Source organism: Scomber japonicus, chromosome 9 (assembly GCF_027409825.1).
Source record: "Scomber japonicus isolate fScoJap1 chromosome 9, fScoJap1.pri, whole genome shotgun sequence".
Lineage (NCBI taxonomy): Eukaryota > Metazoa > Chordata > Actinopteri > Scombriformes > Scombridae > Scomber > Scomber japonicus.
The window spans coordinates 3,745,946-3,818,034 of NC_070586.1; the positions used below are offsets into that span (position 1 = coordinate 3,745,946).

Here is a 72,089-nt window from a genome sequence, read left to right on the forward strand (position 1 = left end):
ATTTAAGCCAAACTAATGACTATAACTAAAGTTTATTCAGTGTAAGAGAAGCTGATTAATGTTATTATCTTATTATTATTATTACTATCACTGTTACTGTTATTATGTACTACAGGAGTGTCTGTGTGTGTATAAATGTGTATGTGAAATGATGTGTGTTTTAGTCTCAGTACATTAAGGTTTTAAACTACAGTGTTTATTGAAGCTTATCACTTGTAAGCCTCATAAGTTTCTCTGACTTCTCCTGCACATTATTTTGTTAAATCATATTCTTGAATGTAATGTTTTATTTCTAAATGCAAATAAACTAAACATATTATATTATTGTTGTTGCTTCTCTGTGTCTCTCTCCTTCTTCTTTCTCTCTCTACCAGATGCTCTGTTCTGTTAAAGTTTTTCTAAGTTCTGCTCACAGAGGAATGTTGAGTCTGATCTAGATGTGCTTTATGTGAAAAGTGATGAAAAGATTAATTAGAAAGGTCTCATCTGTACAGCTTCTGTCTGATGGATCCACCGGAACATTGTTACTTTATTCATGAAGTATAAAATGATGTTGAAGGATTCTTATTCAGTCTCTACTTACAGGAAGGACGATCACGTGAAGGGCTCCTCCTCCTCTGAGACTTTAAATCATCAACTGTAAAAAACAAAACAGAAGAACTCAGATCAATCATTAAACATTTATATATCTAATATTCCTTTACACTGATAAGTAATATACTGTACATACTCATAGCTGAACAGGTTCAGACTGTGTTGTTGTGTAAACCTTTAGACTTAAGATCAGGTTCCAGTTTATTTTCAAAGGTTATTAACAAATGTCTCTTCTTCTCTCTAAATTTGGAAAGTTGGATTCAATCAGGTTTTAAAATGATCATTTACACTCAGACCTGATTTACTAACATCCCTAACAATATTAAAGGTACTAAGTTGCATGTGCAGTGTAATAGATTACATGTTTAGTTATTGTGTGTTTTGCAGGTGATCTACTAAGAATAACTGTAAATAACAACAGGTGCAGACAGCAGGATTTAAATGAAGGTTTTGTGTCTTAATGGAGAGTTTGGACGAGCAGAAATGTGATCTCATGGAATTAAAGGTTCTAGTGGAAGAAGTTAACAAATATATTTACAGCAGAAAAATATTACCAGAAAAACGGCATATGGGAGATTATTAGTGACAAAGTCAATGCTGTTAGTAAAACCAAAAATATTAACACAGGTGGAAAAACTCTGTCCTGTGTGTATTCTGTCATTGTGTCTCCATCTCCTCGTCTCCATAGTAACAGCAGGTTAATACCTGCGCTTCAAACGTATTATTTATAGACACAGTATATTTTAGATCGGAGTTGTGAAAAAAGAGCCAAATCTCGCAGCCGTCTCCCTCACGTATTTTACCCGGGTGGCGACGCACCATTCTCTGGGAGCGCTCTGGGAGTGCCCGCTATCTGTTTATCTGGAGCTGGAGCTTCTGGGACCGGTTCTCGTTTTACAGGGGGTTTTTTGACAGCAAATTGTGATAAAATGTTAAATCTGGTGAAAATCAGAGACAAAATCACTTCCAGTATCATCAGCCCGATGAAATCCCTCAGCTCGACCCCCCCAGCGCGCCCCAGCGCGCCCCAGCCGCGGCTCCGGGGGCGTTGAGGCCCCTGGGGGCAGCGCGAGTAGCTTTAGCTACCCCGGGAGCCGCAATAAACAGAGAATTATAAGGTGCAGACAGGAGATCTTTTAGGAGCATGATGTACCTTGTAAAAGCCACCTCTCTGCAACCTATGAACATTATAGCATTATCACTGCCAAATGAAAAATCTGATGGTCCATAAAATGTGGCAACAGGATCTGAGGGTTAAACGTTACTACTCTGTGAAATGACTATGTAGAATAATGTAAAGAACGTTTGTTAAGCATTTCATACACTAAATATTTTTTAAAAGAAGTGAGATACAGGGTTCTCACATGACAGGGATAGATAGATAGATAAATCGACTCAATAGTATATTTAATTGTTAAATTGTGCTAAACTTAAACAGCCTCAGCAATATAATGCATCATATGCATTGATTCATCAGTGATATCAATCCACAAACATTCTGTAACAGTGAAACAGAGAGGGACTGTTTTTACTTTTATACTTAATTGCATTTTGCAGATAAAACTTAATGTTAACACTTTCACAAAAGTGAGGTTTTGAATGCCGGTCTTTGTAGTGTATAGTAGTAGTGTAGTGTCTTTGTAGTGGAGTATTTTCACAGTGTGGTATTAGTAGGCTACTTTTACTGAAGTAAGGCAGTTCAATACTTTGTACACCACTGGTTACAAGATGTTTGTCTTTCTTTATATTTAGAAAATGGAAAAGAAAGCTGCCCAGGCCCTGGCCGACCTCCACACCCGGGCCGCCCGCAGCAAGGACTACAGCCTCACATGGGGCGGGCGGGTCTCATCTGTACAGCTTCAGTCTGATTAACTAGTTGAATATTTCTTACTTTATTCATGAAATATAAAATGTTGTTGAAGAACTTTCATTCAGTTCAACTTACAGTCAGGACGATCGCGGTCAGGGCTGCTGCTCCTCCTTCTGCTTCTGCCCCTTTGAGACTTTAAATCATCATCTGAAAGAAAAAACCCAGAAGAATCAGATCAATCATTAAATATTTATGTATCTAAAATTAATTTACACTGATAAGTAATGTACTGTATAAGCTTGTGGCTAAACAGGATTTCCAGGTTCAGACTGTGTTGTTGTGTAAACCTTTAGACTTATATCAGGTTACAGTTTCTTTTCAAAGGTTATTAACAAATGTCTCTTCTTCTCTCTAAATTTGGAAAGTTGGATTCAATCAGGTTTTAAAATGTTCATTTACACTCAGACCTGATTTACTAACATCCCAAACAAAGGTACTAAGTTGCATATGCAGTGTAATAGATTACATGTTTAGTTATTGTGTGTTTTGCAGGTGATCTACTAAGAATAACTGTAAATAACAACAGGAGCAGACAGCAGGATTTAAATAAAGGTTTTGTGTCTTAATGGAGAGTTTGGACGAGCAGAAATGTGATCTCATGGAATTAAAGGTTCTGAGTAACATATCGAGTTACAGCAGAAAAATATTACCAGAAAAACACCATATGGGAGATTATTAGTGACAAAGTCAATGCTGTTAGTAAAACCAAAAATATTAACATAGGTGGAAAAACTCCGTCCTGTGTGTATTCTGTCATTGTGTCTCCATCTCCTCGTCTCCATAGCAACAGCCGGTTAATACCTGCGCTTCTAACTTATTATTTATAGACACAGTTACCGTAGCAACATTACCTTCAGGTTTGGTAAATCACAATGTGTGTGCTAAATAACATGTTTACATTTTCTCCTCCCTGTATTTTACACACTGGAGTTAAAACGTCTCATATTACGTTAATTACAGTAAACTACTAATATTACATTCATTATGGTAAACTACTAATATTACAGTCATTATGGTAAACTACTAATATTACAGTAAACTACTAATATTACATTCATTACGATAAACTACTAATATTGCATTCATTACGGTAAACTACTAATATTACATTCATTACGGTAAACTACTAAAATTACATTCATTACAGTAAACTACTAATATTGCATACATTACGGTAAACTACTAAAATTACATTCATTACGGTAAACTACTAAACTACTAATATTACATTCATTACAGTAAACTACTAATATTGCATTCATTACGGTAAACTACTAATATTACATTCATTACGGTAAACTACTAAACTACTAATATTACATTCATTACAGTAAACTACTAATATTGCATTCATTATGGTAAACTACTAATATTACATTCATTACGGTAAACTACTAAACTACTAATATTACATTCATTACAGTAAACTACTAAACTACTAATATTGCATTCATTATGGTAAACTACTAATATTACATTCATTACGGTAAACTACTAAACTACTAATATTACATTCATTACAGTAAACTACTAATATTGCATTCATTATGGTAAACTACTAATATTACATTCATTACGGTAAACTACTAAACTACTAAAATTACATTCATTACGGTAAACTACTAATATTACATTCATTATGATAAACTACTAATATTACATTCATTATGGTAAACTACTAATATTACATTCATTATGGTAAACTACTAATATTACATTCATTACGGTAAGCTACTGATATTACATTCATTATGGTAAACTACTAATATTACATTCATTACAGTAAACTACTAATATTACATTCATTATGGTAAACTACTAATATTACATTCATTACGGTAAGCTACTGATATTACATTCATTACGGTAAACTACTAATATTACATTCATTACAGTAAACTACTAATATTACATTCATTATGGTAAACTAATAATATTACATTCATTATGGTAAACTACTAATAAATGAACAGCACGTATTATCTTACACAGTTGCAAGACGCTGTAGATCAGCTTGCACATTTTTTGCGGTTGATGTCAAGTTTGCACGTTTTGACACCTTTAGTAAACCAGGCCCTAAGTGTTTTATTAAGACTACAGTAAAAGTACTGCAGTATTATGAGTGATGTAGTATGCAGTATTACAGTAAAAGTATTGCAGTATTATAGTGATGTAGTATGCAATATTACAGTAAAAGTACTGCAGTATTATAGTGATGTAGTATGCAGTATTACAGTAAAAGTACTGCAGTATTATAGTGATGTAGTATGCAGTATTACAGTAAAAGTACTGCAGTATTATAGTGATGTAGTATGCAGTATTACAATAAAGTACTACAGTATTATAGTGATGTAGTATGCAGTGTTACAGTAAAAGTACTGCAGTATTATGAGTGATGTAGTATGCAGTATTACAGTAAAAGTACTGCAGTATTATAGTGATGTAGTATGCAGTATTACAGTAAAAGTACTGCAGTATTATAGTGATGTAGTATGCAGTATTACAATAAAGTACTGCAGTATTATAGTGATGTAGTATGCAGTATTACAGTAAAAGTACTGCAGTATTATGAGTGATGTAGTATGCAGTATTACAGTAAAAGTACTGCAGTATTATAGTGATGTAGTATGCAGTATTACAGTAAAAGTACTGCAGTATTACAGTGATGTAGTATGCAGTATTACAGTAAAAGTACTGCAGTATTATGAGTGATGTAGTATGTAGTATTACAGTAAAAGTACTGCAGTATTACAGTGATGTAGTATGTAGTATTACAGTAAAAGTACTGCAGTATTATAGTGATGTAGTATGCAGTATTACAGTAAAAGTACTGCAGTATTATGAGGTTATAATCAGATCTGACTGAACTCACCAGGTGTTGCCGGCTCCATAATGTGGTGTAAAACATGAGACTGGTTGATCTGGAGGAGAGAAGAAGAAATAAACAGAGTGCAGCTGCAGTAATGAGCTCATTAAAAAGTGTTAAGGTGACACAAACAGTGGATACTTACTGGTGTCAGTGTTTCTGCTCTGTGTCCTCTTTGAGGAGTCCTGCTGAAGACAAAGAGTCTCTGTCACCAACTTTCCTGAAACAACATCAGATAAAAACATCAAGAGACAGTTTGGGAAAGCTTTGCTCACACTGATTAAACCACTGATTCAAAACTGTCATGTTTCATAGTTTGAACATTTCATTTGTTCACTCTTTAAAATCTAAAAACTGCAGCTGAGAGACAGAAATGTTATTATCTTATTTCTTTTTATATTTTTTACAGGTAAATGTTGAGAAATGAAAAACACTGACAGTTAGAGAAGACAAACATATTATTAAGTATTTAATATTAACATAAAAAGCTCGTCTGTCCATCAGTTTAAAGTGAATGAAGAGAAAAGTTTGCAGCTCAGTTATAAAGTTACTGTGATTATTTCTGACTACAGTAAATGTAATTTTTTTATGTCCCAACTTTCAGTTAGGAAATGATACGAGGTTAGAAGAGAGAAATGATTTTGTAGATAATAACATGAATCTGTAACATCCTGCAGTTCTATTATCATCTCTATTAACACATAAATACTGATTAGTTAATTAGATGACTAGTTTCAATTCAAATATGTAGTTTTGGTTCAGTTTACTTATGAGTTATTTGATGCTGAGACACAAAGAAATTAAAAAATTTAAAAATCTGAAAAGGGTTTGAACAGGAACCAGCAGTTTTCATCAATATATGTTTTATTTAACTATAACCATTTGTCAATTAAAACATTTTACTTGGAATGATCATTGTATGAGAGCATTCATCATTTTATATGTTCATAATGGAGGTTTATATTTCACATTTGTTGCTGGTTCGAACCGGATACAAAGTAGGGGCGATCGTAGGATCAGAACTTTAGAAATTAAATATCAAAAGCAACTTCGGCCCAGGAGCCATTTAGTTAATTTTATTTTTATGACCTGAGCCTAAAATCAAAAGTCTGAAAAATAAAGTGTAACAAAAACAAATCTTGAAGTAACAAACCATTTTAAGTTTTGATTTTGGATTCTCAAATGAATATCAAATGAACGAAAGATATACGGACCTACTACTACTACTAAAAATAATAATTAAAGCTGCAAGCAGCGATGATCGGGCCCAAGCTCCCCCACCAGGCCACGACTGAGCGAGACTTGCCACCATGCATCTTCTGAGTCAAATGGAAACAAACAGCGCCAAAATCGAAAATTCAATTCAAAATGGCCGACTTCCTGTTGGAGTGAGGGTATGGGTCCAAGAGACTTTTTTGAGAGTCTTTATATGATACATATATATACCAAGTTTTGTTCGTCTATATCAATCTGGAGGGAGGGGCTCAATTTCCTTAATCTTCTACGGGGTGCAGTACCCCCATTTGGCCAGCTGTTCCTGTTTAATGACAAAACATCAAAATTCCTCACATCGCCACGAAGCAACCAAATCACTAATCAGAAAGTTTTAGGAACTTTTCATCTCCAATGTCTCAAGATGTTTCTGACTGAATTTGAAGTCGGTCGGATTAAATCCCTAGGAGGAGTTCGTTAAAGTAGGAGGAGTGGACAGAACGAGAATAATAATAATCTCTACAGATACAATAGGGCCTTCGCACTGTATAGTGCTTGGGCCTTAATAATAACCTCCTTTACAATGAGCTTCACAGTTCATCCTGGCTGCTTCTCTTTCTGCTTATTACTCTGATAACGTCTTTAAAATATCGGTTTCATGGTTGATACAATTTGATAACCTGACATAAAACGAGTCATTTTAACCCTCACATATTGTTCATATTCTGACTCATAATTAGTCTCTACAATTCACATTGATAAATTATCCATCAGTCATTAATAAATGTTTGATTAATCTTATAGAAAAAAAAGTATAGATTCACAATAATTATTTTATGGTTCATTTTATAGATCACAAGATTTTTTAATTTTTTAATAAACACGGGTCAAACTTCTATGTTTGCATTTAAAAAAGGGCATCAGCTGCACAAAAATGAAAAATTTCATTTCCATTTTTGTAAACTGTCTCACTGAAATAAATATGTATGGTTGTTTTTTTCAGCTCTCAAATGTAAAAATGGGTGAAATTTGAGCCTGAACAGTATGTAAAGGTTAAAACATCCAAAAATATTTCAAGTCAGTATTTCTACGTGAGCTGAAGTCTGTCAGAGACCAGTTCCTTGTGCAGAACTGTGAGAATAATAAGTAGGATCCTAAATGTGACCTGAACACACCTCGACCCTGATCACTGATCGATTTTCAGTGTTTTTATTGAAGCTTCATGAAGTTCAATAATCGGGTCTGATCCACTTGTTTCACTGATGAAATAGTTTTCAGTGTTAGTCCTTTAATCTATTTCTTCTTATTTTAGAGCAATTAGTTAAATTTACTCACCGAATGAACTTTTTCTCACTGCGCCACAGATCCTCCACATAAATGAAAGAGAAAATGTTCACATGCAGTTGAATAGAGGTTAGTCTACGTGACTTTAACAGAGTAACATCTTCCCCTCACTGAACCACACGATGATTCTGTAAATTGTTCTTTTATCTTCACCTTTCCCGCCGTGAAGCAGTTATACTGAATTAAAAAATACATTTGACACCTCTGCACTTACACATCAAAATCTCACACTCTTTTCATGAGCACAATCCTTTTATTTATTAGTTGCACAAAATATCTATAAACACTATATTAACATTGTGACATAATCACTTTCCATAATGACTTTCCTAGTTACAGTAATGCAGACACTTTTATTCCTTTTATGTTGCTGCTTAAAACAGTTATAATATAAATGTGTCACAGAGCTTACTGTGTATAAAAGTAATAAAGGGTTATTACCCTTTTTAACACTAATTATGTCCATATATGGAGATAATATTTTTACATTCAGGCACTGAGGAAGCTTTTGGCAAAGCAGGTGTGTCATTTAGTCTAGTTGTTGTTCATCATAGTAATTAGTTGAATTTACTCACCGAATGAACTTTTTCTCACTGCGCCACAGATCCTCCACACAACTGAAAGAGAAAAGGTTCACATGCAGTTGACTAGAGGTTAGTCTACGTGACTTTAACAGAGTAACAACTTCCCCTCACTGAACCACACGATGCTTCTAGTAAATTGTTCTTTTATCTTCATCTTTTCCGACGTGAAGCAGTTTTACTGAATTTAAAAATATTTGACACCTCTGCACATACACATCAAAATCTCACACTCTTTTTTCATGGGCACAATCCCTTTATTTATTAGTTGCACAAAATATCCATAAACACTAAATTAACATTGTGACATAATCACTTTCCTAGTTACAGTAATGCAGACACGTTTATTTCTTTTATGTTGCTGCTTAAAACCAGTTATAATATAAATGTGTCACAGAGCTTACTGTGTATAAAAGTAATAAGGGGTTACTACACTTTTTAACACTGAGGAAGCTTTTGGCAAAACAGGTGCGTCCTTTAGCCTAGTTGTTGTTCATCATAATTTGTTGAATTTACTCAACGGATGAACTTTTTCTTTTCGCGCAACAGATCCTCCACACAACTGAAAGAGAAAATGTTCACATGCAGCTGAGTAGAGGTTAGTCTACGTGACATTAGCAGAGTAACAACTTCCTCTCACTGAACCACACGATGCTTCTCGTAAATTGTTCTTGTCTCAATCTTTCCTGCCGTGCAGCAGCACACAGATCCAAACATATATTTAAACTCCTGCACACTCACATCAAAATCTCACATACATTTTTATCTCATTAGCAAAATCAATTTATTATCGGTACAAAAATATCCATACATACTATATTATCATTATGACATAATCACTTTCCTAGTTGTAGCATACTATGTAATATAGATACTTTTAGTATTTTTATAACTTAAAGCCAGTTATAATATAAATATGTCACAGAGCTTATCACTCACTCAGTCTCAATCTTTATTTGTATAGCGCCAAATCACAACAAAAGTCAACTCAAGGCTCTTTACACATTGAGCAGGTTCTAAACCGAACTGCTCAGGTTTAATTTAAGCTTACTGGTCTTTGATAACGAATATATCTATTTGAAGATAAGCAATATCACATTAATAGGACACACTTATGTTAATTTATCATGTAAAACCAATATCTACTCTAAACAAAAAACAGTATCATATTATTGGATCACATCCCATCGAATCACACCAAATCAAATCGTATCAAATCCTACTGAATCAAATCAAATCATTACATTTTAAAATGCATTGTTCCTGAATCGGGTTGTACATGTATCTAGATACATGTACACTACAGCTCACTCTCACACACCCGCACGCGCACATGCACGTGCACTGCCCCAACACCGTTAGACTCGCACCCTGCCCCCCTACCAACTCATTCAATCCCAAACATGTCATTAAAGCGACTCTTACCTTTCTTGCATTTCACACAGCACTTTGTAAAAACTTGAATGGCAACAACCCCTCCTCCCTCCTATGTCCCACCCCCGCACTCCCAATCACATCATGATATGATTAGTCAGAGTTTTCACAGAACCACATGAGAATAGAATAATGATGAGTTTCTATGCCTGGTGGACCTCTCTAACATTTTAGAGTGGCATTACCTTATTAATAGCATTTTAACCTAAACAAAAAAATGTGTAAAAATGTAACAAAGTTAAAGGTAGCTTTAACTCACAGAGCATTTGACATTATAACAGAACGTTACTGCAGGGTCGCTACAATATTATACTGGAGACATGTATACCCCTAATACAGACAATAGTGACTGATTCCTATTGAGGACACACTGATCTACCTGTCAGATGCTCAGTAGGCCTACATAGTACAAGTCTGGCTGAGTTAATTATTGTACTTTACACACTGACAACTTTCTTGAACCTTGTTCTCTGAGGTTTGTTTCTTGCAGAATCTGCTCAGTGTCACATGACAGATGGAGTCTTTGCTGATTGACCTCACACAGTAGACCTACATGTGCAGACACACACCTGATCGTTTTCCTCTCCAACTGTCTGGGCGTACTGAAAAAGTATTTATAGAGAAAAATCTAAGACTTGTGATCACAGGGATGGTTGTAACAATTTCTTAAAAGCTGTTACAGCCATCTCCTCTTCTGTCAGCTACTGTTTAGCTGCTATAGCAACATGGTGGTTTGAAATGAGAATATAGTACTTACATTTTACCTAATAACTTACTCTCTGATCTAATACAAGTTACATAATACAAACTTAAACAGTGTCAGTAATAATCAAAATATAGACCTGGTCCAAAAAAATACTTTCTTACCTGAAAAAGTGGGTTCTTATTGTCTTCCCTTATTGGTGAAAGTGAGAACTGTTACAACCGTCCTCAGTCTTCCTACATCCCTGTAAATCCTCCCAAACAGTGTTCTTATCTTCTCCACAGACAGACAAGTGAAAATCTAGTTATTTTCTGGCTTTGGTTGAATCTCTGTTTCAGTTACTTATTTGAAAATGGAAACAGGTTTGGGAAAACAGGTGGAACAGAAATAATGCATTTGTTTATCCTCTTATCAAACAAGTTGAACACAGCTTGGATGCAGAGTAAAGGCCAACTTACACCTGGAGGCAGCAAAGTACTTATTCTGCCAGAAAATAGAGTTCATGAGTTGAGTTGGTGGTCCTTCAATGTGGACCAGGACTCATTTAGTTTACACTGTTAAATCAATGTGCTCACAAGCGACCCAGATCATGTGGTTCAGACCACATTGGTGGAGGTGACATTGAGTATTCATTCATATTTAATATCTTTTTACATTGTATTTGATGTACTATCTTTTGTATTGCTGTATGTGTTTTATAGCCTTGGTGGTTCATGGTTTCAATGGCTGCAGCAGGGAGAGTTAGCCCAAGACAAATTTCCCACCTGTTGGGACAATAATCCAACCTGAACCACCTTAAAGTATTTCACACTCTCAGTAATACAAGCATCAACAGAACATGAGATGAAAACAGTCTATTAGAGTCAGATACAATCAGATCTGCAGGAGAGAAGCTGGAAAACAGACTTCACCTCACTCGTTGATGTTAGAGCTCCACCTGCTGGACACAACAGTGTAAAACACACAGAGAGGTTCAGTGGTTCATAAAGGATCCCTTGTGACGGCCCTAGACCTTAACAGTAACTGTGTTGATCTTCCTCTGCTTCCCATTTTTCTGCCTTTGCTTCCCTCTTTCCAGATTTCCTGGATGGTCTGGCTCCTCCCACGTCATTATGGGATTGCTGTCACCTGTTTGGAGCCTTTATAAGCTGAGTGACTCCAGGATGGATTTGACATTTTATTTTGAAATCAAATTCAACACATGGCTTTGGTCTCAATATCTGAAATGTAATTCTTACAGTAAATATTAATTTTAATGAATTCTTATGAATCATCAACGTTTTTCTAGGGTTACACCATGAGACATATTAACTGAGCAAACCTGACTAAATCTAAAAAACATCAGTTTATGAGTAATTGTTAAGAGCTTCTAACTTTGTCAGGCAGCAGTTGTGATCATCAGGATCTTTCTCTGTAAAACCACTTCCTGTTATATGACCTTCTTCACAACTTTAACAAAACAGCTTTTTAAATGGTGGTTACACTTTGAGACACTTCATGTGGTTCCTGATCTCCATGATTCTCCAAATTAAATGTAATATTTAGAACAATAGTATTCCATTAGCTTTATTTAATATAAAAGTTATAATGTAAGATCATGCCAAACTAGTTGATATGGTGTTAGGTAGGAAGGTAGGAAGGAAGGAAGGAAGGAAGGAAGGATGTAAGATCATGCCAAACTAGTTGATATGGTGTTAGGTAGGAAGGAAGGAAGGAAGGAAGGAAGGAAGGAAGGAAGGATGTAAGATCATGCCAAACTAGTTGATATGGTGTTAGGTAGGAAGGAAGGAAGGAAGGAAGGAAGGAAGGATGTAAGATCATGCCAAACTAGTTGATATGGTGTTAGGTAGGAAGGAAGGAAGGAAGGAAGGAAGGAAGGAAGGAAGGAAGGAAGGAAGGAAGGAAGGTGTTTTATTGACTATTTACTGTTTTTAAGCAAGTTGAATTATTTGGTACAAAGTTTTTATGGTTACACCACTTAGACATTTTTGCCATAATCCTCTAATATATTCTCTCTAAATGGATTAAAAGCAGAAATTTGATGCTGGGTCCACAAAAAAAGAAAGTGTGAAGTTATTCATACGTTTATTTTCACATTTTAATCCTTTAAATTTAAACTAAACCACATGGACACATAAAAAGTAGCGTCACATCATTGACCCATATATTGGTATAAAACACAGAACAATCACTCTCAGTAGAAATAATAAATATATACATAAGCATGGAGCATAATATATATGGAGCTAGTTACTGTAAGTGTGTGACACAGAGAGGCGAGGAGGCACGACTGAAGGAAAAGACGTTATTTATTGGGGAAATTAACTTCAACCAATAACCTTTTAAGTCTTTGATTCATTTTATATAGAATATCCCAGAATTGTACAGTTTAATTAAAAATATAAAATCCCTTTCTCTCTTTTATTGAGTTTAACCCTTAAACAGACAGGAGTGGAAAATTAGATGTAAAAAATCCTTACTAGTTATGTCATTTGCACCTAAAGTAAGGAAGGAAGGAAGGAAGGAAAGGAGGGAAGAACGAAGGAAAGAAGGGAGGAAGGAAGGGAAGGAAGGGAGGAAGAAGGAAGGAAAGGAAGGAGGGAGGAAGGACGTAAGGTAGGAAGGAAAGGAGGGAAGAAGGAAGGAAAGGAGGGAGGAAGGGAAGGAAGGGAAGGAAGGGAGGAAGAAGGAAGGAAAGGAAGAAGGGAGGAAGAAGGAAGGAAAGGAGGGAGGGAGGAAGGGAGGGAGGAAGGAAGGAAGGAAGGAAGGATGGATAAAAGAAAGGAAGGAAGGAAGGGTTGGAAAAAAGGAAGGAAGTAAGGGAGGAAAGAAGGAACAGTCAAAACAGAAGGGGTCAATTTGACCCGGGAGGACGACAGGAAGTTTAAAGAGTCTGTATCTCCTGGTGCACGTTGCCTGTTTAAGGGTTAAAATAAATTAAATGATCTCCATACAGTGTAACAATGGGATTGATTTCCCTCAATAGTCCTCAAAGTCCTGCTCATCAATTCAATGAAAGTATGAATTAAATGTTTGTTAGAATGATCTGATCTTAAATCTTCAATACTCTTTGTTTCTGGTTTCCCTCATTGTGGGTTCTTAAAGGTCTTTGGAGGTTTTAGTTTGTGAAGCAAGACTCAGGATCAGTCACTAACCAACAGTTCATTCTACATTTGCTTCCAACTCTTTATGTTTAAACCATGACTAACTTTCTTTCTTTCTTTCTCTTTGTTTTCTATTGTTTTCCTTTTCTGTCTTTGTAATTGTCTCAATGTCTCCCTCAATGATCTCTGGGGTATACAGTAAATAAAGGTTACTACCAGGGGCGATACTACAGGATCAGAACTTTAGGGGGGCTCAGCTCCTAATGACAACTTGACATTTAACACCCTGCAAGTGTTTCGAACAGAATATTGAGACTATGGTGGATGGACCTCAATCTGACCCTCTATGGGGGTCCGGCTCCCACTGAAAAAAAGGATATGTAATTTATTCATACGTTTATTTTCACATTTTAACCCTTTAAATTTAAACTAAACCACATGGACACAAACAAACCCTCACTGACCCTTTACTAGTAACCTCAGAATATATTATTAGATGAGCTGACTGAGCTTCAGGAGGTAGAGCAGGTCGTCCACTAATCAGAAGATTGACGGTTTGATTCCCGGCTCCTCTGGTTCACATGTGTTAAAGCATTTTGAATGGTTATATATATAATTACAGTCCACTTACTGTTTAATATATTATCAACTAGGGCTGTCAAACGATTAATTTTTTAAATCGAGATCAATCGCATAATTTCCATAGTTAATCACGATTAATGGTTTTGAATTGCATTTTTTAAATCCTGTTATTTTCCATTTGAAGGCAGTTTTAAGCCCATAATGTAAAGCATTTCTTACCAGAGTGTCTTAACTGGGAATCAATCACGGCTCTGCTGCGACTCTCCAAAATGGTCCTTTGGTGGAGCTGAGGCTGGCTTGGCTGCACCTGGGTGTTTAGCGTGGAGGTGCTAACTCAAACTCCACGTACTCCGGTGGTAGTTAAACTCCGTTTGACACAGGTTGCATTTTACTTTTGACTTGTCAACTGAAGCGTCTGGAAGTGTTTTAAAGTTAAACAAGCCGTTCAAAAGTCCAGTAGCTCTCTTACTTTCCATCAGCGCGGTAGGTTTACTGCAGGAGGCCACTTCAAAGCATAGCGCTACAGCTAGAGGAGCCGTCTACGGGGGAGTAGAAGGGACAAAAAGGCTTGCAACATTAAAATGCGATTTTAAAAAATTAACGCGTTATGGATTGCATTAATCTAATCACGATTAACGCGTTAACGCTGACAGACCTGTTATCAACTAAACAGTTTCATCTCTACTTGTGTTCACATTTTCCTGTTTGAAGAGATCATTAGCAACATCTCAGCTGTGCTCACTTTCAGTTTGACCTCAGAGTGATTAAAGTTCTTTTAATACTCAAACAATTCATCAGCATAATTCTGACGTCTGTTTTTCACCTTGTAGGAAAATAAAGATCATTTCACACTGTTGCTCATTTATGTCATTAAATTAAACTGGAACACAGCGCACATTTAAAACAGCTGGAATCAACATTTTTATACTAAAACATCTCATGACTTCCCTTCAGAGAGCGATCGTCTCCTTTTAGTTTGATTTCATGCTCGAGCTGCAATAATTAGACGATAATCAATTAATCGTTTCAGTCGTATTACAAGCAAACATTTTCTATAATTCTCAGGTCTTCGCTTCTTAAACGTGAAGATTTTATTTTTCTTATGACAGTAAATTAAATATTTTACATTTCTGAACTGTTAGTAGAACAAAATGAGACATGAACACATCTGTCTCTGAGCTGTGGGAAAATATAAAAAGCAGCTTTCACTCATTTTCTGACAATTTGTAGATTAAACAATTAATCGATAATGAAAATAATTGTTAGTTTTAGTCCTGTTTAATACTTGGAGTCACTTTTTCACCAATAAAGTTATTGTGGAAATTTTTTTTAATCTGTTTTCCTTACAATATAATTATATAATATAATGACTTTAATGACTTAGTTTAGTTTAATTTACTACATTTATTTATTGTATGTACACACTCATGGATTGAGGCAGATATATTTCTTTATTGTTTTATTATTATTTTATATATATAAAACTGTGAAGATGATCCTGATGTTGAATCTGTCATCTTTATTTTTTTCTCATTTTTGACACAATAAAGACAATAAAGAGTTAAATGTGTTTTCTACTGCAGCAGCTTCAGGTTCAGCTGTGTTAGAGTGACACCTGCTGGTCACAACATGCAGCCACAACTCCATCTATCTATCTATCTATCTATCTATCTATCTATCTATCTATCACTCTATCTATCTATCTATCACTCTATCACTCTATCTATCTATCTATCACTCTATCACTCTATCACTCTATCTATCTATCTATCTATCTATCACTCTATCCATCTATCTATCTATCACTCTATCTATCTGTCTATCTATCTATCTATCTATCTATCTATCTATCCTTCCTACCTGCCGATGCTGTGGGCCGTCAGCAGGTGAAGCAGCTCGCAGGTTTTCGTTCTCACTGATGAATCTTCGTCCTTAAATAAAACCTCCAGCTGCTCCACAAAACCTGCAGCAACACAAGAAGAGTATGTCAAGTCACATTTATTCACAAAGCACATTTAAACCAAACAGTTTAAACAAAACTAAATAAATAGAAACTGTGATTTACTTTTACTGTAATACTGCATACTACATCACTATAATACTGCAGTACTTTTACTGTAATACTGCATACTACATCACTCATAATACTGCAGTACTTTTACTGTAATACTGCATACTACATCACTATAATACTGCAGTACTTTTACTGTAATACTGCATACTACATCACTCATAATACTGCAGTACTTTTACTGTAATACTGCATACTACATCACTCATAATACTGCAGTACTTTTACTGTAATACTGCATACTACATCACTCATAATACTGCAGTACTTTTACTGTAATACTGCATACTACATCACTATAATACTACAGTACTTTTACTGTAATACTGCATACTACATCACTCATAATACTGCAGTACTTTTACTGTAATACTGCATACTACACCACTCATAATACTGCAGTACTTTTACTGTAATACTGCATACTACATCACTCATAATACTGCAGTACTTTTACTGTAATACTGCATACTACATCACTCATAATACTGCAGTACTTTTACTGTAATACTGCATACTACATCACTCATAATACTGCAGTACTTTTACTGCAGTAGGATTTTTCATGCAGGACTTGTAATGTAGTATTTGTACATATCATGTATTGGTACTTTTACTGCATTAAAGTATCTGAGTACTTCTCCCTGTGTATATTTGCTTCATGCCAGCTGTCTCACCTCCAGTCACAGCCTGGTAGAGCTTCTCCGGGTCGTGCATCAGGTCGCAGAGTGAAGCCAGAGCTCGCTGCTTCCTGTCGGCCTCCAGCTGCTGCAGCTCCCCGAACAGCTGCGGCACCGCGCGCCGCCCGAAGGCCACCGGAGCCCGGCTCGGATCTATGAGCACACCGGCCATGCGGAGCACCTGTGTGGAGCTTAGAAGCAGGTTCAACCCCGGTCACTCAGAAGCTAACCGGGATAATTAATGGAGTCAGCCGAAATGCTGGGCGGCCGTTGCTAGGTAACCGCATGTAAACAACAGGGCATGGTGATGCTGCGTTCACGGCCTCTGTCACAGTCTGGAAACCTGTGGTGAGTTCTATTGGGAAACTAACTGTGGCCGGGAAGTGCAAAACAACAATACAAAATGTGAAACACTTTCACAAAGTTTGAGACAAATTTACATTTTGGAAAACATTTTTACATATCATACAACAAAATTACATTAGCAAAACACTTTAACAAGTCCCGAAACACTGAAACAAATGACACAAACCGGAGAGGGAAAATATCAAATACCAGACGTGACGTGGAAGTGATAAAGTGAGCAGTGACAGTCTGGACACCAGTATGTTTACTCAGCTGTTTAATAAACCACACATATATACGTATACAGGTCTATGAACTAAGCTAGCTGCTACTGTCATGCTATGAACAACACTGAACTGACTCTTCTTCTCTCGACATTTTCACAACTAATCTCTCACTGACTCTACAGCACCACCTGGTGGCGGAATTTATACAACGCTTAACTCATGAATGAACCAACTGCAATGCAAATTAAACCATTAAATGAACTAAATTACACACACAAAATACAAACTTAGAAGTTTTTGGTTAACATACATAAAGACAGAGATCACAGTAGGTTTTATTTAACCCTGTCAAAGAAAACATACATTACATAACAAAACAAATGCATTTCTCATAAACTCTTGGGGCTGCTGACAACAGTTAATGTTGAACACAGAAACTGTGCTTCTCTAAGATAAACTTGTGGGGGTTTTGTGAATTATTTAATTCATTTAATGAATTAATTTGCATTACAGTTGGTTTATTCATGAGTTAAGCGTTGTATAAATTCCGCCACCAGGTGGTGCTGTAGAGTCAGTAAGAAATTAGTTGTGAAAGCTTCAGGTTCAGCTGTGTTAGAGTGACACCTGCTGGTCACAACATGCAGCTGCACCGGCTCTGTGTCTACCTCTGTAGCCGCTTACTAACGGAGCAACTCTGTTCCTGTTCAGTGTCCGGACCTTTAACACAGAACAGTGAGGAGGAATAAAGTAGAAACCGGAGAGCAGCGGCGAGAAATGACGGCAGACTATAACAGAGGTTAAATCGCCCCTGCTGTGTCCTCTCTGTTACATCCTTACGTGAGCCTATATTATATTATATTATATTATATTTATGTTACCTTAACAAATAAAATGGGACAAACATTAACAGTAAAATCACAGAAAGATATTAATATATTCAAATACTAACAAACCAGCAACACATTGTGAAGCTGAAGTTGATGTTAGAGCTTCACCTGCTGGACACAACAGTGTTAAAACACACAGGTGAGGTTCAGAGCATTTTAATAATGTGACTGTGGACAAAATAATAGGAACCCAGTATAACAGGAATAACAGGAATAGTCTGTATGAGTTTTATGAAGTGTGTAATGTTTCATGATCCTGTCAGAAGTGTCTGATGTTCATGTTGGAGGCTGTAGTTTGTTCAGTGTCTTTCAGTCAGTGTTAGTTAGTGAAGGTACTGTGATTACTTACTGACAGCTCTGCTCACACACCTGTCCTCATTTCTGACAAGTTTCCTCCTGTCACATCACAAACATTCACAGAGACTGAGACTCAATGCAGAAACAGTTCTGATGCTGTTTCCAAATATTAACACATGTAACAACCAAACTAACTTATGACTGACTTTTCATCAACTTTACAGTTTAAAATGTTGTTGATAAATAATTAATAACACAATATAATTATTATAATATATTTTTATAATAATTAATGAATTCATAACTTAATTAAAAGAGAAGTTTACATTTTTAGTTTAAATGTTATTTATTTTATTCATATTTGTCAGGATTTTATTTTTATACACTGTATAGCAGTAATATCAGGGTTTACTTGTGATGATATGATGAATGAACTAAAGAAATAAATGTAGAGGTGAATGAAGAGGAGAGTCAGATAAAACAAACTTCCTTCCACAGTGTCTCCTGTGCAGGTAGAAACAAACCTGTCAGCTCTGTTCTGCTTCATCAGTTTATCTGTGTGAAGAGTCTGTTTGACTTCAGCATTAAACATCAGTCCACACTGAACTACAGAGAAAACTCTTTATTCATCTTTCTGCAACAATTATCAAACACACCAAAGATCAAATACAGAAAATATTATCTGAGATTAATATGAGTTATGTCTTAATGTTTGTTAAGAATCCATTTTTAATTGACAAGCAACAAAAAGCAAAGTGTTCATTGTGTATAATGATATTTTTCATAATTTCAATTTATCTGATGAGCAGTTTAAATGATATTCATACTTGTTTAATATTTGCTGTGATATTTTTGATTTCACTGATATTACAAACATCATGTTCTTCATATTCAAAAGAAAAAGATAATTTTAATCACCAAGCAGAGCTTTCAGCGGCTGAACTTCTAAATAATTACACAAACAATAAAGGAAAAGAGAATAAAACACAATAATGCAATAATTGGTAATAAACAGTACAGAAGAAAACAATATAACACAACATGTATATTTAGTACAGATGGAAACTGCGGTTTATAACACCTACCCGCTTATTTAAAACAACAAAAAAAAGCAATACTCAACATATTTGGTTTCAATATTTGATTCTGATTTTTACCAAACTTTACACAAACTGAAACAAAGATCCTGAATGTTGCAGATTCAGCAGTTATCAGTGAGTCAGACCTGCAGCAGTTTTAAACAGAATATTTTACAGAGTTGTTTAGATATTAAAAGTCTGATGTATCACAGACTAAAATCAACATTTTGTCATTTGAAAAAGTTCAACTTCAGGATTTAGTTTATCTTTTAAATACACTTCACTTGACACTAAACAAAGTTCAAATATATCAACAGGAACAGAATTACTGAATGATATTGACTAAAACACAAAACTACTGGCGCTACATAAATAAAGATTGATTGATTGATTGATTGATAATCATCGATCTGTGTTGGTGTATTTACTAAGGGGGGAATGTGAAATACATGTCTTTGATTAAAAAGAGAACTGAGAATAGAGAGAGGAATTTCACTCTTCAAGCGACTGAGATGTGGGTGTGTGAGGATTAGATGGAAAGAGATGTCGTCTTAAATTTGAATCTTTCCTTTTTTATTTCAGGTTGGGTGATGCATCTCAGCTATGATATACTGCACCAGGAATCATCATCCACAAGTTTCTGTATCAATACACTTATTTGTTCTTCATGTTTTTTCTTCAGATTTTCTTTTTCACCTTCATTTTTCACCTTTCTCATTTCCTTTTCCTGTGTTTCCAGTAATTTGCAGATGCTTCTCAGATGCCACATGTTCAACGTTTTCACCAAGTTAATGATTTCCTCTTGATGTTTTTCCCTCTTCTGTTTTTCATCATTGGCTTTTAGTGCCTTTAACAGATCATACTGCTCCTCTTTGTCTTTCAGTTCTTTCTTCTGAGCTTCAAATTCTTTCATGTGTTTCTGTTTGAATTCATTGAACTCTTCAGCTTTCTTTCTGGCTTCATCTTCATTTGTTTTCTTTACATTCTCCAGTTCTTTATTATATTTGTCTTCTAATTCTTTTTTCTCTTTCTCCTCTTGTTCTCTTCTGATTTGATCTTCTTCTTTTCTTTTCTTTTGATCTTCTTCTTTTTCCTTCTTATATTCTTGTTGGAGCTTTTCTATTCTTCTCTGTTCCTCCTCTCGTCTCTGTTCATCTTCTTGATTTCGTTTCTCACACATTTCTTTTTGTTTCTTCTCCCAGTTCTCTCGTTCTTTTCTCATCTCTTCTCTGCTCTCCATCAGCTTTTTATCAATGATTTCTTTTTCTTCTGATTCCGACTTCATCTTTTTCTCCAAAGCTGCAAGTTTCTGTTCCCACTTCTGCCGATCAGTTTCTTCCTGCCTTTTCCTCTTCTTGTCTTCTTCTTCTCTCTCTTCCTGTTCTTTCTTTCTCTGTTCTCGCTCTTTCTGAATCTTTTCCTTCATTTCCTGTTCATATTCATCTTGGAGCTTTTTTATTCTTCTCTGCTCCTCCTCTCGTCTCTGTTCATCTTCTTGCTTTCGTTTCTCCCACATTTCTTTTTGTTTCTTCTCCCAGTTCTCTCGTTCTTTTCTCATCTCTTCTCTGCTCTCCATCAGCTTTTTGTCAATGATTTCTTTTTCTTCTGATTCTAACTTTATGTTGTTCTCCAAAGCTGCAAGTTCCTGTTCCCACTTCTGTCGCTGAATTTCTTCCTGTTCTCTCCTCTTCTTGTCTTCTTCTTCTCTCTCTTCCTGTTCTTTCTTTCTCTGTTCTCGTCCTTTCTGAATCTTTTGCTTCATTTCCTGTTCATATTCTTCTTGGAGCTTTTTTATTCTTCTCTGCTCCTCTTGTCGTCTCTGTTCATCTTCTTGCTTTCTTTTCTCACACATTTCTTTTTGTTTCTTCTCCCAGTCCTCTCGTTCTTTTCTCATCTCTTCTCTGTTCTCCATCAGCTTTTTATCAATGATTTCTTTTTCTTCTGCTTCTGTCTTCATCTTTTTCTCTAAAGCTGCTAGTTCCTGTTCCCACTTCAGTCGCTGAATTTCTTCCTGTTCTCTCCTCTTCTCGTCTTCTTCTTCTCTTTTTTCCTGTGCTTGCTTTCTCTCTTCTCTTTCTTTCTGAATCTTTTCCTCCTTTTCCTGAAGTTGTTTCTCTCTCAGTTCTCTCTCCTGTTCAATCTGTTTTTCTATTTGTCTTTTCGTTGCCTCAATTTCTTCTTCATGTTTTCTTTTAAGATCCTCCCTTTCTCTCTTCATCTCTTCTTCCTTATCCTTCAGGATCTTCTCCATTTCCTTCTTTATTGATGCTTCGGCCTCTTCCAGCATCTCATTGGTGAAGCAGCTGCCACCATTTTTCTTCACCATGGAGTCAATCTTGTTTAACAGTTCACTGACTTGTGTGCGGTTTAGTTTATCTTTATTATTAAACACATGATATCTCCCGTCACAGTCAGCAACCAGCTTCTTAAAGGAATCATCACATTGTTTAATGTATTCTTCAATGGACTTGTCATCCTCCAGTTCATCTCCTCTTGTGAAAAGAATGATGGTGAACTTCTCTGAATCCTTCCCAAAGGCTTCCTTGATGAGTTTTAATGTCTCCTTCTCTTCTGGTGTGAATCTGCCAATCTGTAACACCAACAGGAAGACATGTGGTCCTGGAGCCAGAAGACTGATGCATTTCACCATCTCCTCATTAACCTCTTTGTGGGACAAAGTGGTGTCAAACAGACCAAGAGTGTCGACCACGACGACACGACGACCATCCACTTCACTCTGTGCTTTCTGACACTGTTTGGTGACTGATGTTGGACTTGTTTCAGCTTTAAACTCTTTTCTTCCCAGAATGGTGTTTCCTGAAGAGCTCTTTCCACTACCAGTCTTCCCTATCAGAGCAATCCTGAGACACTCTGAGCTCTGTTTCTCATCATCACCTGTAACATCAAAACAACTGCAGTTACTTTGAATGTTCACAGTTTCTACAGTACAGTGCTGTAGATTCAATAATGCAAGACAGGACATGATTAAGGACAGAAATAAGGCTTCAATTTAAATTACTTACAAGTGATGTTGCTCCTCTTTTTCAGCTTCTCAAGCTCACATTGCTGATCCATGATATGCTTCTCTTGTTGTATGACTTTATCCATCTGGGCATGTGCAAAGGTCCCTGTTGTATAACAACATGGTTTATTTTCAGATTGTCTCATCTTCTCCACAGTATCCAACAACTCAAAGATCTGCTGCTTGTTCTTGATGTTGAGAACAACATATCTTCCTCCACAGCTCTGACAGAGCTCCTGGATGTCTCTGTCCTTTCTTATAAAGTCATCAACAGCTGGAGCTGTAGGATCTGACTCCACAGTGAACAGAATCATGGTGAAGTCATTGACTCGAGAGCTGAACATGTTCTGGATGGTCTTTAACTCTCCCTTGTCTTCATCAGTGAGGGGACCCACAGGTAGGACCAGGATGAAGGCATGGACACCCTCAGGATCACAGAGGGAGATACACCTGAATGATTCCTTCATCACTGCTTCCTGAGGTTTTCCATACAAGGCAGGCAACTCCACCAGAGAAACCTGACGTCCACACACCTCTCCCTGATGTTTAACACACTCTGATGAGCTGGAGACTGAATGAAGCTCTGTCTGACCTAAAATGGCCTTGGCTGCTGAAGTCTTCTCTGCTCCTCTCCTCCCACACAGAACCAGGTTTAAAGACTGTGGTCTTCTGGTCTCTTCAGTGAAGGTGAGGAAGGTTTCTCTGTTTTGTGTAACAATGTTCTCAATGTTCTCCATTAACTGTTTGTGGTCATCTTCAAACATGTTGTAGTATCTTCCTCCACAGTCTTCAGTGAAACTTGTTTCTTTCTCCTTGTGTGTGATGATGACCATGGAGTGTTTAAAAGCATCTTGACCAAACAAACTCAGGATGAACTTCAGTCTTTTTTTGTCATTTTCACTGAACTCAGAAGGTTTCACTAACAGCAGCAGAACATTTGGTCCAGGGAAGCACAGATTCATGAACCTCCTCACTTCTTCTCTCACTGTCTGCTCAGACTGACTGAAGATATCTGAAGTTTTTACTACAGTCAATGGTTTTCCTCTCCACTCTCCACAGGCGGCCACACAGGAGGGATTTTTTTGGTAATGAAATTCTTCTTTCCCAGTAATGAAGTTACCAAGTTTTGTCTTTTTGTCGTCACTTTTCCCGATCAGCACAATCCTCAGTGTAGAGACTGAAAAACAAGGAGAAAAATCACATGACCACAGTTTATACAGTGAGTGTATAAATGTATACTGTATGTTCATATGTGCTTATTGATGCATCTAATTTAATTCAATTTAATACTGCTGTGATTTTCCCATTTTTGTCACTTGTTTGTCTCTCTTTGGTTATTCTTATGTTCACTAAAGAAAAAATAGAAACAATTTAAATAAATAAATCAATATAGTCATCAGATTTTATTATATAAAGGTTACAGTATAAAATAATTTATTCCATCATGGCAGCCTGATGTTTCTGGTGGAATTTCTACTTTTACAGCCTGTGTTTCAGATTTGTATGAAATGATTAATTTCTTCTGATTACAGTAACAGAAATCAAGAGTTCGATTTTTTTGAACACATGGCACTCTAATGTATTTCTTAGTTGTAAACACAGTCATTCGTTCTAAATGAGTGTATTTATGTATACTGTGTGTTTTTATGTGCTTATTTATGCATGCAAGTGTATGGATACATATGTTTATAATACAACGTACAACTCTTACTTTATAATATACAGTTATCTACTTGATATAAAGTCACTGCGTTTGATATGTTATCAAATGTATATGTGTACTTACCTCTCTATGCTTTTGGTGCACTGCATTAATTTAATACACTGCTACATTATATCTAATGCATTTTCTCAGTGATTGCAGTCATTTCATTTTTAATTTTAATTTAATTTAAATTAATTTAATTTAGATTTGTATTAAACGATGAATATGAAGAAAGAAAGAAATTCCTTCTGTTTTAATGAGCAACTTAACTCAGTATTTCACAGACTGTGAAGGTCAGACAGAAACCATATTCATGTTATTTTTTTCACAGAAACTGCATCAATAATTAATTTACAGCCTTCATTGTGGTGGTAAAACCCACAAATATCACTGTAATATTTAGTGTATGTACTGTAGTATTCAATTTAATACTGAGTGAAGAGTGAAATCAGTATTTTCTATTCTGTAGAACAACATAATGTGTTATGCTGGTGATAAAGAGACACTGAGGCTTAAAACGAGCTGCATGAGTTTTATCTCTACCAAACAGACACTGATGTCATAATTCTCATCTCAGTTTAACAGAACATTATCTGTAAAATATTTAATATCTACACGGTCGCCCATAAAGTTGGAATAAAATATTTTTTACCTCTTTCCATGAAGTGATTGTGAAAATGTGATTTATTCTTGATAGATGAAGTGTATATATTCTCTAAATTGTATTGATCAATCTCATTGTACCTGGTCAAAGGTGCGTACTGATTTGTATGAATAGAAAATAAAGACGATGTGTCTGAAAACAAAATGATTCCAACTTTATGGGCAACTGTGTATCAGCGTCCAGACAAACTAATATTTAGCTTTAATTCCTGAAAGATATCTGAGAGGAATCATATTGTTTTTTATAAAAGGAAATGTCCAATACTATCAAGTATTTAGTTTCTCAAGCAGCTCACTTAACCAAATTAATCTCACATACAAAGTAACAACTAGACTAAATGTGAAATGTATTATTTATAATGGTTATTATATTTTTTAAGTTATAAAAGCAGCAGGAAGTGAATTGTATTATTTAGGACTACAAGCAAACAGTCAGGAGGTGTGACAGTAAACTAGGATCTCTCTAAATCTCTTTTTTCCAGTCTTCAAACAACTTTGTCACCTTTTGTGTGAAAAACTAATACAACACTCAATGTCTTCAAGGAGAAACTGTGGGAAAGTGTGCACTGTTATCCACATGTATAGTTCATCATGTGGAGACTACAGAGACACAAAAGAGAGTTGTTGTAGATCAGGGAGGCAGAGTGATGCAGCTGGAGGCTACAGGCTGAATTGACTCACTCAGAAAATATTGATTATGGATTTTATTTAACCTCTGCTGTTTTAAACTAGTGGTACACATGTGTCTTAAATAAGTCAGTGAACAGATTATTTTAGGAACATCTCCAGCTGGAGGACAAAGCTCAGCTGTTACACTAACAAGGAGAATTTGAGATTCAATTAGATGGATGCAGTCGATCCAATTTCAAATAAAACATAATAATAATCTACTTACACTGGTTGTCTGTACATTCAGGTGGTGATGGAGTGTTTGATGTCTGAGTCATGAACCCTGTGAAAAGACAAAAACATCAATTACAGAGCATCAACTTCATCTTATAGACGTCTAATACACATGATAATAATTAGTAAGTTTACTCACTGTTGAAGATGTTTTTCGCTGGATCCAAGAGAGATTTCGACCCTGTAGTAAACCACATTAACTCTTAACTTATTGTTCAAACTTCATCATTTGTATACATCACAGTATAAAATGTTCCTGAACTCACCAGCAGCTCTCATAGGACCAAAGTTGGTCCTGATGCTTCCATGACCACGCGGTAAATCAGGTGTTGTGTCTTTAAATGCTTCACAGCTCACATGATCTCCATCATTTTCATTCACAATTAGATCCATGATCCCTAACAGCTCTGGACGTTCAAGGTTCTTCTGCCAAAATAACTTGGATCTACATTTTCTGATCATGTCTCCTAACTGTGGATGTTTCTCATATTTCTCCAACAAACCTGAACTCTCTTCTCTTTGTGTTGATATCAGTATCAGTGAACGATCAAATGATCGATCACTGAAGAGTTCAAGGATTGATTGTAGTCTCTTCTTGTGTTGCACAGTGAAGTTTTCAGGCTGTAGAACCAGCAGGAACACATGAGGTCCAGGATCAGAGAGACTCACACAGGTTTCTACATGTTCTGTCAGTTTGTGTTGTGAGATGTTTGGATGCAGCAGATCTGGGGTGTTGATGAGAACTATTTCTTTCTTATTCAACTGTCCACTGACTCTCTGACAACGATCTGGTTCTTCCTCAGTGTTGAACACAGTTTCTCCCAGTATGAAGTTCCCCACTGAACTCCTCTCAGACCAGCTGTTCCCCAGCAGAACAACCCTCAGCTCAGACACTGAAATGAAAAGTGATTCAAATCTTATTATTTTAGTAATATTTTCTCTCAGTCTTTTAAATATGGTATTTGGTTTCTTAAATACTTTGCCTGAAATGAAATGAAACACTTAATTCAATTTTATTAAACACTGAAACAATTCTGTTCTATCAGACTCACTCAGAGGTGGCAGATATCCAACACTGCTTCTGCGCTCCCTGGATGGTACATCATCTGTGACTGTAATGATACAGGAATATACAAATTAAATCTTTATTTTATTCACATCAATTAATGGGTCCGCTGGGGGTACTAACAAATGGATCATTCATGGCTGTCTTCTGGTCTGAAAGATATTTTCATCAAGATTACATATTCTACAAAACCAACTAAACTCTAATCATGCCTTTAATATATAAAGACCTGGATGAGCTACAATTCTCTGCTACTGAACTCAAGTTTGTTATTGTGCCAAACACCTTAGAAACACATCAATGATCTAATTAATCTGTATAGCATTACTCTGGCCTCCAGCACCACTGTAAAAAATCTAAGAGTTGTATTTGTCCTTCAATTCCCACATAAAACACATTTCAAAAATCAGAAACATAAAGATATAGAAAACTAGTCCATGCATGGTTAGTTTTAGGCTAAATTACTGCAATTCATTATTACTAGGCTTAAAACATATAGGCCTAGACTGCCAGAATTAATGGCCTCATAAAAGATGTCAGATATAAAAACAGTATAAAGTTTTCTTAACCTGTTCATCAGTAGAGCCCCCACAGACAGGGGCAAGACTGTCTATAAATAAACATATCACAGGGCATTTTAATAAGAAATTCAACAATGGGTTAAGCATAGCTCAGCGGGTAGAGCACCCGCCCCATGTGTTGAGGCTATAGTCCTCATTGCAGGCGACCCCGGTTGGAATCGCGCGCCCAGCAATCTTATCCTGCATGTCATTCCCGCTCTCAAAAAAGCAGTAAAAATATACTTTTAAAAAAAAAGAAGAAATTCAAGAACATAGACACATGGCATGCTTTTTTGTTCAGAAGAAGCTTGTCTAGTAAGCTAGCATAGACATTTCTTGCTAAACTTGACAGAAGTCAAACACCAAGCTCCTAACTGAGGGAGTAGCAAAAAGCAGATTCCTGGGGATTAAGAGGTTAATCAGGCACTGACAATTTGTGAAATGTCAACAATACTAAACTGGCTGCTTTCAAATCCATATCTGACAATCTCAACAAATTCAAAACCTCCATTGATTATTTTACCACCAAATCTGACTATTTGGAAAGCCAGTTGCAATTAAATATTATAATTGATACAGTTCCACATGGAAATGTAGAAACCAAGGAACTCCCTTCTGATCACTAAAAATTTGATCGAGAAATGATAGAAACTGAAAAGCACACAGAACATGGAAATATGATGCAGGGGGGCGGCCTAGATCAACTGAGGCGAAACTATTCTGATTCAAAGACAGAGAAGATGCCCAAAGGCTTGATCATCCTGTACATATACATACATACTTTCCTGTACATATACATACAGTACATATACATATATATATATATATATATATATATATATATATATATATATATATATATATATATATATATATTTACAATGCATATACTTGCACACTGTTTTGCACTTCTCCCGGTATTTATAATGTGTGTTTTTACTGTGTAAGATGTGTGTTTTTATACTACTTTGTGTGTTCTTATTCAACCTGTACTTATTGCGATGTTGCACTGGAACTTAAATTTCCTGAGGGGAACCTCCCCAAGGGATCAATAAAGTTACTATCTATCTATCTATCTATCTATCTATCATATTAATCCTCTTCAGATTTTAATGAATGGCAGCTTGATGAATCAAGCTGAGGTCATATCAATGCCAGAATAATACATCCTGTGTTCTGTGTAAATAGATTATAGTATGCTTTTTATAATCAGGATTAAATACTGAATGAATGATGATGATGAAATGTTTTATGGTAAGAAGCTGGAAATTAGATCCTCAGAGTAGCTGTGATGAATCTGATTGGCTGATACACAAGCCCTCCCCAGGAGAAAAACCAGCTGCACCCATCTGAAACCGGCTTTGCTTGACTTGACTTGTTATGTATTGTTTCAGGTTTTGCTCATCTTTTCTTTTCTTCACCTCACACATTCTTAACTTGGTCAAATTATCTTATTCTTTTAAACTTTAGTTATTCTTTATCAAAGTTTTTGTAATCTTGTAACTTTCGCCAGCAACGTACAGAGAAAAGGCCCTTTAAGTGAACACGTCATTAAGTTTTGCATTAAGCCTGTTTGACATTTTTGATGATTTTGACGTGTGACGCTGAGATCTCTCCAGAAAGTTATTAACTGACCCGGACCACTTAATTATTATGATTTACCCCTCCCTGAGCTACTACCTTATTGTGGCGGAGGGGTTTGTGTGTCCCAATGACCCCAGGAGCTCAGTTGTCAGGGGCTTTTATGCCCCTGGTAGGGTCATGTAAGAAAAATGGTTGGAAAAAGGGCTGCAAGGACAGCAAGGGCTCTGGAAGCAGTCTCCTCGAGAGGGGTTGGACTTTCTTCCACTCTGGAGTTGCCACTGGTGAGAGGCGCCGGGCGGGGGTGCCCCCCGGCTTGGTGCCTGTACGTTGGAATTTACGTTGGAGGGTAGCCTCCCTCCGCCTTGGGGTGGAGGGACGCATCCTGACTGTTGTTTGTGCCTATGGTCCAAACAGCAGCTCAGAGTATCCACCCCTCTTGGACTCCTTGGAGGGGCTGCTGGAAAGCACTCCCCCTGGGGATTCCCTCTTTCTGCTGGGGGACTTCAACGCTCATGTTGGCAACGACAGTGAGACCTGGAGGGGTGTGACTGGGAGGAACGGCCCCCCCGATCTGAACCCGAGCGGTGTTCTGTTGTCAGAGGTGGTCCTGGCTAGTTTTGCGCCCTGGGCGGACCAACAACCACCACCCCCTCCCCAACACAAGCACAATATTGAACTATCTCTGTTATTTTATTACATATGTTATTAAATACAAAAGTTAACAAGACTAGAGAAAGAAATTGTAGTATGTTAACACCAATGTAAAATAAATCCTTCACCACACAAAAATAAGGTGAATAAATGAAATATATTATTATAAATATATTATTTTTTGCATTTTATTTATTTATTGCATTTTCACATAACCCAATAACTTACATGTAGCTATAACAGGTCTGTATTAATTTTATAAATGTATTACTATTTATTTGGAAGCAGCAATTTGTGTTGTGTGGCCTGGGATCATAATCATCACAGGTCAGTCTACCCCCCCCGCCCCCCTTGCTTTTCCTCTGAGAGTGACACTCACAACCTGCTCACAGCCTCTGCAGTCGCAAGTTGATCCCCCGCCCCCTCCCCTTTGCTTTTTCTTCTGACACACACAACCTGTATACATGACTCTCAGCAGCAAGTTGACGTGATAGTAGGGGCGCCTCATCGCACACTACACCAACTTGATGTGGAAATGAGCGGTATTAGTCTAGAAAACTGGCGATTTTGATTTTGAGGACGCACTTTTTTTTTTTTCGAGTGTTGTGCGCCCCCAAGTAGATTGCGCCCTGGGCGGTTGCCCACTTTGCCCATAGCAAAAACCGCCACTGTCTGTTGTTGGACTTCTGCGCTCGCCACAGATTGTCCATAACGAACACCATGTTCAAGCATAAGGGGGTCCATATGTGCACTTGGCACCAGGACACCCTAGGCCGCAGTTCGATGATTGACTTTGTAGTCGTGTCGGTGGACTTGCGGCTGCATGTCTTGAACACTCGCGTGAAGAGAGGGGCGGAGCTGTCAACTGATCACCACCTGGTGGTGAGTTGGCTACGATGGTGGGGGAGGATGCCGGTCAGACCTGCCAGACCCAAACGTATTGTGAGGGTCTGCTGGGAACATCTGGCAGAGTTTCAACTCCCACCTCTGGGAAAGCTTCGACCATGTACCGGGGGAGGCGGGGGACATTGAGTCCGAGTGGGCCATGTTCCGTGCCTCCATTGTTCAGGCAGCCGACCGGAGCTGTGACCGCAAGGTGGTCAGTGCCTGCCGTGGCGGCAATCCCCAAATCCCCTGGTGGACAGCGGTGGTGAGGGATACCGTCAAGCTGAAGAAGGAGTCCTATAGGACCTTATTGGCATGTGGGACTCCGGAGGCAGCAGGCAGGTACCGGCAGGCCAAGCGGAGTGCAGCTACGGCGGTCACTGAGGCAAGAACCAGGACATGGGAGGAGTTTGGTGAGGCCATGGAAAACGACTTCCGGACAGCATCGAAGAGGTTCTGGACCACCATCCTGCGTCTCAGGAGGGGGAAGCAGTGCATCGTCAACACTGTATATGGTGGGGACGGTGTGCTGCTGACCTCGACTCGAGATGTTGTGGATCGGTGGAAGGAATACTTCGAAGACCTCCTCAATCCCACCGACATGCCCTCCGGTAAGGAAGCAGGGCCTGGGGACTCGGGTATGGGCTCTCCTATCTCTGGGGCTGAGGTCGCCGAGGTGGTCAAAAAGTTCCTCGGTGGCAGGGCCCCGGGGGTGGATGAGATCCGCCCCGATTTCCTTAAGACCCTGGATGTTGTGGGGCTGTCATGGTTGACATGACTCTGCAACATCGCATGGACATCGGGGCAGTCAAGGTGTTGAGGGGGTCCGTTTTGGTGACCTCAAGATTGGGTCACTGCTTTTTGTAGATGATGTGGTCCTGTTGGCCTCATCAGACGGTGACCTCCAGCTCTCACTGGATCGGTTTGCTGCAGAGTGTGAAGCGGCTGGGATGAGAATCCCCAGAAAAGGGTGGAGTGCACTCTCCGGGTCGGGGATGAGATCCTGCCCCAAGTGGAGGAGTTCAAGTACCTCGGGGTCTTGTTCACGAGTGAAGGAAGGATGGAGCGTGAGATCGACAGGTGGATCGGTGCGGCGTCTGCAGTAATGCGGACTCTGCACAGATCCGTCGTGGTGAAGAGATAGCTGAGCCGAAAGGCGAAGCTCTCGATTTACCAGTCGATCTTGGATCCTACCCTCACCTCTGGTCATGAGCTTTGGGTAGTGACCGATAGAACAAGATCGCGGGTACATGGCTCGGCTCTCCCTTAGAGAGCCAGCTTAGGCTGCTGCCCCCGTGACCCAACCCCGGATAAAGCGGAAGAAGACGGACGGACGGACATTTTCTTCTCCCTGTATTTTACAAACGCCTCATATCACATTCATTATGATAAATGTACTAAATGGACAGTGTGTATTATCTTGCACATTTGAAAGATACAAACCTCAGTGCGCTGCATTAGTAGATCAGCTGCACTTGAAAAAAAACTTGAGTCACTTCATTGTCTTCAGAGAAATATTTGATTCTAAACAAGCTGTTTGTATGCATCTAAGAAACAAGTCTGATCACACATTCTAGCTAAATGTTGAAAAGGTATCTTTGTCTCTGAGGTATGAAAATAAGCTTTATTCCTCCTAACTGTCACAACATCAGATAAAATATGAATGTCATCTGACAGGTTTTATCTCCTGTGAAAGAAAAGTAGCTGCAGAGATTTCAGTGATTATAAGTATGTAGTATTACAGTAAATGTACTGCAGTATTATAGTGATGTAGTATGCAGTATTACAGTAAAAGTACTGCAGTATTATAGTGATGTAGTATGCAGTATTACACTAAAAGTACTGCAGTATTATGAGTGATGTAGTATGCAGTATTACAGTAAAAGTACTGCAGTATTATAGTGATGTAGTATGCAGTATTATAGTAAAAGTACTGCAGTATTATAGTGATGTAGTATGCAGTATTACAGTAAAAGTACTGCAGTATTATGAGTGATGTAGTATGCAGTATTATAGTAAAAGTAGTGATATATTATTATATATGACATCATTAGATTATTAATAGTGAAGCATCAGTGTTAGAGCAGCATGTTACTGTTGTAGCTGCTGGAGGTGGAGCTAGTTTACACTACTTTATATACAGTTAGCTAGTTTATACTACTTTATATACAGTTAGCTAGTTTATACTACTTTATATACAGTTAGCTAGTTTATACTACTTTATATACAGTTAGCTAGTTTATACTACTTTATATACAGTTAGCTAGTTTACACTACTTTATATACAGTTAGCTAGTTTACACTACTTTATATACAGATAGCTAGTTTAGTCCAGTGGTTCCCAACCTAAGGTTGGGGCCCCTCCAAAGGGTCAGCAGATAAATGTGAGGGCTGCTGAGATGATTAATGGGAAAGAAGAAAAAACAAAGTTCTGATACACAAATGTGTTTTCAGTTTTTGGACTTTTTTCTCTAATCTTAGATTTTTGCTGAAATATTGGATCATTTGAACATTTATTGAAATGAAAGCATGTGAGAAGTTCAGAGGGAAAAATCAGTATTTGGTGGAGCTGTTAACAACTCACAGACATCTGAAATGTGAGCCGACTACACACTGCTGACTGGTTTCATCTTTAACAATGTGTTGTATTTTAAAAGTTTGTTATATTATCCATTGTGTCAAATCTGCATCTGAAAAGTAACTAAAGTTGTTAAATAAATGTAGTGGAGTAGAAAGTAGCATCACATGGAAATACTACAGTAAAGTACAAGTACCTCAAACTGTACTACAGTACAGTGCTTGAGTAAATTAACTTATTGTGTTGTATGTCATTTTCCTCCACTGAGTCTAATCAAATCTGACTGAACTCACCAGGTGTTGCCGTCGCCATAATGTGGTGTAAAACATCAGACTGGTTGATCTGGAGGAGAGAAGAAGAAATAAACAGAGTGCAGCTGCAGTAATGAGCTCATTAAAAAGTGTTAAGGTGACACAAACAGTGGATACTTACTGGTGTCAGTGTTTCTGCTCTGTGTCCTCTTTGAGGAGTCCTGCTGAAGACAAAGAGTCTCTGTCACCAACTTTCCTGAAACAACATCAGATAAAAACATCAAGAGACAGTTTGGGAAAGCTTTGCTCACACTGATTAAACCACTGAGTACACTGACTACAGTAAATGATGTGAACAGACTCACCTGAAGATGATCACTTCACAGACACAGACGTCAGTTTGTGTCCTCGTGCAATTCTACTTTTTCTCTGTTAAATTGTTGCTGCGCCATTAGAACAAGACCGAAAGAGAAAATGAGAGAAAAACATGATTTTTATCACATCATAATCTGCTCTGCATCTCTCCTGCTGCAGTGGGAAGTTCCCTCCAGCCCTCCTCTGCTCCGCTCCTGCCACTCAGTCACACCCACCTCACCAGTTAACCTCATACACCTGGACTCTCTGCTGCAGCTCTTCCACAATCAAACCAGATCATCTAGTGTGTATTCTTTAACTTTTTTTGATTCTGTTTTGCCTTTTTCAGCCTTTGGATTCTGCCTGACTCTTTTATTTGTCTGCCTGTAGGACTGGTGGTATTTCTGGTTTGACCAGCCTGCTTCCCATGTACCTGTCTGTCTCTGACTCATGCATTTGGATCACTGCCATCCGTCATGCACACACTCCTGTCTAAAGAAATAACAAAACCCCAAAAAGTTTGTACATTGAGAGGCAAAAAGACAACCGTCCCTTTTATTCAGAGTTCACAATATTTTTAAATTCACATTTTTAATAAAATGTATCAGTTATTTACACTAATTTTCATTTCTAAACATTTAGAGGTTAAATATGAGGTTAAATAAACAACTGCAATGATTAGTTAATGTAGCCTACAATAACTAAACACATACACAAATGTAAAAGAAAAAATAATAATAATGAGACTACATATTATACTATAATTATAATATAGGCTGCTATTTGCTGAGTAGCCTATAAACTGTACCGTGATGTCAATGCTATTGTGCACTATACAATATTAGTATAATTTAAACATAGCTTACATACATTGTCATGATTTTACCAGAACGTGTGAAAAGAGACAGATTCCCATTCAATCGTATGCTCTGTTCACACCTGACATTAACATCTCTTTATGTGTCTTCAGTCTTACAGCTGAAACACTAATTATCACTGATTTAAGTCACAATAATGAAAACTATACAGTACTGTAGTGAAGTCTATGGTGTTACTGGTATATTATATAATATTAAATCCAACCTGAACCACCTTAAAGTATTTCACACTCTTAGTAATACAAGCATCAACAGAACATGAGATGAAAACAGTCTATTAGAGTCAGATACAATCAGATCTGCAGGAGAGAAGCTGGAAAACAGACTTCACCTCACTCGTTGATGTTAGAGCTCCACCTGCTGGACACAACAGTGTAAAACATACAGAGAGGTTCAGTGGATCATAAAGGATCCCTTGTGACGGCCCTAGACTAACAGGAACTGTGTTGGTCTTCCTCTGCTTCCCATTTTTCTGCCTTTGCTTCCCTCATTCCAGATTTCCTGGATGGTCTGGCTCCTCCCACATCATTATGGGATTGCTGTCACCTGTTTGGAGCCTTTATAAGCTGAGTGACTCCAGGATGGATTCCTCTCTCTCCCTCCTGGAGGTCTGGTGCATTTCAGACCCAACACTGACTCACCGTTTCCATGATGGAGGAAACTAAATAATGCAACAGTTCAGCTCTCACTATCCTGTAGTCTTTATTAGTAAATGTTTCAACAAATGTGTAAGTTAAACTAAAATATTCCACTTCAAGAAAATGTTGATTTAAATTTGAAATAAAAATGTATCTCACTCTTCCTCACAGAGACAAGTTTTGGTTCATACTTAGAACAGCATCAGCAACATCTACAGCAGTTCAGTAATCTTTCACTTTCACTGTTGATAAGTTATAAAAATGAATAAAAAATATTAATATATTGATATAAATTAACAAAAAACCTTCATAGCAGAGTAAGAAGACTTTTCCTTGTTAGATGAAGGTATCTAATGGAGGAAATCTATTTTATTCATTTAGAGTTATTGTTTTAGTTTTGTTTCTATTTGTAATTAAAAAGCAGAAATGTAAATAATTATATTTTACAGATGTTATGTTTGAGTAACATTTCTCTGAATTAATTATTAGATGTTTAGTAGGGCTGGGCGATATGGACAAAATCAAGTATCACGATATATTTGACCAAATACCTCGATATCGATATTACAACGATAATGTAGAGATGACTCTTGGTGCTATTTACACGATGAAATGTTTAATAAATAATCATCAGTAATGTGGATGTAATGACAAAGTGGGTAAAAGATAAATAACAGAACAGTCTGGTAAGTTCAACTCTGATGACATATCACGATATTACGATATCCTAAATCTAAGACGATATCTAGTCTCATATCACGATATCGATATAATATCAATATATTACCCAGCTCTAATTTTTAGGTATTTTAAAGCTACTGTACATGTTCAATAGTTTTTTATGATCCATCTTTAATGAGCATCATAAACTACTGATATCTGACTAAACCGTCCTCTAACAGAAAGGACTCAAATGATGTCAGCAGTTATTTTGACATTTTATTTTGAAATCAAATTCAACACCTGTGTAAGCACATGGCTTTGGTCTCAATATCTGAAATGTAATTCTTAAAGTAAATATTAATTTTAATGAATTCTTATGAATCATCAATGTTTTTCTAGGGTTACACCATGAGACATATTAACTGAGCAAACCTGACTAAGTCTAAAAAACATCAGTTTATGAGTAATTGTTAAGAGCTTCTAACTTTGTCAGGCAGCAGTTGTGATCATCAGGATCTTTCTCTGTAAAACCACTTCCTGTTATATGACCTCCTTCACAAGTTTAACCAAACAGCTTTTTAAATGGTGGTTACACTTTGAGACACTTCAGGTGGTTCCTGATCTCCATGATTCTCCAGATGAAATGTAATATTTAGAACAATAGTATCCCATTAGCTTTATTTAATATAAAAGTTATAATGTAAGATCATGCCAAACTAGTTGATATGGTGTTAGGTAGGAAGGAAGGAAGGAAGGAAGGAAGGAAGGAAGGATGTAAGATCATGCCAAACTAGTTGATATGGTGTTAGGTAGGAAGGAAGGAAGAAGGAAGGAAGGAAGCAAGGAAGGAAGGAAGGAAGGAAGGAAGGAAGGTGTTTTATTGACTATTTACTGTTTTTAAGCAAGTTGAATTATTTGGTACAAAGTTTTTATGGTTACACCACTTAGACATTTTTACCATAATCCTCTAATATATTCTCCTTCCTTCCTTCCTACCTTCCTCCCTCCCTCCCTTCCTTCCTTCCTTTATTCCTTCCTTCCAAAGTTTTTATGGTTACACCACTTAGACATTTTTGCCATAATCCTCTAATGTATTCTCTCTAAATGGATTAAAAGCAGAAATTTGATGCTGGGTCCACAAAAAAAGAATGTGTGAAGTTATTCATACGTTTATTTTCACATTTTAACCCTTTAAATTTAAACTAAACCACATGGACACATAAAAAGTAGCGTCACATCATTGACCCATATATTGGTATAAAACACAGAACAATCACTCTCAGTAGAAATAATAAATATATACATAAGCATGGAGCATAATATATATGGAGCTAGTTATTGTAAGTGTGTGACACAGAGAGGCGAGGAGGCACGACTGAAGGAAAAGACGTTATTTATTGGGGAAATTAACTTCAATCAATAACCTTTTAAGTCTTTGATTCATTTTATATGGAATATCACAGAATTGTACAGTTTAATTAAAAATATAAAATCCCTTTCTCTTTTATTGAGTTTAAAATAAATTAAATTATCTCCATACAGTGTAACAATGGGATTGATTTCCCTCAATAGTCCTCAAAGTCCTGCTCATCAATTCAATGAAAGTATTAATTAAATGTTTGTTAGAATGATCTGATCTTAAATCTTCAATACTCTTTGTTTCTGGTTTCCCTCATTGTGGGTTCTTAAAGGTCTTTGGAGGTTTTAGTTTGTGAAGCAAGACTCAGGATCAGTCACTAACCAACAGTTCATTCTAGATTTGCTTCCAACTCTTTATGTTTAAACCATGACTAACTTTCTTTCTTTCTTTTTGTTTTCTATTGTTTTCCTTTTCTGTCTTTGTAATTGTCTCAATGTCTCCCTCAATGATCTCTGGGGTATAAATAAAGGTTACTACCAGGGGCGATACTATAGGATCAGAACTTTAGGAGGACTCAGCTCCTAATGAGAACTTGACATTTAACACCCTGCAAGTGTTTTCCACAGAATACTGAGAGACTATGGTGAATGGACCTCAATCTGACCCTCTATGGGGGTCCGGCTCACCCTGAAAAAAAGGATATATAAGTTATTCATACGTTTATTTTCACATTTTAACCCTTTAAATTTAAACTAAACCACATGGACACAAACAACCCCTCACTGACCCTTTACTAGTAACCTCAGAATATATTATTAGATGAGCTGACTGAGCTTCAGGAGGTAGAGCAGGTCGTCCACTAATCAGAAGATTGACGGTTTGATTCCCGGCTCCTCTGGTTCACATGTGTTAAAGCACTTTGAATGGTTATATATAGATAATTACAGTCCATTTACTGTTTAATATATTATCAACTAGGGCTGTCAAACGATTAATTTTTTTTAATCAAGATTAATCGCAGAATTTCCATAGTTAATCACAATTAATGGCGTTTTGAATGGCATGTTTAAAATCCTGTTATTTTCCATTTGAAGGCAGTTTTAAGCCCATAATGTAAAGCATTTCTTACCAGAGTGTCTTAACTGGGAATCAATCACGGCTCTGCTGCGACTCCCACACTCCAAAATGGTCCTTTGGTGGAGCTGAGGCTGGCTTGGCTGCACCTGGGTGTTTAGCGTGGAGGTGCTAACTCAAACTCCACGTACTCCGGTGGTAGTTAAACTCCGTTTGACACAGGTTGCATTTTACTTTTGACTTGTCAACTGAAGCGTCTGGAAGTGTTTTAAAGTTAAACAAGCCGTTCAAAAGTCCAGTAGCTCTCTTACTTTCCATCAGCGCGGTAGGTTTACTGCAAGAGGCCACTTCAAAGCATAGCGCTACAGCTAGAGGAGCCGTCTACGGGGGAGTAGAAGGGACAAAAAGGCTTGCAACATTAAAATGCAATTTCAAAAAATTAACGCGTGATGGATTGCATTAATCGAATCGCGATTAACGCGTTAACGCTGACAGCCGTGTTATCAACTAAACAGTTTCATCTCTACTTGTGTTCACATTTTCCTGTTTGAAGAGATCATCAGCAACATCTCAGCTGTGCTCACTTTCAGTTTGACCTCAGAGTGATTCAAGTTCTTTTAATACTCAAACAATTCATCAGCATAATTCTGCTGTCTGTTTTTCACCTCGTAGGAAAATAAAGATCATTTCACACTGTTGCTCATTTACGTCATTAAAATAAACTGGATCTTTGTTCCTGAAAGTGAAGCAGTGTTGAGTGTGAGTGGAAGCGTTGGTGAGCATACCAGCGTCAGCAGGTGAAGCAGCTCGCAGGTTTTCGTTCTCACTGATGAATCTTCGTCCTTAAATAAAACCTCAAGCTGCTCCACAAAACCTGCAGCAACACAAGAAGAGTATGTCAAGTCACATTTATTCAGAAAGCACATTTAAACCAAACAGTTTAAACAAAACTAAATAAATAGATGAGTAAACTGTGATTTACTTTTACTGTAATACTGCATACTACATCACTATAATACTGCAGTACTTTTACTGCAGTAGGATTTTTCATGCAGGACTTGTAATGTAGTATTTGTACATATCTATATTGGTACTTTTACTGCATTAAAGTATCTGAGTACTTCTCCCTGTGTATATCTGCTTCATGCCAGCTGTCTGTCTCACCTCCAGTCACAGCCTGGTAGAGCTTCTCCGGGTCGTGCATCAGGTCGCAGAGTGAAGCCAGAGCTCGCTGCTTCCTGTCGGCCTCCAGCTGCTGCAGCTCCCCGAACAGCTGCGGCACCGCGCGCCGCCCGAAGGCCACCGGAGCCCGGCTCGGATCTATGAGCACACCGGCCATCCGGAGCACCTGTGTGGAGCTTAGAAGCAGGTTCAACCCCGGTCACTCAGAAGCTAACCGGGATAATTAATACAAAATGTGAAACACTTTTACAAAGTTTGAGACAAATTTACATTTTGGAAAACATTTTTACATATCATACAACAAAATTCCATTAGCAAAACACTTGAACAAGTCCCGAAACACTGAAACAAATGACACAAACCGGAGAAGGAAAATATCAAATACCAGACGTGACGTGGAAGTGATAAAGTGAGCGGTGACAGTCTGTACACCAGTATGTTTACTCAGCTGTTTAATAAACCACACATATATACGTATACATGTCTATGAACTAAGCTAGCTGCTACTGTCATGCTGTGAACAACACTGAACTGACTCTTCTTCTCTCGACATTTTCACAACTAATCTCTCACTGACTCTACAGCACCACCTGGTGGCGGAATTTATACAACGCTTAACTCATGAATGAATCAACTGCAATGCAAATTAAACCATTAAATGAACTAAATTACACACACAAAATACAAACTTAGAAGTTTTTGGTTAACATACGTAAAGACAGAGATCACAGTAGGTTTTATTTAACCCTGTCGAAGAAAACATACATTACATAACAAAACAAATGCATTTCTCATAAACTCCTGGGGCTGCTGACAACAGTTAATGTTGAACACAGAAACTGTGCTTCTCTAAGATAAACTTGTGGGGTTTTTGTGAGTAATTTAGTTCATTTAATGAATTAATTTGCATTGCAGTTGGTTCATTCATGAGTTAAGCGTTGTATAAATTCCGCCACCAGGTGGTGCTGTAGAGTCAGTAAGAGATTAGTTGTGAAAGCTTCAGGTTCAGCTGTGTTAGAGTGACACCTGCTGGTCACAACATGCAGCTGCACCGGCTCTGTGCCTACCTCTGTAGCCGCTTACTGACGGAGCAACTCTGTCCCTGTTCAGTGTCCGGACCTTTAACACAGAACAGTGAGGAGGAATAAAGTAGAAACCGGAGAGCAGCGACGAGAAATGACGGCAGACTAGAGGCATTTCTCATAAACTCCATATAATAATTATAATGTATTTTATCATAATTTATTCATACATAATAATTAATAACATGATTAAAAAAGATGTTTACATTTTTAGTATAAATGTTATTTACTCGTATTTGTCAGGATTTCTTTTTTTGAACAGTGTAAGTATAGCAGGAATATCAGGAGTTACTTGGATGATATGATGAATGAACTAGAGAAATAAATGTAGAGGTGGATGAAGAGGAGAGTCAGATAAAACAAACTTCCTTCCACAGTGTCTCCTGTGCAGGTAGAAACAAACCTGTCAGCTCTGTTCTGCTTCATCAGTTTATCTGTGTGAAGAGTCTGTTTGACTTCAGCATTAAACATCAGTCCACACTGAACTACAGAGAAAACACTTTATTCATCTTTCTGCAACAATTAACAAACACAACAAAGATCAAATACAGAAAATATTAACTGAGATTAATATGAATTATGTCTTAATGTGTTCATTGTGTATAATAATATTCTGATTTATCTGATGATCAGTTTAAATGATATTCATACTTGTTTAATATTTGCTATGATATTTTTGATTTCATTGATATTACAAACATCATGTTCTTCATATTCAAAAGAAAACAAAGAACAGTTTAATCACCTAGCAGACCTTTCAGCTGCTGAACTTCTAAATAATCACACAAACAATAAAGGAAAAGAGAATAAAACACAATAATGCAATCATTGGTAATAAACAGTACAGAAGAAAACAATATAACAACATGTATATTTAGTACAGATGGAAACTGCAGTTTATAACACCTACCCTCTTATTTACAAAACAAACAATACTCAACATATTTAGTTTTAATATCTGATTCTGATTTTTACCAAACTTTACACAAACTGAAACAAAGATCGTGAATGTTGCAGATTCAGCAGTTATCAGTGATTCAGACCTGCAGCAGTTTTAAACAGAATACTTTACAGAGTTGTTCAGATATTAAAAGTCTGATGTATCACAGACTAAAATCAACATTTTGTTCCTTGAAACAGTTTCAGGACACAGTTCATCTTTAACTACACGTGATTTGGCAAGAAATATATATATATCAGCAGGACCAGAATTACTGCATGATATTGACTAACCATTGATGTGTGTTGGTGTGATTAAAGAGAGAATAGAGAGTTTTCTCGCGACAGATGTTTTCAACACGTGTGAGGATTAGATGAAAAAATACATCTTCTTAGATTCTTTTTAAATTAAACTCCAAAAAAGTCTCCTCTGATGTTAGTTTAAACTGTAAATTGTGTTAGTTTTTTATTTCAGGCATCTCAGCTATAATATAGGGCACTTGGAATCATCATCCACAAGTTTCTGTATGAATTCACTTATTTGTTCTTCGTGTTTTTGCTGCAGATTTTCTTTTTCATCTTCATTTTTCACCTTTTCCATTTCCTTTTCCTGTGTTTCCAGTAAGTTGCGGATTCTTTTCAGATTCCGTTTCTTTTTGGTCACACTTTTCACTAACTGACTGATTTGTCTTTGGTATTTTTTCTTCTGTTCTTTTTCATCACTGGCTTTTAGTGCATGTAACAGATCATACTGTTTATCTTTGTCTTTCAGTTCTTCCTCATGTTCTTTCTTATGAGCTTCAAATTCTTTCATGTGTTTCTCTTTGAATTCATTGAACTCTTCAGCTTTCTCTCTGGCTTCATCTTCATATTTCTTCTTTACATTCTCCAGTTGTTTCTTATAGTTTTCTTCTAATTCTTTTCTCTCTTTCTCCTCTTTTTCTCTTCTGATTTGATCTTCTTCTTTTCTTTTCTTTTCATTTTCTTCTCTTTCCTGTTCATATTCATCTTGAAGCTTTTTTATTCTTCTCTCCTCTTCTTGTCGTCTCTGTTCATCTTCTTGATTTCTTTTCTCCCACATTTCTTTTTGTTTCTTCTCCCAGTTCTCTCGTTCTTTTCTCATCTCTTCTCTGTTCTCCAGCTTTTTGTTACTGATTTCTTTTTCTTCTGATTCTGACTTCATCTTTTTCTCCAAATCTGCAAGTTTCTGTTCCCACTCCTGTCGCTGAATTTCTTCCTGTTCTCTCCTCTTCTTGTCTTCTTCTTCTCTCTTTTCCTGTTCTTTCTTTCTCTGTTCTCGCTCTTTCTGGATGTTTTCCTGAAGTTGTTTCTCTCTCAGTTCTCTCTCCTGTTCAATCTCTGCTCTCTGTTTTTCTATTCGATTTTTCATTGCTTCCATTTCTTCTTCATATTTTCTTTTAAGTTCCTCCCTATCTCTCTTCATCTCTTCTTCCTTCTCCTTCAGGATCTTCTCCACTTCCTTCTTTATTGCTGCCTCGGCCTCTCTCAGCATCTCATTGGTGAAGCAGCTGCCACCATTTTCCTTCACCATGGAGTCAATCTTGTTTATCAGTTCACTGACTTGTGTGCGGTTTTGTTTATCTTTATTATTAAACACATGGTATCTTCCTCCACAGTCAGCAATTAGCTTCTTAAAGGAATCATCACATTTTTCTTTAATGTATTCTTCAATGGACATCTCATTATCCTCCAGTTCATCTCCTCTTGTGAAAAGAATGATGGTGAACTTTTCTGAATTCTTCCCGAAGGCTTCCTTGATGAGTTTTAATGTCTCCTTCTCTTCTGGTGTCAATCTGCTGATCTCTAACACCAACAGGAAGACATGTGGTCCTGGAGCTAGAAGACTGATGCATTTCACCATCTCCTCATTAACCTCTTCATGGGACAAAGTGTTGTCAAACAGACCAGGAGTGTCGACCACAGCAACACGACGACCGTCCACTTCACTCTGTGCTTTCTGACACTGTTTGGTGACTGATGATTGGCCTGGTTCAGCTTTAAACTCTTTTCTTCCCAGAATGGTGTTTCCTGCAGAGCTCTTTCCACAGCCAGTTATTCCTAGCAGAACAATCCTGAGACACTCTGTGCTCTGTTCTTGAGTGATTTTGTTCTTGTTTTTCAGTTGCTCAAGTTCAGCTTGTTGTTGTATGACTTTATCCATCTGGGCACGAGCAAAGGTCTCTGTTGTATAGCAACATGGTTTATTTTCAGACGGTCTCATCTTCTCCACAGTATCCAACATCTCAGAGATCTGCTGCTTGTTCTTGATGTGGAGAACAACATATCTTCCTCCACAGCTCTGACAGAGCTCCTGGATCTCTTTGGTTTCCTTTATAAAGTCAACAACAGCTGGAGCTGTAGGATCTGAATCCACAGTGAACAGAATCATGGTGAAGTCATTGACTTGAGAGCTGAATGTTTTCTGGATGATCTTTAACTCTCCCTTGTCTTCATCAGTGAGGGGACCCACAGGTAGGATCAGGATGAAGGCATGGACACCCTCAGGATCACAGAGGGAGATACACCTGAATGATTCATCCATCACTGCCTCCTGAGGTTTTCCATACAAGGCAGGCAGCTCCACCAGAGAAACCCAACGTCCACACACCTCTTCCTGACATTTAACACACTCTGATGAGCTGGAGACTGATTGAAGCTCTGTCTGACCTAAAATGGCCTTGGCTGCTGAAGTCTTCTCTGCTCCTCTCCTCCCACACAGAACCAGGTTTAAAGACTTTGGTCTTCTGGTCTCTTCAGTGAAGGTGAGGAAGGTTTCTTTGTTTTCATGAACAATGTTCTGAATCATCATCATTAACCGTTTGCAGTCATTTTCAAGCATGTTGTAGGATCTTCCTCCACAGTCTTTAATCAGCTGATTCACAGTGAAACTGGTTTTATTCTCCTTGTGTGTGATGATGACCATGGAGTGTTTAAAAGCATATTGACCAAACAAACTCAGGATGAACTTCAGTCTTTTTTTGTCATTTTCACTGAACTCAGAAGGTTTCACTAATAGCAGCAGAACATTTGGTCCAGGGAGGCACAGATTCATGAACCTCCTCACTTCTTCTCTCACTGTCTGCTCAGACTGACTGAAGATATCTGAAGTTTTTACTACAGTCAATGGTTTTCCTCTCCACTCTCCACAGGCAGCCACACAAGAGGGATTATTTTGGCAATGAAATCCTTCTTTCTCAGTAATGAAGTTACCAAGTCTTGTCTTTTTGTCTTCACTTTTCCCCACCAGCACAATCCTCAGTGTAGAGACTGAAAAACAACAAGGAGAAAAATCACATGATCACAGTTCAGAGTTGGTGACAACAGTTGACCTGAATTCAGCCCCTTCGACAGAGTTAAAGTTATAGATGGAAGTAAACAAGTCACCATCACTGTGGTGATAAAACCCACAAATATCACTGTATTTCTTTGTCATCAATTACAGATGAGTATAAATGTATACTGTATTTCCATATATGCATTTAATTTAATTTAATTTTTATTTATTGTTTATTTTTATTATATTTGTAATCTAACTTTTCTGCTTATAGCATTAACTATGTCTCCAAAGAAAGCTGTGGGTTTATATGATGATGAGGACATTTCAAGAAATGCTGTCAGAGAATTATTAGAACAGCAAAATTGTTTAAAGAAAAAATAATATTCTGATTAATCAGAACGAGTGGAATTATAAATCATTCCTACAAATAAATATGGAATCAACAAATACAAGAACTGATGGCCTCATAAAATATGTCACAGATCTAAAACCAGTGTAAAGTTTTCTCAATCAGACACTAACAATCTGTGAAATGTCAACAATACTAATCTGACTGATCCAAATCTGACAATCTCAACAAATTCAAAAACGTATTTTACCACCAAATCTGACTACATGGAAAACCAGCCATGACAAAATATAATAATTGATTAGAGTTCCAGATGAAAAAGCAGAAAGGAAGAAACTAATTTCTAATCATTTAAAAATAGATACAGAATGTGTAAAAATTTAAAAAACACACAGAACATGGAAATATGACACAGGAAGGTGGCCTAGATCAGTGGTGGTGAAACTGTTAACATTTAAACACAGAGAACAGAAATAAAAAGAGGAAAACATTTATGAGGATTTTTCAGAAAAAGTTCATCTGAGAAGAAAATAACTTTTGTCCCAACTAAAGGAACAACATGAACTAGATCATTTTAAATACATCAGATTTGATTAACTTGAAGTGTTTCCCCATCACACCCCAGTAAAGTTCTCACTCATATGATGTGTGTTGTTTATCTTTATTTTAACAGTTCCAAAATATTAAATTTCATCATCCATGGTTATTCTCTCTTCTTGTTCCTCTCAATCCTCCTTTTCATCCAGATCTGTACTTTTCTTCAACCTACATATCTATAAATGCTGACTCGTGATAGAAAACAGCCAAATAATTATCATAATGCTTATGGTCCATCTCCAATTGATTTTTTTTAACTCCATAACCTCCAACACTCCCGTATTTTATACTTTATACATTGTATACATACATTTTTTAAACTGGGTCATAAAAGTTTGTCATTAAAGTATTTGGTTTAAATGTCAATTTACTTGCATTATGTATTTATAATATATAATGTATTTTCTCAGGAGCATTACATGGTGAAGAATATGAAGGTGAGGATGAAGGCAATTTCAACAAGTCAAGTCCATTTAAAAGGTTTAATTGAAACTCATCCTAACTGAACCCGGTCTGAGTTAATATACCGGTCCAGTTCAGTTAAATCATTCCCGGACCATTAATAACCATTAACCTGACACACTGTTTCAGGGTCCAATACGAGTAAGCAAGGAAATGTATTGACTGTGTGGCTGCTGCTGTGCAAAGTACAGAGCTACCAAATGCTAACGAACAAACAGACTATTATACACTGGATCGAGATCAGACACAGATTTAGCTGATACGCTCCCCATGATATGTCCTAACACCATTGGAGTAGCTGCAAAGGCTCCCAAACCAGTGTTCCCTAACAAAGCTTCATAATGGCACCGCAACACCAGACCACAAGCATCAACTCCAGTCAGGACCTGGTCTGACATCGGATCCAGCAAGACACTAATGGGTATAATCCTCCGACTGATACTCATGATGCTGGTAATGTCCCTCCAAACCTCAAAGTAGCCAAGATCATTCTGCCATGTAAAGCTGATGATCCATTCTTATCTAAAACTATTGTCCTATATGCATTCTTTCATGTTTTAAAAAAAAAAATCAATATAGAAGTTGCTTTATATCAGAATTTTGAATCATCCAGATACCAACAATATCTTGTGTGAATATCAAAACAGCTTTAGAAAGTGATTCCATATCTTTGGATCTCCATTGCTACTAACTCCACACATCTAGCCCCAACACTATTTAAAGAAGTGAATATGTATCAAACAGTGTTTATGTATAAAGTAACCTGTCCTCCATTATCTCTACACATTTCTTATCAAAGTTACTTTGAGATTAACTCTCATTTTCATCCATACCAAACAAGAAGGAATCATTTACACATTAATTTCTGTAAAAGCTCTTTTGCCAAATGTTCATTTATGAATCAAAGTGTTGTTTATATAAACAGTATAAATAACTTAACTAAACATGCTGAACATTATCTGAATGTAAAAGAAAGTAAAAAGAAATCTTTCATTTAAGCCAAACTAATGATTGTAACTGAAGTTTATTCAGTGTAAGAAAAGCTGATTAATGTTGTTATCTAATTATTATGATTAATATCACTGTTACTGTTATTATTATGTACTACATGAGTGTCTGTGTGTGTATAAGTGTGTAGATGAAATGATGTGTGTACAGATGTGTGTGTTTTGTTTTTAGCCAAAGTACATTATTGTTTTAAAATACAGTGTTTATTGAATGGCCGTCACTTGTAAGCCTCATCGGTTTCTCTGACCTCTCCTGCACATCATTTTTTAAATCATATCATATTAGTCATATTTTATGTTTCTGTTAAATTTGATGGTTTAACTAGTTGAATATTTCTTATTTTATTCATGAAATATAAAATGTTGTTGAAGAATTCTCATTTAGTTCAACTTACAGTCAGGACGAATGACGTCAGGGCTGCTGCTCCTCTGAGACTTTAAATCATCATCATCTGTAAAAAAAAAAAAAAACAAAACAGAAGAATCAGATCAATCATCAAACATTTATATATCTAATATTCATTCACACTGATAAGTAAGGTACTGTGCATATTCTAAACAGAGTTTGCAGGTTCAGACTGTGTTGTTGTGTAAACCTTTAGACTTAGATCAGGTTACACTTTATTTTCAAAGGTTATTAACAAATGTCTCTTCTTCTCTCTAAATTTGGCAAGTTGGATTCAATCAGGTCTTAAAATTCTCATTTACACTTAGATACTACGTTGCATGTTCAGTGCAATAGATTGCATGTTTTGTTAGTGTGTACAGAGCCCGTAAATGTGTTAAAGTAAGTCATTTGGCGACTTCTAAGTCATTCAGTTAAACTAAGTCTATTCCTGTGAGCGTGCATGATCAATCAATCAATCAATCTTTATTTATAAAGCGCCAAATCACGACAAAGTCATCTTAAGGCTCTTTCCACATAGAGCAGGTATAAACCGAACTCTTCAGGTTTTCATTTTAAAGAGACCCAACATTCCCACATGAGCAGCACTTGGTGACAGTGGAGAGAAAAAACAGCAGCAAAAACGCCACATGGGAGATTATTAGTGACAAAGTCAATGCTGTTAGTAAAACCTAAAATATTAACACAGGTGAAAAAAAACTGTTCTCTCAGATGTGACTAAACTCACCAGGTATTGCCGTCGCCATAATGTGGTGTAAAACATGAGACTGGTTGATCTGGAGGAGAGAAGAAGAAATAAACAGAGTGCAGCTGCAGTAATGAGCTCATTAAAAAGTGTTAAGGTGACACAAACAGTCAGGGACGTGCACATGATTATAGAGAGGCAGGGGCTCAAACTCAGAAAAGGGCAGCTGCGTGCGTTTTTTTCCGGTCCTTTACACAATATGGAAATTAATGTAAAATTAAAAAATATAGTTCTAATAGAAAGCTAACTACTTAGCTGTGTGTCCTGAGTAGGTGAAAGTGATATGTAATTGCAATTTCTTTTGTGTCACATTATCAAAGTCACAATAATCTTTATATCTAAACCTCGGACCTGTACTTCAGACCTGTAGTGAGAAGGGAAATATGATCCGCCGTAAACACGGTGTATTTTATTTTGAAAATTAACCCGGTGTTTTATTTTGTATTTTGCACACGATTTCCTGTACTGCACGATCTGCTCTGTGCTAATTTGACGTCCGGCAAAAATAGAAGTTGACACATTGACTAAAATAGAGCGTTTTCTGAAATATTACCCATATTTAAGCACGTTGAATAAGTGGACGGCGACTAGTTAGACCATAACTCAGGTTCACGTTGCTCCACTGTCACGTCTCCTCAGTTATCCATGGGGCAGCTCTCTCTCTCTCTGTCTCTCTCTCTCTCTCTCTCTCTCTCTCTCTCTGGCGGCTCTGTGACGGAGCGGAGCCGCAACAGACAGAGGAGCAGCGGCTCAACACACACAACAACCCCGTATTACAAGAAAATGGGTACGGTAGATCACCGTGGATATTTTTATACAGCTGGGGTTTTTTTTTTACATCCTTAAGAGGAATTTATTAATGTAATTTTTTAAAACGCACACACACACACACAGAGGGCACTTTTTAATACGAGGCAAAAAGGGCAGGGGCTCAAGCACCCCTAGGGCCCTATGTGTGCACGTGCCTGATAAAAGTTATTGTGATTATTTCAGTAAATGATGTGAACAGACTCACCTGAGCATGGTCACTTTACAGACACAGACGTAATGTCCAGTTTTCTTATGTTATGTTTCCTCCGTGAGATTGATGCTGCGCCATCAGAACAAGATCGAAAGTGAAAATCGGAGAAAGACTTGTTGATCAGAGCATGCTCACACTCTGAAAAAAAAAAAGAAAATCCAAAAAAGTTTGTACATTGAGAGGCAAACAGACAACCGTCCCCTTGAGCAATTTCTTTCACAATAGTTTTTTTTAATTCACATTTTTAATCAAATGTATCAGTTATTTACACTAATTTTCATTGTTAAACATTTAGAGGTTAAATATGAGGTTAAATAAACAAATGCAATAAAGGTTAAATAATGTAGCCTACAATAACTAAACACATACACAAATGTAAAAAAAAAAAACAATAATGATGATGATAATAATAATAATAATAATAATAATAATAATGATGATGATGATGATGATGAGACTACATATTATACTATAATTATAATATATCCCCTTTATTCAGATTTGAGCGATTTTTGTTTTGTTTTTTTTAACTGACATTTCTAATAGAATGTGTCAAAACGAGTTATTTACAGTCATTTTAATTGTTAAACATTTAAAGGTTCAATAAACAAATGCAATAAAGATTCAATAATGTAGCCTACAATAACTAAACACATATAAAGAAAGAAAAAATGATAATAATGAGACTGTAGCTATATAGCCTAATAATAATTATAGTATTTCACACTCTCAGTAATACAAGCATCAACAGAACATGAGATGAAAACAGTCTATTAGAGTCAGATACAATCAGATCTGCAGTAGAGAAGCTGGAAAACAGACTTCACCTCACTGGTTGATGTTAGAGCTCCACCTGCTGGACACAACAGTGTAAAACACACAGAGAGGTTCAGTGGATCATAAAGGATCCCTTGTGATGGCCCTAGACCTTAACAGGAACTGTGTTGGTCTTCCTCTGCTTCCCATTTTTATAGTAATATGTTACCAGTTAACAAAAACATTCCCCTTCAAGAATATGTTGATTTAAATTTGAAATAAAAAATGTCTCTTATTCTTCCTTAACAGATTTCTGTTTTGTCTGAGCTCAACTGAAGGAAATAGTTTGATAAAAGCAATTCAAAAAGAGATCACTGATACAGCCCACCTGATTTCAACAATCAACTGACTGAAGCCTGAGATCAGTTGATTAAATGAGTCAAGCCTGCTTGGTTAGAGTGAAAACCTGAAGCCACATTATGGCCCTTTATGGAATAGTTGGACATTCCTGCTTTGATAACTATTGACATGGTCGTTGTTACTGCAGCCCTATAACTTATATGTAATATTAAGGCGGCTGAAAATGTGTTTGCAGACGTGTTGTCTCAGGTGGACCCTGAATCCAGTTGCATGGGCTGGTGGGGATGGAGGGATGTAGTACTGGAGGATGAAGCCTGGATGTACTGATGGTCTATTATGATTAATGTATTAACTATTATTAACTATGTGACAGATTGAGACCACTGGTGCATCTTAAAATAAAGTATCGGTTATTGTTTGATGTATAAGATGAGGTTCTTAGTGGAATCTCCTTTCTATTGGAGAGGGGTGTTATGACCCCTCCCTTCCTGCCCGGAGAGGTGCAGTTGGTCTGAAACAGCAGTGATGTTTGCAGAGAGGTCTACATGGATACATGCAAGCCACTGCAGAAGGATTCTAGAGCCAATAGATGCCTTCTCAATAAGTGTGTATCATCAGTAAGATAACTGACCCTTTCCCCTGCTTTGTGTTGCCAGGGAGAGAAGGGTGTGAAATCCCTAAAACCACACGTCTCTCACACTAACAAAGAGATAACGCACTGATTAGGAGGTAAGTTGAGGTCACACTGTGGATTAAGATGATGCCAACACACAGACCATGGCACCTAATCAGACATAGTTCCTTAAGGAAAAGGTAAATCATCATTCATTGAGACATGCTTTAGTAGCTCGGGTTGAACAGATGTTGACTGTTTTGTCTTTAGTATATCTACAAGCTTCAGTCAGTGCAACTAGCTTTGCTGCCTGGGAAAATGTTCTGTGTTCAGATTTTTCCCTGAAGGTGAAAATGTTTTATGATTTTTGTAAACTGGTTTATCAATCTACCTGTAAGACTTTAATTAAAATCAGTTCATGCAACTGACTTGGCAGGTAGTTGGCTACAGATACAGATGTAGCCTATCTGTTGCTGTACCACCTAAAAAGCAGTTCTTTCCTCAGGCCGAGAGGCTCCTCAACCCCACCTTCTATAACAACAACAACAACAACCATAATAATAATAGTAACATTATTAGCATTACATTAACATTACATTATAGCACCTTTCATACAATTTATATACCAATATCTCAATTAATTCTAGCTGTAGATTCTCAAACAACAGTGTGATAGGAAACAACATGATGACAGCCATAATCATCATCAAAAATCTGAATGTGGAGCATTTTCACTGGGGGGGGGGGGGTTCCACTTAAACATAACAGAGTTTCTAGTACTGAAGGGTTGTGTTTATGATGCATAAACTGCTTCATACACAGCATCCTTTGTGCACATAAAAATGTTTATTTACCTAGGAACCCTTAACTAACTCATTAATAGTTGTCAAGTTTTGACTTGCCAGATTCCAGGTAACAGTCAGGTATGACACAACACCAATGTGGCAGACAGTCAAAAGAAAAAACAAACAGGTGGAGTGAAATATAAATGTATGGAGGCCTCTGTTTCTTGATATAAAATTGAAGACATGTGTCAGTAATATTGATTTAACATGCTATAACATTGTGACAAATTGCAAATTACACATAAAAAAACATGTGGTAGTAGTAGGAGTGTGTGTAATGCAAACTTAATGTCATGTAATATGCATAGTAGTCCAACATGACTTCCTTTATTTATTTAACCCTTTATTAAAACAGGTAGTCTCGCTGAGATGCAAATCTATTTGTCAAAAGAAATCTGTGTACAAGAAATTTACAGCAAAGCAATACACAATTCACTCAACAGACAAAAGATAAGTCAAACATAAGGTTTTAATGAAATAAGACAGTCCAGTTTTAAAATCTTCTGAAGTTCGCTCCATTTGTGTGCTGCAAAATATTTGAAATCACATTTACCAAGTTCTGTTTGTACAAGTGGTTCAGATAAAGTTAAAATATCCAGTTTGTCTGATAAGGCTTTGCAGATGAACAGCATACAGTGCCACTCCCTTCTGTTTGTTAAAGCAGACCTACCCGTCCCTGGCTGCTAAAGCTCATGTGCCCTGCTCAGATTTTGGTTACAACCAGCACTGTCCAATTACCAATGGTTTATAATTTTTCCCAAACACTGGTTGATTCAACCTAAACCCAGTGCAATGCGGCCTGCTAACCAATCATCACTTGCCCAGTCAACAAAATTGACCAATAAAACAATCATCATGAGACCTAATTTTCTAGAAAACAACTTTTATTTTATTCCAATTTGATACTTGGACTGCTGTCTGGTGGAAACCTTGTAACTCCATTTTTTGTTTTAGACATACTAGGTTTCTAGAAGATAATTATCAACATCAAAAAAAAGGGTCAAGCCTTGTATCATATTTCTATGGAGCTTGACAAACAAACAAACAAACAAACAAACACATTTTCTTCCCATCACTGAGGGCCCCTTTCTGCTCAAGGGCCCCTGGTCACTTGCCCAGATTGCCCATATGGTAGAAATATATTGTGTTATAAAGTGAATTGCACTATGATACACAGAATCAAGAGTCTTTAGGGTGGAGAGAGAGGCATGCCTACAATATCACCGTAATCAAGCAAATGTATGATTATACTTTGGACTATTGTTTTGTGACTAGCAATAGAGAAATAAGATTTGTTTCTGTAGAGAAATCCTAATTCGACTTTTAGTTTGCTTTTTACTTTTCCACATGAATCTTGAAAGTGAACTTAGTATCCAGGTTTGGATGTGTACAGTGTTCTGGATGCTCTTAGGTGACCAAGAGAATAATATACACTTTTTTTTGGTCAGAATTTAATATCAGTTTATGAATTATAAGAGCAAACTGGAAATTATCACAAGCTGGCTGTAGATTTATAATAGCCAGATCCAGGGAAGAGCCAGTTTGATATAAAATGGTGCCATCTGCACAAACATGGATGAAATAATTTACATAGAAGCTGAATAAAAGAGGACCATGAATGGACAGTGGACAGTATAAGTGAAGAACAATTGTGACTTTAGCTTTTTCTGTGTGCAGGGCAGTCATTCACACACGCAGATATCCACATCTGTAAGGTATGTAGTTGGTGCTTTGTGTGTTTTTATTCAAGTAATGGTTTGTGTGACTGTATTGACATAAAACACAATTTTGAGTTTTCAAGAGTTTGAAGAGTTTTGTAAGAATAGTTTGCTTTTACAAGAGACGGAGAATGTTTTGATGGTTTGATGTAAGGTTTTGGTGGTTAGTGTGTAGAGTTTTGAAAAATAGCCTATAGTTTCAGAGATAGTGTCTATATAAGAAAAAAATGCATTACTGCCACCTCCAATGTCATACCTGTGTTTGTCCCTAATCAGATTCCCAAGCTACAGGGGCAGGTCTTAACTGGCATGATGAATAAATAAATGACAAGAGATAAACTGGTTGATCCTGAAGAGGAAGAACACTTCATATTCAACTCTCTCCACTCCAACTTGACTTTCACAGCTGGTCAGGATTTACATTTTCAGGTCAGTAAAAGAAAGATTTACATATAGACGGGTCTATTAAGCTTTACTGTATTAGGTAAATTATATATTTTTGGACTTTTGCTGACTTTAATTAATTAATATTAAGATTGTTTCATGATTATTTGCAGCACATTATTTTATGTATATGTTTATATACAATATATATATATATATATATATATATATATATATATATATATATATATATATATATATATGGTTGATCCTGAAGAGGAAGAACACTTCATATTCAACTCTCTCCACTCCAACTCTCTCCACTCCAACTTGACTTTCACAGCTGGTCAGGATTTACATTTTCAGGTCAGTAAAAGAAAGATTTACATATAGACGGGTCTATTAAGCTTTACTGTATTAGGTAAATTATATATTTTTGGACTTTTGCTGACTTTAATTAATTAATATTAAGATTGTTTCATGATTATTTGCAGCACATTATTTTATGTATATGTTTATATACAATATATATATATATATATATATATATATATATATATATATATATATATATATATATATATATACATATGAATGATAAGTTATAAGTAGTAAGTGATCTTAATTTCTACTATTGTTTATGAGGAAAACATGTTTGTGTGACAGTAACACAGTCCTATGTGCTGCACAGTGAGAGTTTGAGGGGAGGACCAGGAAGGTGGCTATACATACATAGCTGTATAAATAATGTGGATTAATAACATTACTCTTTGTATATTGACCTCTTGGGATATTTGTCTCAGAGGCAGAAATCTCCAAACCTTGACAAATACATGAATAATTTTGTTTTCAGACACATTCCTCTATTTATCTTCTATTTATACACATCAGTAATCACCTTTGACCAGCTAAAATGAGATTGATCATTACAATTTTGAGAATATATACACTTGATCTATCAAGAATACATCACATTGTCACAATCATTTCATGAAAAAAATATTTCATTCCAACTTTATTGGTGACAATGAAGGGAGAAAAATAAACATAAGGTGAATTGACCCTTTAAAGCACGATGTTTCCCTAACACTAACCAAGTGACTTTTGTGCCTAAATCTAACCACACATTAAACACTTTGATTTTTACAATTACGGCTGATAGAGGTGGCTTATTAGGAAATGCTCATATGTTTGGTTGTGGAGTGCAGGTTGTTTCATAATGAGGATGTGTTGATACTTTACAGGAACAAGCAGATCAACTGTAAATTCCACATTGTTCCCTCATCGTGTTTGAACTTGTTTAAATATGTTTGATGGCTGTTTTTTTAAAGAAATGCCTGAAATGTAACAGTCCTTGATATTTCGAGTTAACTCACTGTGTTTTTCATTTGGGAATTTACATACAGTCATCATGTTCTACGAGGAATGCTTTATACTATATACTATACTAATACTGCTAAAACATTTACTTTTTCCTTTACAAATTTAAAATGCAGTCCGTTGACCAGTAATATTTTGTTCTTGTCTGGTAAATAAGCATTAATATTTTGCTGTAATTAATGATATTAGAAATACATCAAACCAATTTTAAAAATAGTCCACTGTATGGTCAGTGCATCTGCCTTCATCTTCCATCAATGTTGTGTGTAACAGGATGGATTTCAACATGTGCATGATGTTGTTATGTATTATAGCTCATAGGCTGCTCATTGTTTTGTGCACCTATATTTAAACTAAACGCTGTGGATCAGATGAGTGATTCTCTGTTGCTACTGAAACTCACCGTCCGCCTCTCACATCATTTTTCTCAGCGTTAGTTTTTACTGGACGTTTAAACACTAACAGTGATTATTGAAGAATATTGAATATTACATGCTGCACTATTCTGCCATTTGCCTTTCTACACTGACACATGTGAAAACACTTTTAGTTAATCAGTTCACTTACAAATCAGAGCTTGAGCCTATACGCTGTGATGAAGTCAGACCCACAAAGAAGACGAGATTTAGCCTCATTCTTTTAATGTTCTTTTTTTCTATAACAAAGGTTTTTGTTTTCCTCTACTGTGATTTTGTTGTTTGAGGAGTGTTTGATTATTTTCCTCCTTATTTGTATTGATAGTTTATGTTCAGAATACAGATCCATACTTTACTCATGTGGATATCTGTGTGTTTGTGTGTCTACTACATGTATGACAGACTGCTGCCCTGCACACAGACAAGTCTTCTGCATGTATACTGTCAGTGTGTAGTTGGTGCTTTGTGTGCTTATTCAAATGATGTTTGTGTGACTGTCTTGATGCAAAAACAAACTTTTTAAAAAGAGTTTGAAGAGTTTTGCGAAATAGCCTACAGTTTTAAAGATAGTGCCTAAGCATTCAGAAAAAACACTCGGCTCTTGTGTTGGGTGCAGAAAAAGCATAAATTGATGACGAATGAATAAATGTATTATTACTTTTCAACTCACTGCTGTGGTGTACAGTAAATCCTCTGCTGCCTTATTCCTTACTCACAGTAATATCTGGACAGGCTCACAGCACAACTACTTCCATCATGAGTGTTTGTATTATTTTACAGTGTGATGGCGGGTCGGCTGCAGGTCTGGTGGACAATGAAGCTCCTGATCCTCTTCAGCCTCCTCAGCCTCACTCAACATTTTGGTAGAAATATTTAACATTTTAACAACCTCACGTTCTCTTTTATGTCTTTAAAGTCAAATGATCCCTTTAAGCACTTATGTCATTGACAACATACTTCTTAAATGAATGACCACATTTCCATGTAGCTCCAGTGTACTTTCAGTATGTGTAATAGGTTAACTGTAATCATTTACGTCGAGAGGAGCCAGATGAGGTGGTTCGGGCATCTAATCAGGATGCCTCCTGGACGCCTCCCTGGTGAGGTGTTCAGGGCACATCCCACCGGTAGGAGACCCCGGGGAAGACCCAGGACACACTGGAGAGACTATGTCTCTCGGCTGGCCTGGGAACGCCTCGGGGTCCCCCTGGAAGAGCTGGATGAAGTGGCTGGGGAGAGGGAAGTCTGGGCTTCCCTGCTTAGGCTGCTGCCCCCGCGACCCGACCCCGGATAAGCGGAAGAAGATGGATGGATGGATGGATGTAATCATTTAGTATTTGCATTAAGCCTAAAATTCAGCTGAGAATGAATGAATGCTGCTTTGTATGACAAAGTGTTGTTTAGTTTGATGAAAGTGAGAAAAGTCTGACCATGTAGTGTAGACATATGAGTCAGTGGAAGATCAGAAGTACAGGTTATACTTAGTTAGACTTCCAGCTACTGTATAATCCTGATGTTATGTTAGTGTAATAAACAGAACCAGTCAAGTTTGGACACGTTCTCATTAGAGTGAATGATAAGATCTGTCAATACAGACCTGCTGATCTGTTTCTAACTAATTCAACATAAACCTCAGTCTGCCAATAACAAATCTGCTTTCATCTTCCTTTCCTCTAACCTTCATCATGAGCTCCAAACATGAGCATAAGGAACAACTGATCTCCATTTGAAGTAAAATGTGTGTTAACTTTGCAGAGGTGAGAGAGGATGAGTGGGAGGAGCTCAGCCCTGATATCGCTGCACTGCATCGCCTCAGAGGACTGTCTGATCACATGATTCATGAAAGGCTCAAGAAGCCGTTCAACTCAAGGTAAACTTACATGTCTCCTTTCCAACATTAAAGGCTTTGACAAATCTATAATGCATATATCTAAAAAAATATGATACATCTTGTTATCCAAGCGCTGCTGTGAAAACTGACAGATGAGATGGGACTATTTATCCATACTCTGTTTGAAAATATATTTTATCTCAAGTGAAATACATCAATTCCCACTTAAAAAGGAACAAGTTACTGTTTTTCAAGTTAGTCTAAAAACCACAGTCAGATGTTCATATGAACACTGAGACATGAATTATTTTCTATAATCATTCTTCCTGTTCATGCAAGCCATTAGAAGATGTGCTTTCAATGTGTATCTGAACCTAATATGAGTTAATAAAGTAAATAAAAATGTAACAAGGAATGTATTTCATCTCAGGGCCACGTCCATCCATGGGACCAGGGTTGACAAATCCACTAGTAGGTAAGAAGGTATTTATGGCAAGTTAAGAAATGAGCTTTGTGAGAAAGCTTTTATTCACCACCTGAAAAGATGGGCTTTGAAGTAATCACCTGTTAGTGCTTCTTACTGTATAAAAGCAATTGTAACTGGTGATAATGAAACACCTGTAGATGTATCATAGGATGGATTTCACTAGTTTGGTCATTTGTTTTGCTATAGGACGGATTTTAAATGGCTCATCACATAAAGATGTGCAAAGATCATTAAAGTTAAAGTGCCCTCATATGGATTGATCCATATGGATAGATAAAATCAAAACATATTCAGTATGGGAAAATATCTGACATTCTCGTGAACACGTTGTGCACGTGCACAATGTTACATCACAACTTTTTGGTGGTTGTTATCAGGCTTTATTGAATTTGTGTAATTACTGTGTTTCTCTCTGTGATATGAATATAATTCATCTTCTTTTAGGAGGACCATTGACCAACACCTGATGAGTCTGATGGATGATTTTCAGGAGTGTGAGAATTTCACAGCTTGTGTCATTCAGATGGAACAGGTTGGTGGATTTTAAAGAAAACAAGAGAACTGAGTTTAGAAAAACTGAACTTAATCACACTGTAACCCCAATCAGTCAATAGGGATGTCCTAATCAAGTTATTGAGTATCTGACAATATCAAGTATCTGATACTAACATGTTGAGATGGATAAAATACAATATAATAAAATAATCTGCTAATGGTGGAAGAAGTATTCAGATCATTTTCATGAGTAAAAGTACCAGAACAGCAATCTAAAAGTACTCCATTACAAGTAAAACACCTGCATGAAAAATCCTACGACAGTAAAAGTACTGCAGTATTATAGTGATGTAGTATGCAGTATTACAGTAAAAGTACTGCAGTATTATGAGTGATGTAGTATGCAGTATTACAGTAAAAGTACTGCAGTATTATAGTGATGTAGTATGCAGTATTACAGTAAAAGTACTGCAGTATTATGAGTGATGTAGTATGCAGTATTACAGTAAAAGTACTGCAGTATTATAGTGATGTAGTATGCAGTATTACAGTAAAAGTACTGCAGTATTATAGTGATGTAGTATGCAGTATTACAGTAAAAGTACTGCAGTATTATAGTGATGTAGTATGCAGTATTACAGTAAAAGTACTGCAGTATTATAGTGATGTAGTATGCAGTATTACAGTAAAAGTACTGCAGTATTATGAGTGATGTAGTATGCAGTATTACAGTAAAAGTACTGCAGTATTATAGTGATGTAGTATGCAGTATTACAGTAAAAGTAGTGGTTTGGTCCCTCTGACTCATATATTATTATATATGACATCATTAGATCATTAATAGTGAAGATTAGTTTTTACTTTTGATCTAATTCCTTATTGTTATTTACTTATTTCTATGTGCATTGTTAAAAATAAAAAATAATAATAAGAACCTAAATAAATCACCACTTTTACTACTAGTTGTTTGCAGTAGTCATACAATACAGTAAAATTAAATTCTGTGCATGTAAAAAGAAATTGGGCCTGGCTCTGGGTGATCTGCCCAGACTGGCCCAGATGACAATCTGTAGGATTAATACATAAAATATATAATTTACAGAACAATAGTTATAAAAAGATCTTTCTCAGAATGTTAGGATGTTCGGAAGAGCTAAACACAACAATGTGAGACTGTAATGAAAATAATGAAATATATCTTATATTGTATTTGAAACATTTTACATTACCTGTAACAAGTCTGGGGGAAAAAAATGCTGTTTGAATTCATGCAGAGTTTATGCCTTCTTCAGTTTGATATCTCATTATGTTATAGTCTGTGGTTTTATCTTAAGATAATACAATTATTGGCTTATTTTTATTTTCAATTATTTTCCAGGAATTTGACACCTTCTTGGAAGATATTAATGAACAAAAGATACACAATTTTCTGCTAAGAGCTTCAGAGATCTCGCACAGTTACAGCCAAAAGATTCTGATCACAACTGACAAAGACAAGTCGACCATTGACAGAGTCCAACAAGAATACAACATGGATCCTCATTACTCAGTGATAGTCAGTGAAGCCTGTCTACACAATGACTCATGTGTACCAGAAACAGACAGCTACACTGTAGTGAAAGTATTTGGAAGTGTTTCAGAAGATGGACAAACTGTGTCTGGCCATTCTGGTTCATCACTTGCAGAGCTGATGCTGAAATCGCCTTTGAAAGCAGCACCAGTGTTCTCCCTCGATGGAAACACAACTACAGACTTCCAACATAACTTCATTCGGGTTTTTATGGTCCGTGGAATTAAAACAGTCTTAGAAACAAACTGGGAGAATCAGCAGATTTACCAGGTCATGAATCAACCTGATTCAGTTTTCAGCTACCGAATACCACAAAGACCAGTTGATCATACCACACAGTATGACCATCAGCAGATCATCATTATGGAAGATGATCCTGTGGTCAGAAAAGCTGCCACTTATCTTTATGATAAGCATCCGTCAGTTAGCTCGGTCTATGTTCTTGATGAAAACCAGAGACCAAAACTGATTCATGGAGACCCTCTGCCACTGTCAGAGGACAGCAGACTAACGCTGGTGGGTCATGGTGTGAGAGATAACTCAGGAGAGATGAGACTGGGAGGGTACAGAGCTGGAGATGTGGCCAAAATCATTCAACAAACCTCCAGGATCAGTGATGAAATCAAAACAACAAGTGTGGTGGCCTGTGAGGTCGGGTCAGATAAAGCTTTTGTTGAAACTCTGCTGAAGGAGCTCCATGACACACATCATATCCAGACAGAGCTGCACCTAAGAGACACTGTGATCCAGGTCAGACACACTGGAGAGAAAATCACCCAAGAAATCACTTCAGATGGGCTGCAGTGGAGGCATAAAGATGACAGTGAGAAAGTTGTGGCAAATATAGACAGGAACGGAGATGTAATTATTAGAAACGAGCCTGGAAGTAAAGGGAGAGCAGTATTCACCAATGAAAGAAACTTTCTGACACACAAACGTTCTTTAAAGAAAGGAAAAAAGTCTTTCATAAATGAAACTCCAAACCCACGTTTTTTAATCTACAGAGACAGTTGGCCAGATGAGCCAAAGACATTTATAAACCAGAATGTTTTTGGGCAGATTGATCAAAATAATGCTGAGCGAATAAAATCTGCCTGTCATGAACTTGAGGCGTTATCTTGGGGACTGTTTTACTCTGACCAACCACCTCCCAAGAAAATCCACATCAAGGATCTCAAACAAATTGGAGAAAAGTATGTGATAGGAGAAAAAAAAGGTGATAAGATAAGGTGGATAGTGGATGAGCAGGAACTAAATCGTGTTCTTTCCAAGTGTTATGAGATTAAATCTGGAGAAGATGTTAGAAATATCATTCGTCACTATGCAAAGACCGGAGAAGATGAAATCACATACATGATGGTCAATGACTGGATATATCTTGTCGATCCACAAAATCTGTATGTGTATCCAGTTGGAAAAAAGCTTGACAACAATCAATTAAACAATCCTGACAAAATTAATGAAGTTAAGGACAGTATTATTAAACAGATTGGTAAAGAAAAATACAATGACATGCGAGAACAAATTCTGAATCAAAATGTAATTAACCCCAAAGAACGCTATGTTCAGTATGTGAAAGATATTTTTCTTGGACAGCACCCAACTGTCCTAGGACTTCCTGCTGAGGCCTCATACACCACATATTTCACTGCATCAATTATAGTTGAATCTGCTAGAAATTTCCGGACATTCCCCCTGATTCTAATGGCCCTTGACATGTCCCAAAACGAAGACCAAAATATCCAAGATAAAGGACTGACATTTTTTTTTGAGAACCATCCAATGGCAAGAGGACTTAGCTGGATTGACCCAAGCAGGCGAGGATTCAGTGGCTCAGCAACACCTGAAGGTTCAAGCAAATTAGAAAATGTACACCCTTATAATGAGGAACAGTTAATGAAGCACCTCATAAATGTCATAAAACGGGAAGTCAGCATGTTTAGAGACTGGCAGCAATATACAGGTGACAATAGTGTACAGACTCTTATAGTTGATGTGGCAGCTCAATTCAATATATTTGATGACAATTCAGATGAACAAATGACCTTCTTAAAAGATTACGAGAGTTTCAAAGCAGGAATGGAGCATCATCATAATATTTTCATATCTTCTGGAGATGATACAGGATCAGGAATACTGAGAGGCAATGATGTTGACTACATAATGCTGAGAGACTTGAATTCAGCCTCAGAGTTGGAGAATTCTTTCAAGCTACAATCCTATTTCTCCAGAGTGTCAGCATCATTTGCAGAACAAATCCACAGCCAACTGAAGACAAAATATGGTGAAATTCTGGCAGGGCTGCGCATCCAGGAGGGCAGTGCCAGAATGGAGAACGGACAGTTTATATGTCAGCTTGTGTCCGATGGTGCTGATTCTAAACCTGTTGAGTTTAAGGTTGAGTTATCTCCAGAGAATCAACGCTTTAATGAGAAGATGCTGGAGAGCATTGACACAGCAGTTAATGATCTGGAGATGCATGGTTCAACATCCTCCCACCAAGCTAGCAAGTATGTAGAGCGCGCAGGGACTGCTGTCGGAACGCTGGGCTTAATGCTGGGGATGAAAGGAGCTGTTCGTGCTTTTGAACAAGGGGACATCAAAGATGGTGTGATAGGGAGTCTGCAAACAGCTCACGGAGTGGCAGCTATGACAACGGCTGTTATTGCAAAACGAGCTCTGTCCTCAGAGACCAGAATCGCTGCAGCAGTAATGGAAAGCCCTGCAATGAAGGGCACTATGAAAGTCATACCAGTTGTTGGAATTGGATTTGGGATATACAATTTTATAGAAGATTTTAAAAAGGGTGATGCACTGGGATACATTGATGCTGCCTTAGATGGTGACATAATTGCATTAGATGTTGTTGAAATTGTTCAGCCTGAACTGATACCAATTATTGTACCTATGAATCTGGCCATATCAGTAGTTCGGATGGTCATTGACGATGTTTATATGGGCATCCAGAATGAACTAAACAGCCTCCCAAAGGATGCTGGAGTTCTTGATAAAGTGGGGGCTACTTTTGTTGGCATTGGGAAGGGAATTGAACATTTTGGAATTCAAGTGGCAAGTATATTTTATGATTGGCATTATGATGAGGTTGAGGAGGGACAAAGATTTGTTGGCCAGATTTCAGACTATCATAAATATTACAGAGTTATTAAGGAAGAGAATGGCACAAGTGCCATTGATTTTGGTAGTGGTGACTCTTCTTGGAATGGAGGCAGTATTTACTTCTGCCTTGCTGATCAGGGTCAGTCTGAGTTCTGTATGGATTATTTTGTATCTAGTGATGAGAGTTTTGGGAAGAAATGTTGGAACATTCATACACAAGGAAGCAATGATATCATTCTTGGCCTGGGAGAGTCACATCAATTAGAGTACAAGACTCTACAGAAAAAAGTACTCTGGTTCATACCAGCTGGCTCTGTGACAGTGGTTTCAGGTTATGAAGCTGTATCCGATTCAAGATATGGGACATACAAGGGCAACAGGGATTCTAATCGTTTTTTTACAGTACAGAAATCAGAACATCAACATGTAATTGAAGTCATGTTAAGTTACTATTATCAGCTTTATGGTGAACAGGGTGATGACATTTTCTTCCTCGGTCGACAGAGAAGTAATGTTGAAGGCTCTGGTGGAAAAGACACATATATTATTCCTGAAAATGGAGGAAAAACAATCATAAACAACTACGATCCTTCCAAAGCACTAGACACTCTACATTTCAGTGTTGATTACAGTCACATTTCTGTGTCTAAATCTGGGAATGATGTTGTGTTAATGTACGAGGACAGCCATACTGTGATCATACAAAACTGGTTTTTAGGGGAACCATATCGTCATATGAACATGATATCAGGAGATGGAGTCATGTTTGAGATTTCCTCCACTGTGGTTTCTTCTGTTCAGCTTGTTGCCAGAGGAATTAACAAGATGTTTAAGACACAAGGTGAAACTGTGAACGCATCACAGCCCCTTTTACAGACAGTTACAAACATTTTAGGGTCTCGGTATGATGATGTGATTATTGGAAATAGAGAGAATAATCTGATCGATGGAGGAGGAGGTCGAGATCATTTGATTGGTGGTGAAGGAGAGGACATATATTTAGTGAAAAATTCTTCAGTCTTGATCGAAAATTACTCCAGCAACAATACAACAGATCTGGCTATAATAGAAGCAGATATTCATACTTTTAAAGTCAGGGTGGAAGGTGACAATGTTGCTCTGAGTGCTCTCCATGACAATACAGACATCCATGTGACTTTAAAGAACTGGTTCAGATCACCAGCTGACAGACACTTGCTCATCATCACAAAGGATCTGATCACTTTCACAATCTCAGATAACAAGACTGACTGCCTGCAGAATGATCCGTTCACCAAGTGCATAAGAAGTCACAGCATCGACTACAGCAAGTCTAAATCTGCTCTGGTTGTGGACCTTCCAGAGGACGAGGCTCTCCACAGTGTGGTGGAGGTCCGCGGGTCAAAGTTTGATGATGTCATCAGAGGGAACAAAGAAAATAATATATTCACTCCAGGAAGAGGAAATGATGTAATTCAGGGTAGAGGAGGAGAAGACTGGTATGTCATCACACCAGGCCAAGGAGTGAAAACCATCAACAATCAATCACCAGATCGAGCTATGGACATCCTCTTCCTGAAAGAGCAGTATAAGCACATAGCAGGTACTTGCAAAGGACAAAGCATCATCATTTTGGTAAATGGGAACAAAGAAGTTATTTTACAGAACTGGTTTGAGTCAAAGAGTTATCAGCACCTGCAGATCAGAACCAGTGATGGAATAACAGCTGGACTGATGTCCAACCTCAGCAGCTGCAGCGAGTTTTTAATGTTTCCCTTAACTGCTGATTACAGAAACCAAAAACCTGAACCACTTGAATCTGACATATACGGCTTGAATTCTAAAGAGTGTTTCAGATATAGAAGCAAAGATTCACCAGAGAGGCTTTTCTGTGGCTACGAAGGCCAAGTGATGATGATGAATAATTTTGATTCAGTGAGAGAAATGTATGGCTCCTCAGGTTTTGACATCATGGTTGGGAACAGCAAAGATAATGTGCTCGATCCTTACATTGGAGGTGCACTGATGTTTGGCGGTGAAGGAAAAGACACTTACATCATCAAACATGAATATGGAAACAACTTAATGATTGATAACTTTGCAGAAGATCAGAACATTGATACTGTGTTACTTGATATAGATTTTCTCCATGGCAGCCAAATTGTACTGGACTCATCAACAGGAGATCTGAATGTGACAATCACAGCAAAAGGGGAACAATTAAGATTCAGTCTGCTAAACTACAATAATGGTCCCCAAAATCAGCACATAAACTTTCAGGCCTCTGACGGAGTGCATTTTAAATTAAAATCACTAAATTCAACTGGAGATGTCCCCTTCTTTAAGACTGAAGCTTTCAAAGTGACTCTGAAACAATCACAGATTGACTGTCATTTGAACCTCAACTCTCACAGAAAAGTATCAAAGGTCCATACAGTGCAAGGCTGTCCATCCCAGTCCAATTACATACTAGGTAATAATCAGGACAACGCTCTGATTGGTGGATGGAAGGATGATGCCTTAGATGGAGGTGAAGGAAATGACACACTGATAGGAGGGAAAGGAGCTGACATCCTGATTGGTGGCTTGGGAGATGACACTCTTTATGGTGAGGATGGAAATGACACTATGATGGGAAACTCTGGCTGGGACGTCTTCATTCCTGGACCAGGGCCGGATCTAGTGGATGGAGGTCCTGGCAGAGACACTGTTCTATACCAGGGTGATCATGAGAAGGGTAAAGGGGTTTACGTTAACTTGTTAACAGGACAGGGCCGTTACGCTGATGCTGAGGGGGACGTGTTGAAGGATGTAGAGACTGTGATCGGCACCATCTACTCTGATATCTTGGTGTCTGGTTATGAAAGTTCCCTTCTCAAAGGTTCAGACGGCAACGACATCTTGGTGTCCACTGGTGGAGATTACCTGGTTGGGGATGGTGGAAATGACATTTACATGTTGGCTTTCCACAATGGCTCAGTCACAGTTGACAACTGTGCAAAGGACAACGCCACAGATGTTTTGTACTTAGGGTCACCTCTGGCATTTGACTGCCAAATTTCACCACAGAAGGTTCTCCTGACTTTTTTTGGACTAAACCAAACTACTGTAAAGATTGCACTGCAAGACTGGATCAGTGATAAAAGCAAATGTGGTCACCTGACGTTGGTTTTCAAAAACATGGTCATGTCAGTGGAGAGGCTGCTGAAACACTGTCAGCTTAGACAGAAGGAATCAGTTCAGCTGATCTGTCATGACTTGAGGAATATGTTTTTTTCTCCTCATCAACATTGTGATATTACAGATGTTTGGAACATCGAGTTTTTTCATGTGGCAGATTAAGGTCAACTTTGAATCTATCTCACTAATAACCCATTCCTTCAATCAAAATAACTTTTCTTTGTACGTGTTCTAATGTAATTAATTTGCACAGTAACGGATATGTGTGAGTTTAAGGAGTAGGTGCAGGTGGTGGATGTTTGAGATGTAGTTACGTACGCACGATAAGAGAAGAATAATGTGTCTAAAGAAAGGTCGAATAACTCTTTGAGCAAAATCATTTGCATGCTGTTGCTGGCTACATTAAAGGAGCAGTGTGTAAGATTTTACAGTATCTAGTGGTGAGGTTGCACAACTGAATACCTTCCTCCACCACCCTATCTGTCAATGTGAGTAAGAGAATCTATCTTGGCCATGAAAGGTCCTCCCTAGAGCCAGTGTTTGGTTTGCCTGTTTTGAGCTACTGTAGAAACATAGCAGCTCTGTGAAAGAGGAAACTTACGAATATTATAATCAGTTTCTGCGAAGTCCATTCCACTAGATGCTACTAAATTATACACCCTGGACCTTTAATGGATGTTTTCTCAAAGTAGTATAAGAACTGGAGAAGAAGTGACTCTCCTCAGTCATATCTTTGTAATGCTGTTGATGGCTCTTGCTTGCAAACAATAAAAGATCAACTGAGAATTTGAATTGTGTCATCTATTATTTGAGCATTAAATTCTAACCCATCCAATACAGTGATATGCTGCTCCTCAGTCCTTGTTCAGTCAGTCTCTTGAGTACATTATGAATAAATTAAATTATGGGAATGATGTCATTATAGGTTAAAAATAGTATATATTTAAAAATAGAGACTGAGATTATTAATGTGATGTTATTGATAGGATATAGTAACAGATAGAAGAGAACATATTTCTTTTCATTTTTAATATTTCGGTATTTTCTTAAAGACAACATTAACATTGCTTAAGGTGTCAGAATAAACATTGTTGCTATGTAGTGTTGCAGCACCCCAAAGTTTTGAGAAATGGTTTAACCTGAGTGTTCAACAGCCAATGGTAAATGGCCAAACATACAGACAAAGTGCAGCTCGACTGGCGCATACACCAAAGAAAGTTTCAAGCTTCCGGGTTTATTTCCACATTATGAGGCCCACTGCACATGCTCAGTAGTGTTTCCCCCTCTGGCAAAAAAAAAAAAAAAAAAATCATAACATAAAGAACGTTGACGAAAGCTGACGTTGTCTGCAGTTCAAGGTGTCCTGTCAACAGTTTTATAGAGGTTTCTTTTACAGTGGTGGTCTATGGGGGATTTAAACTGCAATACCACGAGTGACCACTGGGAAAACTTGGCTGATAGACTGAGTGGCAGCACCCTATTCAGTTCTTATAATACATCCATGCACATACACCATGGATGTAGTGTAAGAGCTGGATACAGTGCTGCTACTCAGCCTTGCTTTCAACTTGACCCCAGTGGTCACTCGCAGTATTGCAACTTAAATCCCTGATACACCACCATTGTAAAAGAGACATCTGACTCCATGGATGTTTTATATTTGACCCGACAAAAGCAATGTAAAAACTTGGTTTCTGACGTTTCTTCTACTTTCAGCCAGAGGTAACGTCAGCTTGTGGCCGATTTCTTTCAGACATGAAAACGGGTCATGGGTGAAAAAGGTGAGAAGGATACGACCCCTCTAGGGAGGTTAGGGCTTGAAAGCATCAATCTGCATTTTGAGAGGAAATTCAAGCAGAACTACAACCTGACCCCGGATAAGCAGCAGAAGACAGACGGACGGAGGACAGTACAGTTTGATGAAAGTGCAAAGATTAAAAGAAACATGTTCAATGTAAATTTCTGCTTGAAAACCACATCTTTATCCCATTTATATGGAAATGGTTAAATACACACAAATACACACACACACACACACACACACACCAATACAACAGACAACTAGTTTACTAGTGCACAAGTGTGGATGTAGTAGTTGTTGGAAACTCCTGTACTTGCACAGGATTGAACAGCACTGACTGATAAATTCAACACCAGACTCTCAGCACATGCAGTGAATGTGTGTGTGTGTGTGTGTGTGTGTGTGTGTGTGTGTGTGTGTGTGTGTGTGTGTGTGTGTGTATTAACAAATCAGTCTACACTCAGATATGCAGAAACACTTCAAAGAATAGCAAACAACCTGTTTATAGAATCTCCACAATGTCAAACATCCCAACAACAAATGTTTTCAGAGTCATAAAAAAACACAATGCACATTAACAACACACACACACACACACACACACATTGGAGTAGTTCCCTTATGCAATGACCATTCTCCTAGCAAACTCCTCCACAACATCTCTAAAGTCCAGGTCTCTGACAGGTTCAGACTCTGTTGCCAGTAATGATAAAAGGACTTCAGGCTCATTTTTGAATCTCCCCAAATGAGAAAATGAGCCCCCCCCCCTCACAGTTTGTCACCGGCAACGTGAGGAACATCCTCAAAGCCACAGAAACATTAGGGAAGACTAACTGCAGGCCAAACTTCAATCTGGTTTTCAGCATGTTTGAGGGTGACTTGTCTGTTTCAGCCAACATGAAGAACCGGAACTGCAGACACGTAAAACACGCTGTTCCGCCTACGGGACGGACCGGAAGTTGGGAGGTAGCCACAAGTTCTTCTGAATGTTTTAAACACCAACCCTTAAACATATATATTCATGCCGTACATTGTTAGAAAGCTTAGATTCTCCTGATTCATTCAAGACCACTCACGACTTATATGGTTGCTCACAGCTGTAATAGTATTAGCGATTAGCTTGGCTAGCCACTCAGCTAAGGGAGAAAAGCTATAATGCCTACATACCTTCAAAGTCTTCCCTTTATCCACAACGATCATCTCATGACTCAGGACTTTCTGTACAGCTCACCAAGTATCCATTCTTGTGAAATATGAAATCCGTTTCCTTCTAACCGAAATACTTTCCTCAATATGTCAACATGTATTTAGTCCAACACGTAACGTAATAACACAAATAACAAACCATATAGCCTACGGTCCGTTTACGTCATTTCCTGACTCCTGTGTGCATCTGTGGGACACGTGACTGTTTCATACGACACCACACACACCAGCCAATCAGTGCTTAGGATGAGGCAGCACATGTCTCCAAAGCCAATGAGGACATGTGACCGACGACAAAGTGGGTGACAATAGGTGCGTGTATTAATCGTCTATCTATGGTATTAATGAGGTCTACTCACATAAAAAAAAAACACCAGGTGACGGAGGCCACTTGACACCCCCCCCCCCCCCCCCCCCAAAAAAAAAATCTCATCGGATCTGCATGATTCACGTAGGTCATCTATTTTGGTTTCAAAACGGCGAATTTCGCCGAAAGGTGAGTGATTTTCATGTCTGTCTGTAAGTGGTCGTCTGCTCCACACAGCGCACCAGATCACTGCTCCTCTAACATTGTGGTGGTTTTCCAGTGTTGTGGGCGTAGTCACACCGAGCCATTACACTCACTGGGACATCAGTTTTATTTCTAGGTTCTACATATTAAATTTGAAGGGGTTTAAAATGTCACAACTTTATCCTTACAACAAACTTATTTAATTAGATTTGAGGACGACTGATTTCATCAAGTAAAACAACACAAAGGTCAGAAAATGAGGCATTTATTCATCTCGTCTTTTCCTCCAAACAGACACGGTGAAGTTGACAAAAATGTGAAACATAAAGACGCTCATCTTCCTCCATCACTTCACACATTCTCCTCTTCCTCCTCTAAAGTTGAGCTGTTTCTGGGTTTAAACCATTAGACTTTGAAATGAAACAGAAATGAGTTTGTTTCTCTTATGGAAACTACATGATGTCACTTTAAATCCTCGACAATAAACCCCCTTGAAAAACCCCACAAAACTAGCTCGAGTGTCAGTTCAGGGTTTGATCTAAACAATCAATCCACCCAAAACAAGAAGCTTTAAAAATTAAAATTAAAAAAAGAAAGAAAAAACAGGTCATCTCTTCATCTTCGTCATCTATTTCTTCTTCTTCCTGCTCTTCCCTCCTTTGCCTCCCTCCCCCTGTTGGGAGCTGGTGTCTCCTCCTCCGCTCTTCTGGGTCCTGGTCTTTAGTTTGGGGATCATCTCTGCTACGTAAAACATCACGTCTTTACCTGAGAGGGAAAGAGACAGGCTCATGTTTAGTTAACATGAACTTCATTGACCTTTGTTACAGCTGGCTTCTTTAACAATGACCTAATACATGGGTCAGTAACAAATAAGAGTTAGCAAGATGAGCAATTCAAAAATATCTTTAAAAAATAGATTTAAAAGCAGCGGCAGGTTTGGGAACATGTACATTTAGTATTTTTGTTGGTTTAATATAATTTTAAATGACATTTTTTTACCAAAAGTAAGACTGAATGCTCTTGAAAATGTCAAATGGTGTAACCACAGTAGAATGATACATATTAAATATTTTATCACCTACAGTGTATTTAAATGGACCTATACTAATAATGACTTCAAGTTTCCTGATCTCCATGGTAACCCAGATTAAATGTAATAATTAGAACAATAGTATTCCATTAGCTTTATTTAATATAAAAGTTATAATGTAAGATCATGCCAAACTAGTTGATATGGTTGTTAGGAAGGATAGGAAGGAAGGAAGGAAGGCTGTAAGGAAGGAAGGATGTAAGATCATGCCAAACTAGTTGATATGGTGTTAGGTAGGAAGGAAGGAAGGAAGGAAGGAAGGAAGGAAGGATGTAAGATCATGCCAAACTAGTTGATATGGTGTTAGGAAGGAAGGAAGGAAGGAAGGAAGGAAGGAAGGAAGGAAGGAAGGAAGGAAGGAAGGAAGGAAGGTGTTTTATTGACTATTTACTGTTTTTAAGCAAGTTGAATTATTTGGTACAAAGTTTTTATGGTTACACCACTTAGACATTGTTACCATAATCCTTTAATATATTCTCTCTAAATGGATTAAAAGCAGAAATTTGATGCTGGGTCCACAAAAAAAAAGAATGTGTGAAGTTATTCATACG

At 37.3% G+C, this 72,089-nt stretch overlaps 4 protein-coding genes across 4 annotated transcripts in view; all 4 read right to left on the minus strand.

The window, feature by feature from the left end:
• LOC128364299 (GTPase IMAP family member 8-like) overlaps window positions 1–5,546 on the minus strand; it is a 21,143-nt gene extending 15,597 nt beyond the window's left edge. The window contains exons 1-2 of the mRNA XM_053324836.1: window positions 5,476–5,546; window positions 5,337–5,385 (exon numbers count right to left, since the gene is read on the minus strand). Of these exons, the coding sequence (XP_053180811.1) occupies window positions 5,337–5,355 (19 nt within the window). The 5' untranslated portion in view covers window positions 5,356–5,385; window positions 5,476–5,546. The remainder of the gene's footprint in view (window positions 1–5,336; window positions 5,386–5,475) is intronic.
• Window positions 5,547–14,023: 8,477 nt separating this feature from the next.
• On the minus strand, window positions 14,024–26,562 carry LOC128364301 (GTPase IMAP family member 8-like). Its single transcript, XM_053324837.1, has 8 exons — window positions 26,436–26,562; window positions 26,162–26,218; window positions 22,900–24,075; window positions 21,634–22,771; window positions 20,661–20,943; window positions 17,039–17,222; window positions 16,151–16,253; window positions 14,024–14,072 (listed from the first exon to the last, which is right to left on the minus strand). The coding sequence occupies exons 1-8, from the start codon at window positions 26,560–26,562 to the stop codon at window positions 14,024–14,026; spliced, it is 3,117 nt and encodes a 1,038-aa protein (XP_053180812.1).
• A 15,836-nt stretch (window positions 26,563–42,398) lies between these two features.
• On the minus strand, window positions 42,399–48,779 carry LOC128364304 (golgin subfamily A member 6-like protein 25). Its single transcript, XM_053324849.1, has 2 exons — window positions 48,761–48,779; window positions 42,399–45,202 (listed from the first exon to the last, which is right to left on the minus strand). The coding sequence occupies exons 1-2, from the start codon at window positions 48,777–48,779 to the stop codon at window positions 42,399–42,401; spliced, it is 2,823 nt and encodes a 940-aa protein (XP_053180824.1).
• A 21,918-nt stretch (window positions 48,780–70,697) lies between these two features.
• Window positions 70,698–72,089, minus strand: part of srp19 (signal recognition particle 19) — a 3,909-nt gene continuing 2,517 nt past the window's right edge. Inside the window, exon 5 of the mRNA XM_053325186.1 lies at window positions 70,698–71,213. Within this exon, the coding sequence (XP_053181161.1) occupies window positions 71,077–71,213 (137 nt within the window). The 3' untranslated portion in view covers window positions 70,698–71,076. The remainder of the gene's footprint in view (window positions 71,214–72,089) is intronic.

Coding starts and splice junctions, on each gene's coding strand:
- LOC128364301 (XM_053324837.1), bottom strand. CDS start 26,562: ATGGATCTAATTGTGAATGAAAATGATGGAGATCATGTGAGCTGTGAA. Junction 26,219..26,435: donor TGGTCCTATGAGAGCTGCTG/GTGAGTTCAGGA, acceptor GTCTTTTCACAG/GGTTCATGACTCAGACATCA. Junction 22,772..22,899: donor AAAGAGGAGCAACATCACTT/GTAAGTAATTTA, acceptor TTGATGTTACAG/GTGATGATGAGAAACAGAGC.